The sequence below is a fragment of the Sander lucioperca genome, chromosome 13 (assembly GCF_008315115.2).
Source record: "Sander lucioperca isolate FBNREF2018 chromosome 13, SLUC_FBN_1.2, whole genome shotgun sequence".
NCBI classification, from domain to species: Eukaryota; Metazoa; Chordata; class Actinopteri; order Perciformes; family Percidae; genus Sander; species Sander lucioperca.
This window is the reverse complement of record NC_050185.1, coordinates 29721871-29793959: the sequence shown is the minus strand read 5'-3', so window position 1 is coordinate 29793959 and position 72089 is coordinate 29721871. Positions and strand designations below refer to the sequence as shown.

The 72089-nt window shown below is 42.6% G+C and overlaps 1 protein-coding gene and 1 long non-coding RNA gene across 2 annotated transcripts in view; both read left to right on the top strand.

The window, feature by feature from the left end:
* The window catches only part of fgfr4 (fibroblast growth factor receptor 4), a 19880-nt gene extending 10369 nt beyond the window's left edge, over positions 1-9511 (top strand). The window contains exons 8-21 of the mRNA XM_031308053.2: positions 86-252; positions 414-537; positions 1424-1614; positions 1856-1994; positions 2240-2433; positions 2622-2767; positions 3074-3195; positions 3288-3398; positions 3615-3805; positions 5411-5533; positions 5911-5981; positions 6166-6303; positions 6748-6853; positions 7351-9511. Of these exons, the coding sequence (XP_031163913.2) occupies positions 86-252; positions 414-537; positions 1424-1614; positions 1856-1994; positions 2240-2433; positions 2622-2767; positions 3074-3195; positions 3288-3398; positions 3615-3805; positions 5411-5533; positions 5911-5981; positions 6166-6303; positions 6748-6853; positions 7351-7527 (2000 nt within the window). The 3' untranslated portion in view covers positions 7528-9511. The remainder of the gene's footprint in view (positions 1-85; positions 253-413; positions 538-1423; positions 1615-1855; positions 1995-2239; positions 2434-2621; positions 2768-3073; positions 3196-3287; positions 3399-3614; positions 3806-5410; positions 5534-5910; positions 5982-6165; positions 6304-6747; positions 6854-7350) is intronic.
* Positions 9512-36417: 26906 nt separating this feature from the next.
* LOC118496552 lies at positions 36418-56118 on the top strand. The gene is made up of 3 exons (XR_004899135.1): positions 36418-36428; positions 48747-48750; positions 56002-56118. It is a non-coding gene; the product is annotated as an uncharacterized LOC118496552 (long non-coding RNA).
* Positions 56119-72089: the final 15971 nt, after the last annotated feature.

The window sequence follows — 72089 nt, the reverse complement described above, 5'->3', positions numbered from 1 at the left end:
TGTTGTTCCTTGAGGAATTATTACAACTTAACCTTCAACCGAGCATTCTGACTAAAAGCTCATTGACTGGTCTTTGTCTAAACAGGTCCCTACTGGACCCACACCCAGCGTATGGAGAAGAAGCTGTATGCCGTTCCTGCAGGCAACACGGTGAAGTTTCGCTGCCCGGCCATGGGCAGCCCCATCCCGAGCATCCGCTGGCTCAAAAATGGACGTGAATTTAGAGGCGAGCACCGCATCGGAGGCATCAAGGTGAGGATGGTTTCTTGTCTCCTGAATGGTAAATAAAGCTGAATGACAGCTGGGTTCATTCGGATGATCCGCCAGGGCTTTCAGAGATATTTGAGTTTGTAAAGTTCAGTGTGTGTCGATCCATGCTGATGTTTTCTTTTTGTGTGCGTTTCTTCGGCTAGCTGAGACACCAGCACTGGAGCCTGGTGATGGAGAGCGTCGTGCCTTCAGACAGAGGAAACTACACCTGCATGGTGGAGAACAAATATGGTTCCATCGCTCACAGCTACGTCCTCGATGTCCTGGGTAAGAAACGGATGATCCAGTTCTGCCTGGACACATTTTAGAGAGTGTGTGCAAATTAAAAAGTAACATGTCATGGACTCGGGTTGAATTGTTGAATTAAGCAAAACAGACATTAGTGATTATTCTTTAAACCTGAGTGTCAATGCTTTGTGGTCTGGCTGACAATATTCACTGCTGCGATAGCATTTGTGGAGAAAGCATCATGCCTTCAAATAGTAGCCTCCAGTCTGAGGGAGGGGACAACCAGCGGGGTGAGCAGAAGGTGACAGGGGCGCCTCAGCAGGATATGGACGGTCAGGTGTCCACACCAGTTTTCTACCTGACCTGTGACAGGAGATCAAGGAGGGCTGCGGTTTGTTTGTTCATTTGTTCGCTGTCTGTCCACCGCGGGGTCAGTTTCCGTCCCCGTCTACGGGGGGAGAAGACTAACGAGACAACTAACGAGATCAGAGAGCGAGAGTAATCGCAGATCAAAGAGAGCCCGGCGACCAGCTGACAAAGAGCCACACTAATGGAACCGATTTTCCTCCTAAAATGACATTTCCTGCTCTTGTATGCCAGCATGCAAACACATTATATGTGACAGTGACAACTACTGGGCATTTTTAGATGTTTGTTTACAAAGCAGCCATGTTGGTCGACTTTTAAATGGCCAAATATTTGGATGTCTTTAGCCACTGCTCCCTATGATTCCCCCACTTTTGTCCTGCCGAGGTATTTCTGAAACCAAGTTTGGCAGATCAGTTAAATCTTCTTCTCCATGTCGCTGAATCTCCTATAAACTGTTGCCCCAAGAAGGAGAGAAATCCTTTACGCTCTGGCTGGTTTCTCTCTTTCATCTTTGCTCACTTTGCTCATCTCTCCTTTGATTTTTTTCCCAACACAGAGCGTTCCCCACACAGACCCATCCTGCAGGCCGGTCTACCAGCCAACACCACAGCAGTGGTGGGCAGCGATGTCCAGTTCCACTGTAAGGTCTACAGCGATGCCCAGCCTCACATTCAGTGGCTCAAACACATAGAAAGGAACGGCAGCCGCTTCGGTTCTGACGGGACGCCTTATGTCCGGGTCCTCAAGGTTGGTTCTCTATCTCCGTCTAAAAGACTGGAACCCGCTTTATCTGCTCCCATTTGCCATTTTGTTTCAGATATTTAATACAGTTACAAACTGATTTCCTGACATATAGGTGCCCAAAAAAGTAGCATTAGCATTTGCTAAGCATAGTCAATAACAGTTAAATCCTCTAGTGAAAGTTTTAAAAGAAGTTGTTTTGGATACTAACTGTTTATGTCACTTTTTCTACATCCGTGCTGTGCAGACCGGCAGTCTGAACATGTCAGAGGTGGAGGTGCTCTACCTGTCCAAAGTTACCATGGAGGATTCAGGAGAGTACACCTGTCTGGCTGGAAATTCAATCGGATTTGCGCACCAGTCCGCCTGGCTCACCGTCCTCTCAGGTAAAGAACGAACGGAAGACTAGACTGGATTCAGCGCTGAAAAGAATTGACTTAATAGCTTGCATTGTCATTGACAAACTTAAATATAAAGCTACACTGCACAAAGAAAACTTGATTATTATTAACTTAACTTAACTTAACTTAACTTGATATATTATATTCATGGCTCTAAATTGACAGCAACAGATTCAGAGAGTGACATCCTAGTACTGACAAACTTTGAACTGATCCCCCTCTTCCTACAGAGGAGGAAGCAGCAGACGCCATGGATACCATGGAGACCAAGTACACTGACATCATCATCTACGCCTGCGGTTTCCTGGCTCTGATCATGGCCATCGTCATCGTGGTGTTGTGTCGAATGCAGGTCCATCCCAGAAGGGAGCCGTTTGACGCCCTCCCTGTCCAGAAACTCTCCAAGTTTCCTCTCCGCAGACAGGTACAGGACGCAATGTCTTCTCTAACTTTGGAAAGTAATCGACTATGACTTAAGGCCGGGGGATTTCCTTGAAAGTTCGTACGCAGCATCATCCTGAGGCAAAAGTGTTTATAGCTGCTCAGAGTGGCCACACTTGACAACTTCCTGGATGTTCCTAAAAACAAAATTTTCTGTTTCTCTTCCTTCAGTACTCGGTGGACTCCAACTCTTCAGGGAAGTCCAGTGCGTCGCTCATGAGGGTGGCTCGCCTCTCGTCCAGCTGCTCTCCCATGCTGGCTGGAGTCATGGAGTTTGAGTTGCCCTACGACCCGGACTGGGAGTTCCCCAGGGAGAAGTAAGTTATCTGCAAGTTAGAATTACTTCTGTCATTGTCTGCAAAGAAATTACACTCTACTCTAACGATACGTTTACAGAGTTTACTTAAAAGTTGCTGCAACAAGAGCATTTCTTCACTATGTTTAGTTTGGCTTCTGGGACTCATTTAAACATTGTGCATGGAGCTTAAAAGAAACGAGCCCGCAGGCCATTTTTGGCTCTACCCAAGCTATGTTTTTAAAAACCAGAGCCCCAAATTATGTATTTGTACAGTTTTCATTTGGACATACTTATTTTCACTAACTCTCACTCTTTCTCTCTCTAGTTTAACGTTAGGCAAACCTCTAGGAGAAGGCTGCTTCGGTCAGGTGGTCAGAGCTGAGGCCTACGGCATCAACAAGGACTCTCCGGATCCTGCGTCCACTGTCGCGGTTAAGATGCTCAAAGGTAGGAAAGAAATGATACAGTCACAAAAATACCTCGAGAGATCCGCAAAAGTCTGCTGTCTTTTTCTAAATGAAGTGTATGTTTCCCCAAAGATGACGCCACAGACAAAGATCTGGCAGACCTCATCTCGGAGATGGAGCTGATGAAGGTGATGGACAAACACAAGAACATCATCAACCTGCTTGGAGTATGCACGCAGGATGGTGAGCATCTGGCTAAACCTTTCTTGTTTCTTGTTTTATTTCTGCTTCAACTGAGGGTTAGCTTCCTTCCAAACCTCCTCGTTATTGTAAATTTCAACAGACAACTAATTTAGTGAGTGTTTCAACGATGGTGGTCCCAAGCCTCCAGGCTAAAACAACAATAGAAACAATAAAAACAAACAATAGTCCTTCATCCTGTTTGTGTTCCCCCCTCAGGCCCTCTGTATGTGCTGGTGGAGTACGCCTCCAAAGGCAGTCTGAGAGAGTACCTGCGGGCCCGGAGACCCCCAGGCTTGGACTACACCTTTGATGTGACCAAGGTGCCTGAGGAGCAGCTCACCTTCAAAGACCTGCTGTCCTGCGCCTACCAGGTGGCCAGAGGGATGGAGTACCTGGCTTCTAAAAGGGTACGTTCACTTTAAAGAGTGGAAATAAATAAAGTGAGTCTCTAGTGGCTGTAAATCTTTTCTGCAAGCACTGCATGGATACAAGAGGCGGTAATCCCAGTGTCAAACACTCATACATTTTATTTTGGGCACTTTGTGTCTAGCGAGTTCCTGTCCTTTTTTACCAGTAGTTGGAAAGCTCGTCAGGAAACTAAGATTTAGTGCAGAAATGATTCGATTTACTGACCAGTCGAATGGCACTGTGAACTACAAACATGTAGTTGTTTTTTTTTGTTGCTGCTTTTAGCAGAAACTATCCGTATGCTTGCGTAGCCACAACAGATATGTTCTGTACTCAAATATAACTAGACATTTCTAAAACACAGAAGTTATACTTTTGGTGTGAGCCAGACGGAGGCTTTATGGTTTGAGGTGCTTCTTAGGAACTTAAGATGGATGTTTACGTATCAGACCTCATTACAGTAAAATGTATCCACATCCCCAGGCGGGAAATACAGCCACAAAATGAAAGCAACATCGGTAACATCAGAAGTTTGGTTTTGAATTAAAGGGAGTTGTTATTAGGACTGAGTTCAATGTTTTTGGATTTGGGCACTTGGCCTTCAGTTGGATGGCAGTAGCAGCCTTTTCCTTTCCTCCCCCCCCCATCTCTCTGTCTGTCCCTTTCTTTCTTGTCTGCCCCCCATGCTTCTATTCCTTTCATTTTCCCAGCATGCACTCTGGCTGTGTGTTTCTTATCAACACGTCTCTTTGTCTGCCAGCCGGTGTCTGAGACAGACATTCCTGAGCAGAAAGCTGCTGCAGCTTCAGTCCTGTTTACTCTTCTCCATCCATCTGTCCGTCCCCTCCGTCGCAGGGCTTTGTCCTTTTTAGCGCTGCCATAAATCTGTTAGCAAACAGGCAGCAGAGCCGTCGTCTGGGTGCAGGCATCGGGTTTCTGGCTCTACGACCTCTCAAGAATGCAGGAGCCTGAAACTAACCCTCAATTATGGGGAGACCCACAAACCAGGACTGGTTCATTTCGCACGTCCCCACAAATCCCACGTCTATTTCGAATGAAAACCAAAATAAACTTAATGACATCCATTCAATGTGGGCACACAGTGCCTTTCTTTTTTTCCTCCCAAAGGGTTTGTTTTTTCTTCAAACTCCCGGGTTTCTATATAAAGACATTTTAATTTTGTAGCGTTCACTAAAATGACTTTAGACTCCTGCTGAGTCTTTTCATTTTTGGAGAAAATCTGCAGTGAATCATTTCTACCTCCCGTACCTCTGTGTTTTTACATGACTTCTCCAAACCGCGGCCTGGAACAGAGAGGAGAGTGTGTCGCGCCACAAGTCTCAATGCAAAGGAACAAGCTTTGATAATAAACTTTAGTTCGCCCTCCTTGTTCAGGCCAGGACTGTAAAAGGAGAGCGGTGTTAAAAACAAGTGGCAACATACTGAATAGCATTCAGCCCACTTTCCAAATTAGACATTAAATCTCTGAGCACATTCACCAGCACCATTTCAACTGCATGCTACTCTTCTAATCGGGAGACCCAGCAGTTGGCTTTAGGGCTTTGTGTCAGTCTTTTAATTCTCTCTCTCTTCTCTCTCGGCAGTGCATCCACAGAGATCTGGCAGCCAGGAACGTTCTGGTGACCGAGGACAACGTGATGAAGATCGCTGACTTCGGCCTGGCCAGAGGAGTCCACCAGATCGACTACTACAAGAAAACAACCAACGTAAGTGACAGTTTGTAGCTGCATGTTTTCAGGAACCACTTTTTTAACCCACTCCTGTAGCTTTCCAGTGTTGAACTCTTGTTTTCCAGTAGTGAGCGTATGAGTGCAGATAAATTACTGCTCGAATGTTTTTTGCTTTTTAGTTGACCTCCGACCCTCTCATAAACATGTCTGCTCCTCAGCCAGGTTCCTTTCACAGCTTTAATACTCCTCAGGACAGATGTCTGATGTTTTCCTCTGATTGGCAGCAGGCTTAATGGGACTTAATTAGAAATGCGGGGAGACAAGGAGGGAAGAGGGGGAGGACTGTGAGCGAAAAAAAGAGTTGTTATGGTGAATGAAGGTGAGGCTCTAACGTGTCCATGTCCGCTCTGCAGGGACGGCTGCCGGTGAAGTGGATGGCACCAGAGGCTTTGTTTGACAGAGTCTACACACACCAGAGCGATGTGTAAGTCCAACTTCTCGTATACAAAATACCTGCAGGAAAACATGACAGTAATGTTTCCTTTCCTGTCTTGTCTTGTCAAAACCTCATGTTATCAAATCTGAACTCCCCCTAAAAACCTAAATTTATCATATCTTGAAATGCTCTCTGATAGCCTAACATCTTTGTACACCCCCTGATCCTACAGGTGGTCGTTTGGCGTACTGATGTGGGAGATCTTCACGCTGGGCGGCTCACCGTACCCTGGTATCCCCGTCGAGGAGCTTTTCAAGCTGTTGAAGGAGGGACACCGAATGGACAAACCCTCCAACTGCACACATGAACTGTAAGCTAGAGTCTTTCTTATGTTGTTTTTAGCAGGTTTTTGTCTCACAGCAGTGAGAGAAGGGCTTCCATCAGCACAAATGGTGCAGCATAAGCATATATAACATTTCATAAAATCCATTCATGGGGGGAGGTGGGCGTATTGTCAAAGTCATTTCTTTGACTCAAAAAGGGTTTTTTTGGACAGTAAGTTATCTTTTTAGGGCATTTAAAGACTAAACTTAAACCATAAATTCTCTATAAGTAAAGATGCGTCAATGGTATGAAACAGTACACACTTCCTGTCTCCTAAATGGCCGTGGCCTCGTTTGAAAGTGTAGTGGTACATCATGTACATGGATGAAAAGTCATATTTGCATAATTTATTACGATTTTCTTTTGCTCAAATTATATATTTACACAACTGAAAGCCGTATTTATTTATTTTTTGTTTTCTTCTCTGTAGCTACATGATGATGCGCGAGTGCTGGCATGCTGTTCCCACCCAGAGGCCGACCTTCAAACAGCTGGTGGAGGAGCTGGACAAAGTGCTGCTGTCCATCTCTGATGAGGTGGGTTTCACACATGCACACAGGCTCGTCAAGATGTACACACACACATCCTGTCTTTCACTCTTTCATAATATGCTGTCCAGATGTGTTCAGCACATGAGAGTAAATGCACAGAGAGCAGCATCCAGTTATTATAAACTTCTCACAACAGAAACAAAATCAAATGTTTGGCTGCAGTGTCTGAATTGCTGAAATGTCAGAGCAGCCTGCAGATGGGTCAATAAGTCATGTGATTGATTACTTGCTTCGTACACGCACTAAAAGAATATTCTAGGCTTTAAATTTAAATTTGTTTCCATTGGTCTACAACTGCGACGGAAGCATTAAATGAACAACATGTTCACTAGCGGTCTGAAAAACTGTCTGAGAAGGTCTGAGAAGCTGTTTCCCGCCAGTTTTTTTTTTTTTACAAACATTTAAATGTGGATTAGTTTGTTTTCCTCTTGTCTTGAGACACCAACGTTTCTCTAATATCCGACCTCCCTGTCTCCCCTCAGTACTTGGACCTGTCGACACCCTTCGAGCAGTACTCCCCGTCGTGCGAGGACACGTCCAGCTCCTGCTCCTCCGACAACGACTCTGTTTTTACCCACGATGCCTTGTCCACCGACCCCTGCCTCCTGGGCTACCAGGACGTGCGCTCCCGTATAGACATGAAAAAGGCCATCCGATAGACTCACAACTGAAGGCACCCACACATATACAGACATGAACACAAGGTAACGCATCCACTGGTGGCCATATTGGAGGCCCGCCGCTGCATTTCTAAAGTTAAGTTGAAGCTTCTATTCAAGAAGTTTTCCATTGGACCTCCATTATGGCACCAGGCGAAGCCCTTAGATACAGGTGGGCATTTATACACACACATAGAAACACATGCATGCACGTGGAGCACTAAGGCCGGTGGGCTTCATCACACGGTGAAGGTTTGAAGAAAAGCATTTCATCGTGGGCAGAAGAAAAAAGGACAAACTAAACGTGGTACTTTGGACTATCAGCTCTGGCACTGTGCCCAAGAACAGTTGGAAAAGTTGGAAAAGTTGGAAAACTGCGGCACTAAACACCACAGAAAAAAAACCAACCTGGTACTCATGCTTTCTTTGATCAACTCTCCCTCAGCGAGGCGACGGACAATGATCTCCTTACACATCCCAAAACCAGGGCGAGAAACCTCGGTGATAAAGACATTTTTAACAAACAAAAAAAAGATTTATTTTGCTATGATAAAAAAGAAGAAACTGATTGTTAAATTTAAATCTCTCTATATAAGATTATTTTACTTTTGTGTTGCTTATTTAAAAAGAAAACGGTCTTAAATCTCAGGATCCCTTGTGCTAAGAAGTTGCTGTAGCGGCAGCAAAGTGCCATATGATTTCCTGTGAATATATTAGAATATAAAAAATATTGTATGTACATATTAACAGCAGAAAGACGATTGTCTTTCATAAATTATTCTGAATGACACAAAAATGAAGGTTATTGGAGGCGAAAGGAGAGAGGAATTTAATCTGGTGTTTCAAGTGCCAAACCTGTCGCAGCTGTCACACTGTCTTCGTGTCCATGTTTCATTCCAAAAATATTCAATTTAGAAAAAAACAAATTGTATTTAATGATCTCCAAAAATCACCCAAATCATAAATTAACAGTAGATGCTGTTAAAATTGGTACACATCAGCAACTTTTGCAAACATTTTTAAAAACCAACCCAAATCTTGACCAACTGAGAAACACAAAATTCAACAACTCAAACCTCAAATGTATGTGGTTAAAGAATGATGGATTGGTGCCTTTAAAGATGGCTTAATTTTTTTTTTTTTTGGAATGAAACCCTCCATTTGTCATTTTGTAGTAAACTGCTTCGACCTCCAGCCCAGGAAAACAATTAGTGGTTAAATACCAGAAAGAGTTCCAGTTCTTGTTGCTGTTGTTGGACGGAAACCACCAAAATGTTTTTAGCAAGTTTTGAAGTGTTCAAAGCTCATGAGACTCATTTACATGTTTAAACAACCACGTCAACTTTGAGACAACATTACGTGCGCTTCCTCTAACAACAGCTTTACTCTTTCAGTCTACATTGTCAGAGACAGTGTGTCCAGGATGGGACTTAACCTAAATAGCATTGGGGACTCTGTTGGGGAGCTTGCCCAAGCCCACTGTCACTGCTGACAAGGAGGAGGTGGGGAAGGGGGGGGGGGGCACTGCATGTGAAAGCCAGTGTGATTGATTTCAAATAGAGGAGAAGGGGGAGGAAGCCTCCTTTGTCTGGCTGTAACCCTTCACCCAGCCCAATCTGTTGGCGAGGGGTCCTCAGGTCCGCAGCCTGGCCGGACAATGAAGGCTTTGCAGGCTTAATGGGTGTGACTACGGACCAGAGGGAGTTTGGGGGGGGGTTGGTGGTGGATGTGTGGGGATTGCTTGTGTGCAAATGAAGAGGCTCTTATTATGGTAATGTCTCCTCTTCTCTCCCAAACGCCCCTATCTTTATCCCCACAGCCACCATGTTTGAAATTACCAATCTTAATTCAGATTCACCATCGGGACCAGCTGCAGAAAATTCCCCTGTGGGGTAAAAATGCCAACTAAGTCCCGCTCCACCTGCTGAATCTGACCACAAGCAAAACAATTTAGACACAAACCAAACAACCACTGACAGAAAAAGATTTCAACAAAAAAGAGATTGTACCAAGTTAATCCGGTGATTCCATTGAATTTAATTGATTTTCATCCGAAATGTACTATACTATACTGTACCTGCATCGCCAGTTGTGTCGCTTCATTTCTCACTGCTCGCTTTCTTTTTTCAAGTGTTGCAAAGTTGAAATGGGGTTTCATTCCAAAATGCTTTAAATGCATCCTCCAATCATCTTCCTTTGTGTGAAGCCAGTCAACCGTTTAATCAATGAAGGATTTGTGTATCTTCTCTACTCATTTGTTTGCTCTTCGTGCTGTCAATCATCTGGTGTCTCATTGTGGAATGAAGCTTTTTACATTTACATACAAACACACAAAGTGTCCGGACACATTTACATCTTTACATTCCAGTTATTTGCTCTTCTCCCAGATACAAACTGTAAACAATCACAGAGTTCTTAAACATTTCCTCAAGAGAATTATTTTAGAAATATCTAATTTATTTGTTTATTGTTTTGTTTTTATATGAAATAAAGTATAATTTAAAATAAAGCAGCTCTGTGTCCTTGTCTCTGTCATATTGGCTACACTGATACTTTCATTGGAAACCTACAAAAATGGGCTGTCCATGTCGAGATCAGGTGGAAACTGGCTGACAGTCAGCGTGTCTAGTTCACCTGCATGCAGCTCCATGTGGTCATTACTTCTCTCTCCCTCAGCTGAATGCATTGCATTCATTCCTGATTCCCACATGCCGTTGTTTGTTACCTTTAGCTTTGACACATCTGTTTAAAGTGCTCATATTATGCTCATTTTCAGGTTCATAATTGTATTTAGAGGTTACATCAGAATAGGTTTACATGGTTTAATTTTCAAAAAAACATTTTTGTTGTACTGCACATTGCTGCAGCTCCTCTTTTCACCCTGTGTGTTGAGCTCTCTGTTTTAGCTACAGAGTGAGACCTCTCACTTCTGTTCAATCTTTGTTGGGAGTCGCACATGCGCAGTACCTAGGTAAGGACTACTAGCCAGTCAGAAGCAGAGTATGAGGGCGTGTTACGCTAGCAGCTAGGCGAGCATTATAACGTGTGTTCCAAAGTGACCACGTTTGTCTCTGAAGTAAAGGCTGGACTACAATAGAGCTGTTTGGAGCAGTTAGTGAACAGTGTTTTCTGTTGGAGATGGTAAGTCCCTTTGGGGTGGACTTTGGGCTTTTTCACTTTGTAAACCTATAACATGCACAAAAAAGATATATAACACAATAAAGGAAAGGGGGGAAGCCATAAGCATAATATGAGCACTTCTTCTCTTGCATGGACTCTGAACTTCTCACAAATTTGAAAACTGATGTGATATATGGGGGCTCGTCCAGGATTTTGAGCTTTTGGCGAAACTTTAGTGACAATTGAGCCGGTTCTGGTTCTCTATGAAGTGGTTTGCAGACATTTGCATGGCTTTTTCTTTTATACTTGTACATACCGATTGAATAACGTTTGCCTTTTTTTATATTCCCCACATTGGCTCCTCTGACTCCCTGTTACCTGCAACAACCTTCTCTGCGTAGGTTTGCGGGGCCGTTTACGTGCACCTTTCAAAAAAGCATAACTCTTAACTGGCTTATTAATTGGTGTGTTTAGCATTTATTTTCATAAGATTTTTGTGAGTATCAGGCAACTGTTAAGGTTACTTTTATTGGGTTATGCAGATGGATACAATTTGTTTTTGTGTTTACACTATGTCTTTACTGTGCGTCGCCAGTTTCTGGTTGCTCTTTGGTGATTCAGTGCATTAGAATCCCCAACTAGTATCTGTAAAAAGGCATCTTCCTAGAGCCTGTTTGTTTCCATTGGCAATTAAAAGGAACATGACAAGTCATTAAAATGTATTTTTGTAGTTTTTGTCGATCATTTCTATCAGTTATGATCAACAAATGAACAGCTGAGATCTGGGAACACGGTGACGTTGCTACAGCGAAGTCTGGAGGGGCGTTCAGATGATCAGACAGATTGCAAACAAGCCTCCAGGTTATCTAGATGACATGTACCACATTATTTACAGGTCATGATGTCACTGTTTGTCTATGTTTTTTCTAATTCTAAGGTTTTGCTAATCTGACGTTTTTTTTCTCCAACCTGACTGTTTGTCCTCTCTGACTTCTTTAGTTCCTAGAGCTCAGCAATTAACTTGGTGAATAAAATGTAATTATTGCCAAAGTATTACCACAAAATCTGCACTTAAATTTGACCAATTTGACTAATTTGTTCAGCTCCAGCTTCAACTTTTGTGTGTTTCTTGCTAAACTAAAAAAATAAACATCAGCCATTTAAAATTCAAACAGAAAAGATAGAGAGCCAGCTACAGACAGCGAGAGAAACAAATGTGAAAAAGATGAAAGACAGAGACGGCGAGACGGAAGAATGAAGAGCTGGAGGTTAAGGGTCAAGAGGAGGGAGGAGAGGACAGCAGTGATCCCAGGCTTTGATGTGTGTGTATGTCTGTGTGTGTGTGTGTATGTACATGATTATGTGTCAGTGTGTGTGTTATCTCCTGTGTACATGGTGTGTGGTCTGTACGTGTGTGTGTGTGTGTGTGTGTGTGTGTGTGTGTGTGTGTGTCTTATCTCCCATGTACAATAAATCTTGATCAACCGAGCGTCTCTCTCTCTCTCTCTCTCTCTCTCTCTGAGCTCCACTCCTGCATGAGCTGACAAAAGTCTCAGTCTGGGTGTCTGGATGTGTGTGTGTGTGTGTGTGTGTGTGTGTGTGTGTGTGTGTGTGTAAAATTAATTACTACCAGCAGTATTTATTCTTTTAAACTGCCGTTTTAGACGTCAGTGTTGAGATACAGGCATGTTTGGTGGAAAGAAAAGATTGGAAAGATTCTTGTAGTTTCTTTCTCTTGTACGTCTCTCTTGATTCAGATTATTAACACCAAAAATAATCAGCTAATAAATCATGATGCATTGTTATAGGTTAATCTACCCAGCAGTATATAAAGTCATTAAAATGAGCTCCACCTTTACCAGCTACAACATTGAAGCGATGAACACATTCATGTTTCAATAATCTCGGATTAAGCCTCACGCTTACCCCTGTTACGTTTCGTAGTTGGACTCACAGACGGATACAGATCACTACAGACAAATGATTAAAGGTAAGGGTTTTATTTACAAGTTGAAGTATAGTTTCAGATGGTGTGGCTGGAGTACTGAGAGTAGACAAACAGGCTGTTGATGGAAAAGAAAGCATAAACTCATTCACTGCCTTAGATTCTAAGTGCAACAAGTAGGTCGTAGTTCTCTATCACTTGATAGGAATAACCTGGCGACGGACATCAGGAAACCAGGAGTCTTTATGCAGGGTGGTTGATTGGAAAAGACTGTTGTGTGTTATGATTGGCAATGATCCTCAGGTGTGTCACTCAGCCAGAAGCCCAGAACAAGGTGCCGCTCACAAACAGACAAACAAGTAGACACACAAAAAGGGAGGGGAAACACAGGATGACTATGACACTAAGGGACTATAGACTGATACAAACACACACACACACACACACACACACACACACACACACACACACACAGGATGTGTTTCCGAGTGTATAGTGTTCAGTAAATCTGCTGACTTGTTTCCTCCTCGACTCGTGTGATTAGTCAGCGAGGGTCCAGCATGTATTGTGGGACTCTATTTGACGACTAATCCAGCTCTCATTCAGACAAATAAACTGTTGCTGCTGCTGTTGTTGCCCAGACTCCAGTTTTACTGACTTCCATGATATTTTCGGATGTTGCTGAGCAAGTTCAATGACAGTAGGAACCACAACACCAGCTGTTCTTTAAAAGAAACAAATAGTAAGTCCGTGCTAGCAGGGCTTAACTTGAACACATCTTTGTGTTTGTGTTTTGGCCCTCCATCCACAATAATGCCTGAATTTCCACTGCATGGTTCGGCTCAACTCGACTTTCTTTTGGTACCAGTGAAACTGCCCGCTGGATCCTTTCATCAACAACCAAACAGAGGAACGTCTGCACTTCGTCAATTGACCATGGCGTAGTTTTGCGGGCTGCCTTTTAAAAAAATCTGGATATCCCGTGTTATTGCGCACTATTGACGATTCTCTCTGATCAATCAGTGGTCTGCAGTGTTTTAACTCAACCTTCTTGTATCCACTCAGCTCGCTTGGAACATCGAGCGAGGTGATACCGAAAAAGTACCAGGTACTATCAACAACTTTTGCTAGGAAAACCAGAAAAACCCCAAAAGAACGGTTCCAAGTGAGTCGAGTCACACTCCTTTTAAAGCCATCCTGGTGCAGTTATTTAGTGTCATGTAAGTTCACATGCAAGTTTTCTTCACCTGCAAAAATATGCCAAACAAGGAGGGAAAAGCCCAGAGTTTGAGTGAACTGCAGGTCATGGTAACGGACTGTTTGAGAGTTTAAACCCACATCCTGAGCCAAACAGGAGACTGTCAGCTTTGAACAGAGAGACATAATCCAGATCCATTTTCAGTAAATTCCGGTCTATATTTGTTGAATCAACAGCTGTTATCATCACTTGGCGAATTTCAATAATCAAAGGATCATATTTGTTATGAAGGCACTGAGATGAGACGCTTTGATCCTTAAAAAGGCAAGAAAAATGTTTCTCAGAGGCAACATAAACTGCGTTGCTGACAATATCTTTCTCATCTTCCTCAATTAGTCATCCTTAACATCATAGAAACTCCAACGTCTCCGACAGCCTAAATATTTAAGGTTTGCTGTGCCAAAAATGATATGGTACCAACTCCAAACAGCCTCCCAGTTCTCAAAGCCACTGGTTACCTGGAAGCTCTAAACTCTCAATGGGATAAAGAGTTGGTTTGAGAGAAACAAAGAAAGGAAGTGCCATCAGACTCAAGAAAGAAAGAGTTAGGGTTAGAAAAAAAGGGATCTTCAAAGTCATCCTTATACAACAGATTCATTTTGACCTGAAAAGTCTGTACACCGAGTCCTTTAACATTTGGTTCGGTTTGGAGTTTGTGGCTGTGGTCGAAAAGTCAAAAACGTACCTCCTAAGTCCTTTTCCTAACCACTTTTCCTTAACCCCGATAGTAAACGTCATGAGGTCAAGGAAAGGTGTGAAGGAGAATTCAAAAGGAATTAGGATAAGCGCCAGGATTTTCAGCTTTTAAACCACTCTATTTTTTTCAGCGGCACACGACAAAGCGGAAACAGGAAGCATGGACGAGCTCGAGAGTAACCAGATGCCAGGACTCAGATTGACTGCAAGTCTCTCTTGTAAACTTACTGGGTTAAGATGAGTTCTTTTATGGCGAATGAAAGGCTTGATCCGACGAAGTAGGTCATCGAATCAAATTGAAGCATGACGTCAATGCTGCTGCCAAAGTCGGTAGCCTTTCCTCATTAGCGACACCTCTGTTCAAGAGAAGACTGCAACTAGTGTCGCGACCACCACGCGCGAGTATAAACAGTTACGGCGATCCCATGACGTCACACTGGCGCTCGACAGGTCGGAAACGGCGAGTATACCGGACGCCTTACAATCGGCTGTTAATCATGCGACGGCGGATGTTATCGCGGGTCTGCCAGCGCATCTGGATACTTCGCCCTGTGCGTTCTAAATGTGATGTTTCATGCAGGCTTAATACACCTGGACAACCCTGTGGAAAAATATTACTTCATCACCATTTGTTCCCCTTCTTATTCTGCAATAATTATGTCGTTTCATGTGAAGCACCCACTGCATGTCATTTCGTTATTATAAAACACTGGGCTGTAGGCTGTTTCTTGTATGAAAGGTGTTCAGCAAATAACGTTTTTTTTATTTTTTATTATTGGTTGCTCAGCTCATCCTCCTGTCCACTCCTTTTTATCCACATGAATCTCGATTAGGATGATTGTATGAAAAATAATTGATAAATATATACAAGATAAGCTGAACGCGTTAGGCCTACGAATCCATCCTACATATTCTATGTTATAAGGGTTAGATGGTTGCGGTTGGGAGAAAGAAATACATTATCAATGAGGACAATATTCTCTAAACTGTAAACAGAGCAGAGCTGTCTGCTGCTGCTGTGCTCATTTACGCACGAGGACAGCAGTCAACAGCGACACTCAATTATTCTATTATACTCACAGTCGATTATTTCATAAACTAAAAGTCGAGTTATGTTTTCTCTGTCAACTTTAAAAATTAACGATATCAGCTACAGTGAGATTACTGCGCGCATGGAAACATTTACAGTTACTAAAAACTTTACCTTACTCATCATTACAGTAAATCTGAAGAAAACACTGATACGTCACTACAAAGCATCGTTTTAAAGCAATAGCCCACAGACACTGTAGAAAAAGTGCAAATAACTTAAATGGGTTGGTGTGGGTAGGGTATTTCAGGTAATTAATTTGAATGCCATCAGAGCCGATCCGCACATTCTCACATAATATTCCTACTTTTACACATGGTCATAATAATGTAGTCATATCTGTAGTGAGTCTTTAACAAAACATATATTGAAATAAGCCAGGGGGGCGAATAGGTCACCTTGTTTAGACGCTGCTCTGGGCTATAGATAAACCAGTGTCCGGTGTGCTGTGTAACTTTGGATTCAGCGACCAATTCATTCACAGTTCTGTAGACACATGCTGACTGCCATGTTACGTGTTGGAGAGGAGAGTAAAGTTCTCACATTAACTGATTTATTAAACCACTCAAACAGTGCCATAAAGTAGCCTACATTATAATTATTAGGCCTATCAGATGTGTTGCAATGTCTCACTGAAAATAAAATGCATGCACGGTGTGAACAGGATTACGGCGCTACTGCGCACCTTATATTGATTATGAACGGCGAAATGGTGATGCGTCACTTTAAATTTTGCTGCCGCAAGGACTTGTGGGATGGCATTATCTCCTTTCCTTTCGTAAAGGATGGTCCAGTGTATCCTATGCTAAAGGAGGTAACAGAGGAAGAAATGAAGCACCTTTCCTTATCACTTAGACAATTCCAACGGCTCTTATCATGGCAGCCACTTAACTACTTCCGGGTCATTTCACACCGTTAAGAACCTTCCTGAGCAAATTCGACTATTCGACTGCAGCCAATGTCTTTATTTTGGGGCCTTCCCAAAACCATTTGTTGTAGTTTCTAATAGTTTGTAGTTCTTTATGGTACTTTGGCAGTAGTTTGTAGCTCTAAATGAGAACCATTCATGACCTGTGTCTTCTTTCTTTAATGTCCTGGAGAGTCAGCTGTATGTTGGACAAAACTTTTAAAAAAACTAATCAGCTTGTAAACAGAAATAGGAGATGGACTGGAGACATGTAGCAACTCCTCTGTTAATCACTGTTTAAAGTTTAACCGCTTTGCTGCTGCAAACTGAACCCTGGACCATAAGCACACACGCAGTTTACAGCCCTGTACTGTGCGTGTGCGTGTGCGTGTGCGTGTGCGTGTGTGTGTGCTTGTGTGCGTGTGTCAGGTCCAATGTTTGTTGGTCTACTTTATCTGTTGACCTCCGGAAGTATTTGTGATTCCGTCTACACACACACAGTGTGTGATAAGGCCAGGAAGAGAGTGTGGACACAGGATGTTGAGTTTACACTGGGGCAACATGAGAGCAGCTTATCACACAGAGGAGCAGCCATAACACCACAGGCAGCCACGTGGATCCATACTGGTGTCTGCTGGAGGGAGGAGACATGTTACATTGAAGGGCTCATCATCTGCTCTGTCATAAAAACATAGAAAAAGGTTTGACTGTTATATTAATATTCATAAAACACTCCGTCTGGACATACATCTTTCTGCATCTTTAAATTATCTGATCTAACTGCACTACAACTTTACAGTATATTTTCTATCTATAAATCTAAAACACCATAGTGAAGGTTGAGACTATTGTAAATGTTGCTAGATACTGTAGATTTTTTGTATACACAGCAAAAAAGTGTTGGAAACTCTGAATTACTGACCAGGAAACTGCTCATGCAAACCAGACCCTTTAGAGGCTCAAAAGCTGTTTTTAATTGGCCGGTTTTGTGGTATGATGAAATGCAAATATGCTTGAAATATGCACCACTTAAAGCCCAGTATTCCCTATGGTGGAGCCTTGTAAGCACATGGGAGAGAGCGGAGATGTGACATCTCTGGGAGGTCGTGGTGAATATTCAACATTTCAGAAGGTCAGTCCTTTCTACTGTTGTGCAACCAGTTATTTCACAAGCCTGTCATTATGTTTCATCACTATTTCAACAAAAATGTCTGCTCTGAGTCAGTTTAACCCTAGTCCATATCATGACGTTCCACTTCTGGGGTTGCTCCAGTGCCGTAGGAAATTCCGCCCGATGTATGTCTTTTCGCCGATGTCCGTTTCCTTCCGCTTTCTTTGTGTTGGAATTTTAAACTCCAGTGGATTTCTGAGGACTATGGTTAACTGCTCCTCAGATCTCTGCAGGGTAAATCCAGACAGCTAGTTAGACTATCAGTCCAATCTGAGTTTTCTCTCGCACGACTATTTTGCAGCAGCTCCGTGCGGAGCTTAGTGTCACCCATGACGATTGTGATTGGTTTAAAGAAATGCCATTAAACCAGAGCACGTTTTTCTCCCATCCCAGAATGCTGTGGCTCCACAGCATGTGGATGGTCTGGCAAAGCGAGACCAGTTTAACCCGTATGCTATTTATATAATCATATATCAGATTACTGCCCAGCCTTTACAGGTACTGCTGTGGCCGGTGTTTGCATGAGAGGATTCTGCCTGCCTCTCCTTTAACCCTTGTGTTGTCTTCCCATCGACCATGCAACTTTTTTTTTTCAGGGTCAAAATTTCAAATTAAAACTTTTTTTGGTGACATCACTTTTTTCAAAAAAATTCGTCACCTTTTTCCAATGTTTTTCCCGATGTTTTTGTCACTTTTTTCGACTTTTTTGTCACTTTTTTTTTTCAATTTTTTTGTCACTTTTTTCCAACGTTTTTTTGATCTTTTTTTTTTTCAAATGCTATAAAATTGAATAACACACCCAAATTCAATGAAAGTAGTGAACTGATCATTTATTTTACTTATAAAGAGTAATGGTTGTATAGAACCATCCACCTTATGTTTTTGGACAATTTGACCCATCCATCATCCCCTTTCACTACAGGAGCCGGACATGGATGTATTATAAGAAGTGGGTACCAGACTCACTAAGTGCATAGTCAAAAAAAACTTTTCTAGCTTTTGCAGAACCAATTCACATGTGCAGTAATGTTTCTCATGACACTGGGAAGATCCTGCAAACAAAAAAACTCTGAGAACATTTAAAAAAAATATTAAACTTTTAAAGATTAACAAAATCATAATGGTAATAATAAAGGTGCACTGTGTAGTGTTTTAAGTATTTTATTAACTAAAATCAATGTCTTCATTCATAAATATGTCCTCATTGGTGTAAAATGACCTCTGCCAATGATCTGACTTATCCTTCTAAGCGAAGAATTTCTTATCTGTATTTACATTGGACGGGCAAGTCCAAGGAGGCTTCCACGTCGTTCCGCCATTTTGAAAAACTCTAATGGCTGAGAGGGACATAGAGCACTAGCCGACCTGTCTAGTTAATCCACAACGCGTTCTCGTTCAGAGCCAGCGTCACGTGACTGAAACCAGCTGAAACAGAGAAGGAGATCTGCGAGGGGCGCTCGTCACCGCCCCGGCAACATTTGAAAGCCTGCACTGCACTTTAGTTCATAATGGAGGATCATACTGATGCCGAGCCACAGGAGAAGGAATCCTTGTCGCCAAAAAAGCGAAAATTGGAAGACATGTAGTCATAGCTTCTTGGTACATAACAGCTACCGTAGTTGCAACACGCATTTGAAAAAGCGAGGCGCTAGAGAGCACTATTCGTTTGAATGCAAAATACAATTTCACCGCTAGATGGGAGAAATTCCTACACAGTGTACCTTTAAAGAGTAATAATCAAAATTGTTTGCTTGTTTTACAGACATCCCCTTTATGATGGTGGTTTAGGGGCGCTGTATTCAGCTCTCTGAATGCATCCATGGAGCCAGGCGGGAAAATGTAGCATTACTGTGAGTCGTTTTAATGAGAGTATCACTTTTGAACTAAGTAGAAAAATACACACACACACACACACACACACACACACACACACACACACACACACACATGTTGATGTACAGTTTCAATGTTTCAAGATTCCTTTTAACTTTATTTAGCTCCCTCTTAAATTTGGAATTATTTCATTTAGAAAAATGTATTTTAGGCTATAAAAGGAACAATATGTGTCAGACAAACACTGTAACAGTATTATGTAAGGTTCAAATCTTTCACACTCTTTGTCTGGAGAAAGATCTATTCTGCTTTTGTAAATGAACACATCATAATTTGAACACCTGAAATATCTCAGTGTGCACGGTGGAGACAGATTGATATTTGACTGGGGCAGTCTGCAACAAGCCGGATCAGGTAACATCAGAGTCCACCCCCCGCCTGGCGTCTACGGTTACCCATAGGCTCATGGTAATATCTATTAAAGAATGTATTGAAGAAATCTGTTACTTTATTCTTCTCCTGTAAATCACAGCACACAGGACACAAGTTCAAATCTATAAATGAAAGAATAAAATGCATTCGTCCTTCTCTCCTTACACCAAATCCTTCACTCTGTAAACATCATGCGGTGAAGCCCATGAAAAGCTCATATTGTGATCTTGTTGGAGGTCGGAGGCCCAGGCATCCTGAGCTGAGACAGGAGGGGCCCCATAACTCTGGCTTCCCCTCCGCCCGTCTCCGTTGCCCTCGTTATTTATTGCTCTGTAATTTCTGCAGACTAATTGATTTGGCTCGGCTTTCAGGCTGCAGGGAGACAGGAAGTCAGGTAACCAAGGGGTTAAGAGGGAAGAAAGTGTGTGTGTGTGTGTGTGTGTGTGTGTGTGTGTGTGTGTGTGTGTGTGTGTGTGTGTATATTCTGGGTGTAAACAAAGTTAAAAATGTCTTTACTGTGTCAGATCTCACACCTCAAAAGCCTGCATGTGTACTGCTGCGCATAAGCGTGTCCAACCTTTTGACTGGTACTGGATAAAGTATGGATGGATATCGTTAGTATTATATAGATACAGGTACCGCTTGAGTATAGTAGGTAGTACGTTGAACCACGGAGACAGCCGAACGCATGAATATGCAAACTTTCTCTAATTGTACTGGGGCCCGTTTCAGGAAGGAGGTTTAACAAACTCTGAGTCTAACCCTGATCTCTGAGTTGATTTACCCTGAGATGGGAAACTCGGAGTTTTCGGTTCCAGAACAGCTGATATGAGTTGGTTCAATCAACTCAGAGTAGGTTCACTCGGAGTTAAGCGCGTGCAGCACCACAATAAAAAGGCAGCATGAATGGAGCCATGATACTACGGTTCACCATGGCAACAACCACAAACAAACTGGTCGGCGGAAATACTCCTCCGCACATACAGCAAGTTTGAACGTGTATTTTGTTAAAAGCAACACAGCGGCTGCTGCAGAAGAGAGAGAATTCGCGTGGGATGAAATTGCTGCTAGAGTAAATGCATAAGTTCCAATATAGTGTTATATATATATATCATATTTAATCATAAGTATAATATTACTGGTGAAATGGTATGGAACCTATAATCTATTTCATTTAGGTACAACCCTAACCCTAACCCAGAGTTACCCTCATCTCAGGGTTAACAAACTCAGAGTTTTCACTAAACCTGCTATCTGAAACGGACCCCTGCAGATTACATTACATTACATGTCATTTAGCTGACGCTTTTATCCAAAGCGACTTACAATTGCTATATATGTCAGAGGTTGCACGCCTCTGGAGCAACTAGGGGTTAAGTGTCTTGCTCAGGGACACATTGGTTGATGTATCACAGTGGGATTCAAACCCAGGTCTCCCACACCAAAGGCATGTGTTATAGCCACTGCGCCGTCCCCACCCAGATGAAGGCAATCAGTGAAGAAGTGCATAACACAACTGTCCCTGGAAAATTAGTAAAACTGCCACCTTACTTTATTCTCTCAACTCTATTTAGTTTTGACAAATTGTGATGAACAAACATTTTCAAAAGGTACACCGCGATTATGAGAGAAACAAACATGCAAACGTAACTTGCGGTTAGATTTTGAAGGCCATCTACGGGTCTCTTAGAAAACAAGATTACGAAAACAAGACCCCAGCTGTAATAAACTGCAGTTCTGTAACTAAATGGAAGGATTACCTGAAGTTGAGCACGATTCAGTCTGCAAACTGATCTTTATCGTGTAATGAAATGAAATAAAAACAACAGCTATCTGGATTGGAGGAAAACACATTCAAACAGTCCCAAAGCAGCACAGTCTGCTTTTAAAAATGGTCAGCAGGAATGCAAATTAAACATTAAGTGTATGTAATTAGCGGTAAATGGGGTGAAACATACAAAAGACACAAAATATATTCCTTTAGGCCAAACTTAGCAGCATTTCAGCCGTGGCATTCAGTCAGCATTGGATTTCTACGATTTATGGCTCCATGCTAAGTGGTTTCAGGTCCGAAAATGAGGGTTCAATTAAATTATTCCCCGGGTAACACTTAGTAAAGGTCACCAGCTCGCTGAGATCAGCCTGCTTAATGTAAAGAGCATCAATGAACTGCTGTCCAGATGTTCTGTTAACAGAAGGCTTTCAGGGGACACTGTCCCCCCAAGGGCTCATTTTAGACACTGGATGGACAGCAGGTGGAAGAGGACTGGAGCAGATACAATCTCCAGCGCTTCTACTGCAACCCCTCCACTAACCCCACCTCCTGCTGTTGTTGATATAAATGAAAAAAAGATTTATTTATGTTCATTCCATGTTTTTATTGGCTCCCTCAAACATAGTTTTTTTTCCCCTTCAAATATAACTGTATAACGATTTGCTTTAATTGGTCATTTCCTTGACCTAAGTGTCTCTGGCTGAGCCTACTTTCAGCTTTTTATGTTTTCATTTTGAAAATGACATTTTAACCCTTGTGTTGTCCTCTGCCTGTTTTGCCTGTTCTTAAAGCATAAAGTATAAATTATCACCCAATTCTGTGTTACATCTTCTTAGCCAACTTCATTCCAAATAATTACCACTAGTTTAACACTTATTTATGGAATTCATAGTCAATAAACCTCATCCATATTAAATTATACCTAATGTTCGATTAAAAACCCCCAGAAATTATTAATTATTTTGACTAATAGTTAAGATCAGAGAAACCTATGTTGATAATCACAGCCTGTTTTGTGTATGGAACCATCCAAGTTATTTTTGGGCAATTTGGTTGAAAGAAACACATATTTTTGACATAGAAATTTTGAAAACGGGTCAAATTTGACCCAAGGACAACATGAGGGTTAAACAGAAAGAAATCCTGTCCCTACGAGCGTTTTAGCACCTTTTTCAGAACTAATCTCTGTCCATATTAACACGCCTGAAAACACATAGACAATTGACGTACACCGGAATAATAACCAGAAATACTAGAAAGAAACTAAATGCACTGAAGGAAACTACACACTAGGAAGATACACTCAGAGCCAGGAACAAACAAAGACAATCCAACACTGAAACAAGAGAACACCAAGACTAATGTACACAACGAAAGGAGGGGTGGTAACAAGAGACAGGTGACATGAGGACTGACGAGGAACAGGTGAAACACATCAGGGCGGGGCATGCAATCACAAAGGCGGGAAAACACAGACAGGCAGGAAGTAAAACATGACATGACACATGACCTACAGAATAAAACAGGAAATATAAAACAAAAGCCAGGATCATGACATAGGGAGGGTGTGAGTTTGACAAAACACTGTAAACTACTAGCTTAATAGTAGTGTTAGTAGTCAGGGGACGCCATAGATTTTTTACCAATATTTGGAGGTCTAGAGCAGTGGTTCTCAACCTGGGGGTCGCGAGATAATTTCTGGTTGGGGAGAAAAAACTGAAATAATATATTCTAGACTGGGGAATGTTTTTTTTTTTACATTACAGTGTGAGTATGGTACATTTCATGTGTTGTACTCAGAGCTTTATTTGTAAATCAGAAGGGCATGGAACACAAAAAGGGGTCTAAGGGCGGGTATGGGGAAGAGAAAAAGTCAAAAAACGCATCACAAGTCCACAGAGCCTGAAGAAGATTGGCCAAGGCTAGGTGCTAGCTGCTAAAACAAAAGAAAAACTAAACTAAACTGTCATTAAACCAAAGCATTATTTGTTTACATGTATTGATTAGAGTATTCACAAAAAATACTCAAAATCAGAAGGGGGAGGTGTGTAGAAACAGCTGTTTACACCGGTTTGCAGTCCTCTTTCTCTCATGGAGGGCTGTGGGGGAGGGGGGGGGGGTCACAAACACCAAGCTCACTATTCTGGGGGAGTCGTGACTCGAACCGCTGGTCTAGAGGACCAACTTGCAAAAAAGAAATGTAATAGCTGGCAACGTTTCGGTACTAGACCATCATCAGGCAGGCATCATTTTGACTGATGATGGAATCTAGTATTAAGTTACTCTTAAACCAAAACACCGTCCTTCTCAAACTTTAACCAGTAGGCTATTGTGGTTGCCTAAACCTATCAACCCGTGAGACACAGGACCCTGGTTTCTGCAAAGTCTAGAAGTCACTGTGCTGGTCCAGAAATACTCCGGCACATATCCTTCCTCTGAAACTGCAAACTGTTGGTTTTACAATTTGAATTTTGTACGGATTAAACAAACAAGATAGAAAGAAGATGGTAGGCTGATTTTGTTTTGTTTCTAGTGCTAAGCTAAGCTAACCATCTCCCAGCTCCAGATACATATTTAATCGACAGATATGGGGAGTGGTATCGATTTTCTCATCTAAATATAAGTGTATTTACCAGAATGTTTCTTTAAATGTGCTGTTTTTTTAGTTTGAGTTTTACATAACAAATCCTTCAGCAAAGCCCCCACTGGAGTAGAACCGTTGACCTTTGAGCTGTTGCAGAGCTTAAGTTGGATTTGATTAAAAACTGAGCTTAATGTCTCCCAGGAGCCTCGATATAGTTCCTAATGAGAGAAGTCGCTGATGCTACATTGTCAAGTGTCGACGAGGAGGTCACGCAAACATTTGTAAAACTGTCAAGTAGTCTCAGCATCTGTTGCATGTGTGTGTGTCGTGTTACAGATGTTGAGACAACATGCATGAAGAGAAAGTGAGGGAGACAGCGAGGCAGTTTACAACAGACGGGAAAGAGGAGGGGGGAAATAGGTTGTGTCTCTGAGAAGGAGGTAGAAAAATGTGTGAATAATCCAATCCAACCCAAAACTACACGGCTGCCTCTTTTTTATGGGGAAAGATTTCTGGATCTTAACCCAGACATGCTGTTGCTGGTGAGACTTCTCCAACAGTCAAGTTTCTTTTGGTGGAAAAATAAAGGATTTAATAGCGTAAGTGAAAACTGCTTGGCTAAGTGGGGATACTTTATGAATGAAAGCTCTGACTCTGGAGCCTGTCTTGATATCAAGATATTTCTTTTTCACGGGAATTTAAACAATGTTTTTTTTTGTTTTAATGAGATTGGAACCCCTTTGCTTTCAAACCAACTAGAAAGAGTTACTGGTGCAGTAACAAAGGCATGATCCTTCACTGGCTTCCCAGTGTAACCCAGATCAGTGTTGAGCTCCAACTTAAATTGCATGATCACATCCTGTCGTGTGGTTTGAGAAACCTCCCCCTCCCCTTTGGCTTAAGAAACCTTTTAAAAAAAAAAACTGGATAAACCAAAAATAATGTTCAGGATGTTTTTCAGCTGACAGCCATGTTTAATGTAGCGTCAGAGACGGAGAAGACGGTTGGGAAGAGAGCAGCGATGCCATTTCTGAGAGGTGTGAAGGATAAACAGACAGCAGATGTCATCCAGGCAGGGGGTCCGTCTCATCCCTCCCCATCCAGATGACTTATTACCTCTCGCTGTGTCTGTCTGACATTTTGGATCACATGGAAGCTTCTGGTGTTTTTATTTTGTTTTGACAAAAGATTCCATGAAACAAGAGGTGTTGAGAGATAAGATAGGAGTTGGGCCGGGTCCAGATTAAATAGAGTCTAAAGGCCGTTACATACCAACCAGATGGCCGACCGACCATTGGCAGAAAAGGCAGTTGGACTGATCAGTCTCCCCGAGTTGGTCAAAAAAGTGCCTCGGAACACACCGAAGCGACAAGACGTAATACATCTCCATAACAGCAGGCGGCGCTAATCTGTATTGTCGCCCACAAAATGAAAACCGGCAGCTGATTGGACGAACGCGTCACATGGTTCTGGCTGCTGCTTCCGGATTTTGGATTTTTCGAACGGCCATTACTGGCGACTCATTCAGAATACGATCTCATATTGTACTAAAATAGTTCACCGAAACGTGTTTCTGGAGACATTTTAAGAGAGAAATAGACCTTGCAGTTGCTGAATCTGTCTTCATTTCAGATTGACAAAGGTCAGTTTAAAAGATTTTCGTCAGAATTTGAGAAGCTCTAGTCACGCTCATCCCGCTTGCTATTTCCGGGTGAGTCCCGACTGCCCTGTCTCCGACTGAGCGTGTCAGGTCGGTGAAAATGAAGGCTGACAGCTCCTCCAACGGACGACGGCACGGAACACACCAAACAGACTCCAGTCACTGACCTCGCCAGACTGTCCGACGGCCGATTATCGGCCCGGTGTGTAACTGCTTTAAGAGATCCTGTTGTATTGCAGCAGGTTTCTGGTCTGTGTATCTAAAGGGCTTTTTCAGAGAGTCTGAGCCTATGGGTTTGTGTTTTTTGTTACACTGTATTCATTCGATTAGGTTAGTTTAGTAAAGAACGCTTCCGTCCTAAGCCATGCACCGTTCCACACTGGGAGTGTCTTGTCTGCCAGACTTGCAGATTTTGATGTTTTGGTCATTTTTCCTGGATATTTGTGGTTCTTCCATAAAAGTAAGCAGTCTACATAGTTAAATGGTTTCTTCCATTTAGTTTAGTATTGAATGACATGGATCAAAGATGTGTGGCTGTGTTTTGGTTGATAAACTATTGTAGTGATGTGAGATACAATTGGTAATTTGTACAGGGTGTTTATCTTGAAAATGTACCTGATGCTCCAGCCCTTCCACTTCCTGCCCGGGCCCGTCGAACTCCCCTTGGCTCCATTAAAAATAGACCTGGCACGTAATTTTGGCGAAGCAGAGATGTGTGCTGCTTCGAGGACGCTTTGAGGATGCGCTGCGTCGCGGCTGGTGGAACCACCGGTATTGTCTTGAGTGGCAACAATTGCTCCGGTGGGCAGCACAAATGCGCCTGGTGGAATGTCCCGGTAAGTCCTGTAGGCATACATCCATCCTGTCATCATCGCCATGTCCTTTCAGAACTTCTTGTGACTGGTCCGAAAGTCCAAACCATCCAAAAAAAACACCAGAAACGAACCTGACCGGTTTGATCCGGACTGAGACCGCCTCTTTTTGTTAGACCAAGGTTCGGCTGTTTGGTCCGGACGGTTTCACAGGTGTAATTTTGGTATCGATCAAACTGAAAAGTGCAAACATCTGATCCAAACGAGGTAGTCGTGAAATGGATCTGAGCAGACTATCAGCTTCACATGGTGCATCATAATTATGTATTCATCCATGTATACTGTGTGTTTTGGTATGTTGTTTTGTGATGTTATCTGATGTCCCTGTCTGTACACATGAAACATTTTGTTTTGCTGCCCATCTTGACCTGGAGATAATGCATCTCAACGGGACCTTTCTGATTAAATAAAGGATGAATAAAAACAGGGGAGAATACTGTTGGAACTTTGATGTTGAATTAGTTTTCCAGTCCAGAAAAGCATAAGTGACCCTTGATTAAATATTGAAGCCCAACGGTGTAATGTGGCTCTAAATATTGAGTTGTTGTGTTTTTCTTTGGGCCCTCTGCAGTCTACTCAGTGGTTAGATTGGAGAGATGTGTACTGTGATGTGTCAGTCCATAGTATGTTCAGCTGATATTCCCACAGTGCTAACCAGAGTTTCCGCTGGAAAAAAAATTGGTGCCGGTCACGTGACCTGTAAGGTTTCATTTTACCGGTCAAATAGGAAAAGTTCCGGTCAGATATTTTCCATGTTTATTATACTTAAAAACAATTGTTAGGCAGGCTATAATACTATTTTTATTGAAATGTAGGCTATTTGCTACAGACAGAGAGGGCAAAAGAATTAAATCAATTCACATAATTGTGCCGATCTGAATTAGAATAGGCCTATTTTCCATTTGCTATGCTGAGGAAATAAAACAATACAAACTACAGTACAAACATATTGGCTCATAAAATGAACAAGTGCAGACTTGAATCAAAATAATTGTAAACAAGTGTCTTTCTGCAACGCGATGCACATAAGCCTCAGCCTTCCCCAAGGCGACTTCGCTGCGCTGTTTTGATGTGGATCTGCAGGGAGAAGCCTCTCTCTGCTGGCACACTGGAGGCGCGTTTTACTCATACTATCTTGGCCAGTTTGACCCACTCTGGATAGATTTTACCGTAATCCCAATAAGTACCTCGCAGGCTGTTGAGAAAGTCAAGCCTCCGTAACCACGGAAAGCTGTCATCATATGGCATCTCGATGTGCGTCTGTGTCATTAACGTTAATGAGAGGGGCTGTAGCTAGTGCCGACTCGTCCTCGCTGGCAATTTCTTGGCTTCTTATACGTTAGACCGGCTGCTGCTTGGTGTTATGAAGTAATTCACAATATTTCCCTGTTTCACCAGGGCTTGGGCTTTGACTTTCCCGCTTGCTTGTCGCCGTTTGTTGAAAATCTACGGTACTCTTCTGCATTTAATCAGAGCGAGAATGCAACATGTAGTTTTTCCTTTATCGCATTCGCTACAGTCTAAAAGTAATTTCTGAATTAATTCTTTTTTATTTTTAATAGAACAAAAGATATGAAAATCACTGTAGCATATTTTAACAGAATTCAAATTGTGCAGAGGGAATTATTTCCAACGGTCATTCTGACCGGACAACGGAAACTCAGATGCTAACCCTAGACCAACCTTCTGTTCCTGTTGTGAAGTTTGAAGAAGAGCTTTGCTAAAGCAACATGTTGCCTGTTTACTCCAGCTTGTTATAGGCTGCAGTATTGTGCACTTGACACTGAAACAGGAAGCTGTTCCTATTTAAATCTGCACACATTTTGATGCTAACCTTAAAGTTTCTTCTCTTCTTATTCAACTGTTGCTCAGAGGGATCTTTGTCTCTTTCTGCCCTTTCGGTTGTCGGTCTGGTTGAACCACTGTACAGTGTTTTGTTCTCCGTGTACAAAACCAAATAACATCTATTTGTGAAGAGGACTTAATAAATTGTTTGAATCACACATGGCTCTTTGGTCTGCTGAACCATCACGACGCCCTCATTTAGATTTCTTTTAGGAACTCTGCTTCATGTGTGTTATTGCTCCAGCGACCACATCACAGGTCGATCCACAGATGGCGGAGATATTTCAGAGCTGTGGCCATGTGTGAGCTGCAGTAATTGGTGGTGGGTGGTAATTGGCCAGGCGTCACCGAACGGTATGTAGAACGTGTGTGTGTGTGTGTGTGTGTGTGTGTACTGTGTCTCCACAGTGTCTCGAGGTCCCTGGTCTCTCTAAGCTGCTGACAGTTTCCCATTAGACACTTCATTACTGTCAAAGCAGCAGAAACAAACTATCGACTCTCTCTCTCTCTCTCTCTCTCTCTCTCTCTCTCTCTCTCTCCCTCACAAGTGGACTTCAGTGATACACAACAATGGGAGAAGGCGTCATTATTTGAAGCTTTGGCCACATTAAATATGAACATCCGACATTATAAGATTATAGATATGACAGAAAATACAGAAAAGCATAATAGTTCTACTTTAACTAAAACTTCTATCAATCGACTGATTGATTGATCCACACATTGAGTGTTGTAAGTGTAAACTGTTAGGTAGTTTAATTTATTTAATACAAAAAAAAAATCAAAGAATTGGATCTTTGATGAGCAATTTTGTGTCAGTTGTATGTGTTGACTATATTTCATACTTTCAGCCAAAAGCGGACACAAAGACATGAACTTGCCAGTATTTGAATGCATCTACAAACATTCATGCAACCGCACGAGGCAGCGGGTTAGGAGGCTGTGGTGGGTGAATATTTGAGCTTTCAGGAAATCCAAAACCACTTTAACTGAATCACTCGTCCGTCGGAACACGCAAGGTCAGTCATTTATCCAATAATGTGTTTCTGGGACTTATTTAATACATACTTCCAAACCATTTTTAGGTCATGAGGAAACAGAATTTTGATTGCTGGTATTTCCTTTCACCTTTTCTAACTCAATAGACAATAATTCAATCAATAACATTTAGAGCTTCAGCTGCAATGTGCCAAGACAATCCTCTCAGATTACCTTGAGCTTTATAACCTTTGGCTCACCAGAGGCCTCAATGTGTAAATGTCATTTCCCTCCACTGTCAAAGTTGTATTTGCACTCTTTTTTTTTTTTTACTTTGTAAAATAAATACGTCTTATGTTGAGTTGGAAGTGTTCCAACTATCAATATAAACAGCACCCCCACTTTGTGAAAAAGGTTTTAAAAAAAAAATAAAATGTTGCAGTGTGGCTTGAACTCGGTCCTTTCATTTTCTCCTCACTCTCTTGCTGGTAAACTGACTGTGACTGTTATCAGGTTAATCATCAGATGTGCTCTTCCTCTCCGCCTCACTTCTTCTCCTGCAGGAAAACAGGAAGGCAGGATTAGAGCAATGCGCTGCGCTGAGATCCGGAGAGGCCGGACGAGTCGCTCTGTGGAATGCATACACACACATTCTCTGAATATCTACCACACACACACACATCCCCATTAAATCCACTAAGTGATCATGAGCAAACAAATAGCACAAACAGCTCGGGGAAAACTCGGCAGATCGTGGATCTAATAAAAAAAGTCACGGGGCGAGGACGACGAGGAGAGAGCCAAGAAACAATGAGAGCCTCAGACTGCAGCCACAATAACGTTTACAACCTGGATTATGAGGAAGAGATGCTCATTATAGCTTTTTTTTATGAGAGGAAACAAATTTAAAAAAAAAAAAAAACACATTTTAAATAAAATGCAAAGATGCAAAACGACGTGCAAAAAAGGAAGAAAGAAAATCGTGGCTGCAGTTGGCCGAGAAAACACACAAAAGTTATCTTGGACAGATATCTGTGACCTTAAGAGGCGGTAATTGAGCGGAAAGGGGATGTAAAACATCCGCTGGTGGGGTTTACTGGGACTGTACGCACACACACACACACACACACACACACACACAGCAGCAGCAGCAGCAGCAGCGGTGTTAGTCCCAGGCTGGCCTCTCTCTGGCATTATCTCATAGCCTGAGCACTCCCGCTGCCTCTGAGGCCGGCCAGCTCCACACACAGAAGCATTACGTGCATCTGCCTCACATTAACCGGCAAATTATGGAAAAACTGCGCGTCAAAAGACATTACTGAGGGTGGTGAGATCCACTCACACAATTATACAACCTCACACACATACACAAAATACAGTACTTTTCTTACGTGAATTCAACATTTATTTGTATTTTGTTTCTTTTATTTAAATTCGTTGTTTTGTTACAGTTTTTGCTATTTGGGGGATTTTTTTCAAACTGCAGGAGAACAATAGCCTATTCTAGAACGCTTATTTCTGTGCATGCATTTTTTCACGACTAAACTTTGTATATAATAGTATAAATAGGTGACAAGGGCCCCTCTTAAGCCTGCTACCTACTTTGCTGGGGGGGCCCTTCTGTGACACTTGTTGCCATGGTTACCATTATCTATGGCTACAACCACCACATCCGCTGGCAGCTAATAACAAATTCACATGACCTCATCCCAGTGCAGGTGGTGTCTGTGGCATTTCTTTAGAGCGACTGCAGAGTGAAGCTACAGATTAGTGTCAGCTAACGTTGGCCAATCAATTAATTGATTCCAGGTTTGGTTGATAGTTAGCGTATATTACCGATTACAGCACGTGCAACCTACTTTTTATACTTATTTTTTTTTCAGCATTTTATGTCTTTATTAGACATTTGACAGTTGAGAGATGACAGGAACTGAGGAGAGAGAGATGAGGTATGATATGCAAGTGTAGTCCCTGGACGGATTCGAACCAGAGACGTGGCAGCTCACGGTTGGCACCTTGACCCACCGGTGCAAGGGCGTAGGTTTGGTTTAAACTTTGGGGGGGGGGGGGCACCAGGCCCCCAGCAAGTGTGCGGGCTTTGAAGCAAATCGAACATAGCACCCAACAGTGGAATTGCAACTCCTGTCCTGTCACGTGATGCCCTTTGGCCCAAAAAGACTTTTTTCCATAGACTTACATTGCGAAAGATTTTTTTTAATGTAACAACTAGGGCTGTCAAACGATACATTTTTTTTAATCGCATGTTTTATCACATGATTAAAATTCTATTGTTTTGCATTTCAGATCTGTTTTTAAGTACATATTAACAATGGAAAGCAATTATTACCAGTGGATCTTGATTGGGAATCAAATGAATGCAAAGAAAGTTACTTTATGAACTTGACTTTAAGATTTGTATTTATTTATTATTTATTTACGGTAAACAAAAGAAAAATGTGTGAATCTGTCATTATTGCACAATTCCTACAAGTACCTAACTGAAAAAACTAAAAATTCCTATCCTTACCATAGTCAATATAGTGTGCAGTAACTTTTTGATTACTCACTGACGTCCAGTGATCACCGGTTAACGAGACAGCGTTTGCACTTTGCAGCAGTTCCAGTTGGGCTGCTTTCTCCGTGTCGTACAGGCTGTGTGTGCGTGGGGCTGCTGTCCCCCTCGACGGCAGTGTATAAGACGGGTCAGAACATGCCAACCGTAGTACGTCTTTAAGACCCGAGTCTTCTACGATGCTGACAGGTCTGCAGTTAGTTGCCACCCATGTCGCAAGAGCTGTAGTCATTTCTTTGGATTTGGTTTCATCCATAGGTCGGGGAGTAGCACTGTTGTCTTGTCACAAAATAGTGCTTTGCCTGAGCCCGCTAGCATCAACCTGAGTCACGTTATCTGTACTACTATGCTTAGCTCGTAGGTGGTAGCTCAAGCTTGATGTGCTTCAGTGATATTTTAATTCAGCTTTACACAACGTGCATATGGCTTTCGACTTGTCTACGAGCTGTCCGGGAGTTTTGGAAAATAAAAAGCGGCATCAGAATTGTGTTGCTGCTGTCTTTCTCCATCATGCCTGCAGCAGCAGGATGTGTTACGAGGAAGAATAGCAGCTTGATGATAAGTAAAGGTGCGGCAAAGGGTCAAAATAGTAGCCTGTTAGGCACAACACGAAGCCGAGTGAAGTGTAAAATAAATTAATAAATGGCGGCATGCAATTAATGTGATTTAAAAAAATTAACACGTTATGCTCGGCCCTTAATCGTTAATGCTGACAGCCCTAGTAACAACACATTGCGAAATTACTTGTTTCACTATCAGAATTTGATCTATCTTAAACGGAAGTGGCAGACTCGGCCGACGGAGGACATAGTGCGCCTGCTTCATGGGCTGCACACTGTGGAAGCAGCGCTGATCATTTGGGTACATTTTGGCTCCATGATGGCTTCATGTTAGCATGGCTCCGCCCTCCTACATACTTACGCTCAATTTTCATTTTCCTTCAGTACTCCGTTTGCGGTATATTCTTGGGTTTTCTCCGGTCAAATTTTTACCAGTCCAATCAGCGAACAGAGGGAGTGGCTGAGAACGATGACGTTGAGGTCATGCGCTAGTTGAGTTGTAGTAGAGCAGTGAGAATGCGAGGTGTAAACGTAGCAAAGGATATTAGTTTTTAAACCAAAACGTAGCAATGTAAATGTAGCTTTATGCAGCTGTAGAAGCCAGAAGTCCGTATGAAATCAACCTTGTTTTAAGAAAAACACGTTTTATTTGCGTCTCTGATTGGTGGAACTCGCTGTTACCATGGAAATGTTTACCACACAAGTTTCAAAAATGTTTTTTGAGCCGAATCAAATGTTTTGTGGTCACAATTTATCTCGTAGCTGGTTGGCTTGGTTCCAGGCGTGACTTTTTTTTTATATAAGCATTTTCTGAAATGTCAATGGAGCAATTAAATGGGGAAAATAACTTCCTGAACCAGAGCCTTTTAAAAAGTGTCCAGTCACTGTTGAGCTCGATACAGCATGCACGCAGTACCAGCTCATCCAGTGGGTGTGTACATTTAATACTGGAAAACCTTAAAACAGTGATATATTTACAGGTCCAAACCCGGTAGCGCAACATAACGTTAATGTTTTTCTCTTATTGGGACGTACCCCCTAAACTGAGTCTCACTTTTTGGGTTCTTTACCTGCCATCCCAATTACTATTTTGCATACATACAGCTTTGTTAGTGATTTTTTGGAAAGCTTTAGGAGGCTTGTGCTCTTTGTCTCCAATCAACCTTGTTCTTGCCACATTTCAACGTGACATCATGACTTTGCATAAACATACACGCCACTTTCTAAAGCCAAGTGGCGTGTTTTCTTGTACGCATTTTGAGCTATCCGCGTGTATGTCTACGCCGTATGTCTACGCCAACTAAACCAAGGTGATGTTAAAATGTAATGGACCAATAGTCTCAATGGTAAAAAATGTGAGAATAACATCCAGGTTGACAAATCCTGGACCATCTCTTTAATTTGATTTCTGAGATCTCAAACTGGGTAAAAACCTTGGTGAAAGCAGATACATTTTTTAGGGTTTGTAATGTCTGTCAAATTCAATTTAATGTTGATGCAATGGTTTGGTTTTTCCACACAGTGCGTCTTGAAGCAAACTTTATAACAAAGTGCAAAATAATACATTTCTACAAGTCTTGATTCTCCGCAGTCTTTGTTAGAGGTCGGTATTTTTCCGCCTTTTATCGCTGATGATGATAAAAAAATAAATATTCTGTCTTCAGGACTGGTCTCAGCTCTGCAGAAACCAGCATCAGGACAAGCATGCAGTGTCTCTCCGTCTAACCGCTGAATGTTCTCCGTGGTCAGATCTCCCCCTCCCCTCCCGTCTCTCAGATATTTCTGTAATGAATAAACTTTCTCGCCTCTGACATTCACTCTCAAAGCGTGTGTTTGTCAGCACTATAGGTTTAACACAGCATCCCCCGGGGTTCGTGACTCATCCCCTGAATCTCTCACTCTCATTCAGGGTTGGAAGCATCACTTTGTTGCTAAATGTTTCAGATGACACTGACCAACCCCAGAGAGGCACTGTGTGGTCTGTTTTTGTGCTAGCTGCTTCGTCGTCAGTGTGTCAGATTTTATCTATCGCTGATCTGAGTTGGAGGAACAATTAAAACTTAATATTTTCATTAAAGAAGTCTTTAATAGCAAGTTCAAAACCGGTAGAGACAGCTCTTTTATTCCTTAAGCCATCAGCCTGTATAACATGCGCCTTAATCAACAGGTCTCTTAGCTGGTCACTTGCACTCTAGCACTTTCATATACTGTTGTAAATTTGGCCTTATTGTTTATTCTTTCACACTATGATCCAATGTGTTTATTAAGGTTACTTTGTGGTGTTCTTGTGTATGCTATCTTACAATCCGTTTTTTTAATTTAGTTTTGCATTTTTGCAGGTCTTTGCACCGATATGGATTCTGTGTAGGCTTATGTTTTATTACTGTGTCTCCAATCATTATAAACTGTCTCTGTATCCTCAAATCTCTGAAGGCTATAAATCCTTCTTGAATTCGTCTTTCATCTTCTCATTTACTCCCCAACAACAGGACACTCGTTTGCTGATTTCCTGCGGAATCAAAATCCACACAATTTAATTTGCCTCGTTAAAGCTAAATGTGGAATGTATGCAATGTGTGTTTGTGTGCGTTCGCATGCCATCCCAGAACCGCAATGAACAGAGAGAGAGAGAGAGAGAGAGAGAGAAACAGATGCAGAGTGAGACAGAAAGTGAGAGAGAGAGAGTTGGAGAGCAGCCAGACCGACATTTAATTTCACATTTTTCCTGATGATGTTTTGCCTGCAGGGAAATACCTGATTAATAAAGTTGTTTTAAGGAATAATTCACCCAAAAACAATATAAATTGTATATAGTATTGACTAGTGGTATCCAGAAAGGAGAAACAAAAGAACAATCCCACATTGAATGAATAAAAGTACCGGCTTCTTTTCCACACCTCCAACAGTAATAGTCATCCATGAGTCCCATTCTTTGGACTTTAACTGGTGTGAAATAATACCTGTATGTAATTCTGCAGTGTGTAAAAGTGGCCCACTACAGCTCTGACTGAACACCTGAAACCAAAACTCTCTTTTCATTCACAAAAGAAGAGCGGTAAAGAGGACATCACACCGCAAAGTTTGAGGAGATGAGCAGATGTCGTCTTATTGTCGCACAGCGTCGTGAAGTTAAGCTGCATTTCCACAAAGCAATCCAGTTCACATCTGGTCAGTTCGTTACACATTAAAACTTATTTTTTGCGTTTCCATTATCAAATGTTGTGGTACCGATGGAACAACTCCATTTCGTCCTATTTTTGGGTTACCCCTCTGTTGCGGTGACCTTGCACAGCACATGAAAATCGCTGGATCACATATCACACGAAAATCCATCTTGTAAGGCTGCAGGTAAAAGCGTTTGTGTCCGAACTACCATCAGTACAGACCAATCAGCGTCCGGGGAGGAGCTACTGGCAGCACCGAGCGTGGTTTAATAAATAAAATAAAAACAATGATGTCAAACATCTTAGTCAATTGGCCACCGTGCACATCACACTAATATTATAATCAGAATCTTTCTTTTTACGTTTTATTTTAGTTTTTCTTTTTGTTGATCCTGGTATCATACGTCAACTTTAAATTCATTCAGATTTATAATTCTTAAGTCAAAAAAAGTGTAAGGATGTGCACATGACTCGTTAAGACTGCTCCAGACCATGATCATGATCTTTGTTCATACCTGAATTAAAATTGTACTTTTAAATTCCTCATACCCGCCTACAAATCTACAAATGTTGCATTAACCAACACATACAATATCTTGCATGTCACTATATACATTTATGTTAAAAACCTTCTTCCTTAGTCCTCAGTTCTTTCTGCATGCAAACAAACACACAAGCAGTTGCACACACACACACACACACACACACACACACACACACACACACACACACATATACACATGCACAACCACAAACACACACACACACACACACACACACACACACACATACACAACACCATCTTTCATGGCAGAATCATCTGGTGGATACAGTCGGCCTTTCAGCCATGCAGAAAGAATCTGACGGGAGTGTGAAAGTGGCTGTGTGAGGTTTAACGTCGGATGAAGAAGATTACTCAGGGGGAAAGAATTAAATAAGCACTGTGTGTGTGTGTGTGTGTGTGTGTGTGTGTGTGTGTGTGTGTGTGTGTGTGTGTGTGTGTGTGTGTGGGCAGTGGTGGAAGAAGTATTCAGATCCTTTGCTTCCGTAACAGTGCTAAAACCACACTAAATTATAAATGATAATGTGTATGTTGCATTTTACTGCTGTAGATGATTAAGGTTGAGCTCATTTTAACTCCTTTGTATACTGTTGGCTAGTTGTTAATCTGCAGCAATGCATCATATTCTATAAGATCATCATATGTTTGTAGCGTCGCTGTCCTGTGAGAACCACGTATCTCTACAAAGTTTTAAAACTTTTCATGGTGTCAGAATAACAGCCCTGTTTTCAGCTTTGTGACGATCAGCTGATCCAAGAGGCTTTTTAAATACTTTATTTATCTTAAGAAGTTGAGATCTTCTCAACACATGAAGGAACACTTCATCATTCAGTTTATCACAAACATTCAACATCAACACATCTGGAGATACATGGTTTTCACTGGACAGAGAGGGGATGAAAAACTGTCATCTGAAAGTAAAGCTATCAGACAAATGTAGCGGAGTAAAGAGTACAATATTTTTCTCTGAGATGTAGACGAGTAGAAGTATAAGCTGCATAAAATAGAAATACTCAAGTGTAGTGCAAGTACTTAGATTCCACCACTGTCTGTGTGTGTGTGTGTGTGTGTGTGTGTGTGTGTGTGTGTGTGTGTGTGTGTGTGTGTGTGTGTGTAAGTGAATAAGAACAGATGTCCTTCATTTCAGAGATTAACTGTTGAATCAACTGCTTTCTCAGCTGATGATACGCTTTTGAAAATACAGCTTTATCATGAGTGCACACATGCATCCTTCATAACCAAATCTCTATGTTGCGAGTTGGAATGGAATAAGCTTGACTCAACTTGTTTCTGAAGGTTTAATTGTGCTTTGACTGCTTTATTGCCGCCTGAGCTCCAGGTACTTGGCTCCCCTTAATTCTCTCAAGTGGTGTGTTGACAGTGAAAACAAGCCAGGGGAACAAACGCCAGGAGGGATCCAAGGATCTGATTGCACCGCCCGCCTCGAGCCCCCTACTCTGCTCAGGCGACAATGAGGGTTTGAAGGGAAAGATGGACGATTATACAAAGAGTTTGGAGTTTTGCCAATGTGCACATGAGGTTTCTTTAAATATGCCTGTTGGAATGTCGCCGCAGAGCATTTTCACTTTTATGAGAAAGCGTGGTTTGATTTGATTGGATGGAGTTTGGACTTGTGCCAGTGTAAAAGTAATACTTTTAATTCTGAAATGATTTACAAGTAGATAATTCTACACAGAAATTCACACATGTACATGCATGTTAAATGTGAGGGTTTTTTTGTATTGTATTTAAAGAATGAGTCTATTCTTTATTTTTGTAATTGTCAACAAATCCTCTCAAAACCTCTCCGGGAACCATCACCTTATCGTGGTGGAGAGGTATGTGTGTCCCTATGAACCTGAGGGCTGTGTTGTCTGGAGCTTTGTGCTCCTGGTAGGGTGTCCCAAGGCAAAGTGGTCTCAGGTGAGGGGCCAGCCTGTGGGAGGAACCGCTGGGGTCGGGTGCGCTGCCACATGGGTGGCAGTGAAGGTCAGGGGCCTCGACGGACCAGACCCGGGCAGCAGATGCTGGCTATGGGGACGTGGAATGTCACCTCTCTGTGGGGGAAGGAGCCGGAACTGGTGCGGGAGGTGGAGCGCTACCGGTTAGATCTGGTGGGGCTTACCTCTACGCACAGTCTCGGTTCTGGAACCATACTCCTGGATAGGGGTTGGACTCTTTTCTTCTCCGGAGTTGCCCAGGGTGTGAGGCGCCGGGCGGGTGTGAGGATACTCACAAGCCCCCGGCTGAGCGCCGCTACGTTGGAGTTTACCCCAGTGGACGAGAGGGTCGCCTCCCTACGCCTGCGGGTTGTGGGGGGGAAAACTCTGACTGTTGTTTATGCATATGCACCAAACAAGAGTTCGGAGTATTCGGCCTTCTTGGAGACCTTGAGTGGAGTCCTGTATGGGGCTCCAGTGGGGGACTCCATAGTTCTGCTGGGGGACTTCAACGCGCACGTGGGCAATGATAGAGACACATGGAGAGGCGTGATTGGGAGGAATTGCCTCCCTGATCTAAACCAGAGTGGTTGTTTGTTGTTGGACTTCTGTGCTAGTCATGGATTGTCTATAACGAACACCATGTTCGAACATAGGGATGCTCATAAGTGTACTTGGTACCAGAGCACCCTAGGCCAAAGGTCAATGATCGATTTTATAATCGTTTCATCTGATCTGAGGCCGTAAGTTTTGGACACTCGGGTGAAGAGAGGGGCAGAGCTGTCAACCGATCACCATCTGGTGGTTAGTTGGGTCAGGGTGTGGGGGAAGACTCTGGACAGACCTGGTAAGCCCAAACGGGTAGTGCGGGTAAATTGGGAACGTCTGGAGGAGGCCCCTGTCCAACAGACTTTCAACTCACACCTCCGGCGGAGCTTTTCGTGCATCCCTGTGGAGGCTGGGGGCATTGAACCCGAGTGGACAATGTTCAAAGTTTCCATTGCTGAAGCTGCGGCGAGGAGTTGTGGTCTTAGGGTCTTAGGTGCCTCAAGGGGCGGTAACCCACGAACACCGTGGTGGACACCGGTGGTCAGGGAAGCCGTCCGACTGAAGAAGGAGTCTTTCCGGGATATGTTATCCCAGAGGACTCCGGAGGGCCCGAAGGGCCCAAAGGGCTGCAGCCTCTGCCGTGAAAGAGGCAAAGCAGCGGGTGTGGGAGAAGTTCGGAGAAGACATGGAGAAGGACTTTCGGTCGGCACCAAGGTGCTTCTGGAAAACCGTTCGCCACCTCAGGAGGGGGAAGCGGGGAACCATCCAAGCTGTGTACAGTAAGGATGGGACGCTGTTGACCTCAACTGAGGAGGTAATAGGGCGGTGGAAGGAGCACTTTGAGGAACTCCTAAATCCGACTAATACGCCCTCTATGGTAGAGGCAGAGCTGGAGGATGATGGGGGATTGTCGTCAATTTCCCTGGTGGAAGTTGCTGAGGTAGTTAAACAACTCCACAGTGGCAAAGCCCCAGGGATTGATGAGATCCGTCCAGAAATGCTTAAAGCTCTGGGTGTGGAGGGGTTGTCTTGGTTGACACGCCTCTTCAACATTGCGTGGAAGTCTGGGACGGTGCCTAAGGAGTGGCAGACCGGGGTGGTGGTTCCCCTTTTCAAAAAGGGGGACCAGAGGGTGTGTGCCAATTATAGGGGTATCACACTTCTCAGCCTCCCTGGTAAAGTCTTCTCCAAGGTGCTGGAAAGGAGGGTTCGGTCGATAGTCGAACCTCAGGTTGAAGAGGAACAATGCGGATTCCGTCCTGGTCGTGGAACAACGGACCAGATCTTTACTCTCGCAAGGATCCTGGAGGGAGCCTGGGAGTATGCCCAACTGGGCTACATGTGCTTTGTGGATCTGGAGAAGGCCTATGACCGGGTCCCCCGGGAGATACTGTGGGAGGTGCTGCGGGAGTATGGGGTGAGGGGGTCCCTTCTCAGGGCCATCCAATCTCTGTACAACCAAAGCGAGAGCTGTGTCCGGGTTCTCAGCAGTAAGTCGGACTCGTTTCAGGTGAGAGTTGGCCTCCGCCAGGGCTGCGCTTTGTCACCAATCCTGTTTGTAGTATTTATGGACAGGATATCGAGGCGTAGTCGGGGTGGAGAGGGGTTGCAGTTCGGTGGGCTGGGGATCTCATCGCTGCTTTTTGCAGATGATGTGGTCCTGATGGCATCATCGGCCTGTGACCTTCAGCTCTTACTGGATCGGTTCGCAGCCGAGTGTGAAGCGGCTGGGATGAGGATCAGCACCTCTAAATCGGAGGCCATGGTTCTCAGCAGGAAACCGATGGAGTGCCTTCTCCAGGTAGGGAATGAGTCCTTACCCCAAGTGAAGGAGTTCAAGTACCTTGGAGTCTTGTTCACGAGTGTGGGAACAATGGAGCGGGAGATTGGTCAGAGAATCGGCGCAGCGGGTGCGGTATTACATTCAATTTATCGCACCGTTGTGACGAAAAGAGAGCTGAGCCAGAAGGCAAAGCTCTCGATCTACCGGTCAGTTTTCGTTCCTACCCTCACCTATGGTCATGAAGGTTGGGTCATGACCGAAAGAACGAGATCCAGGGTACAAGCGGCCGAAATGGGTTTCCTCAGGAGGGTGGCTGGTGTCTCCCTTAGAGATAGGGTGAGAAGCTCAGTCATCCGTGAGGAACTTGGAGTAGAGCCGCTGCTCCTTCGCGTCGAAAGGAGCCAGTTGAGGTGGTTCGGGCATCTGGTAAGGATGCCCCCTGGGCGCCTCCCTAGGGAGGTGTTCCAGGCACGTCCAGCTGGGAGGAGGCCTCGGGGAAGACCCAGGACTAGGTGGCGGGATTATATCTCCAACCTGGCCTGGGAACGCCTCGGGATCCCCCAGTCGGAGCTGGTTAATGTGGCTTGGGAAAGGGAAGTTTGGGGTCCCCTGCTGGAGCTGCTACCCCCACGACCCGAGACCGGATAAGCGGACGAAGATGGATGGATGGATGGTCAACAAATCCAACGAAACACCAAAACCAACAAGGATTTGTTCCCAAAGCTTGATGTCTCACTGGTGGTATTGAAAGTACATTAACTTAAGTACTGTACTTTAGTACAAATCTGAGGTACTTGTACTTAACTTGAGCATCTCCATATTCTGCAACTTTATACTTGTACTACATCTCAGAGGTAAATATTGTACTTTTTACTCCACTACAATTCTCTGACAGCTTTAGTTACTTCTCAGACGACAGTTTTTCATCCCCTTCCTGTCCAGTGAAAACCACGTATCTCCAGATGTGTTGATGTTGAATGTTTGTGATAAACTGAAGGATGAAGTGTTCCTTCATATGTTGAGAAGATTCTCCTACTTCTTAAGATAAATCAAGTCTTTAAAAAGCCTCTCGGATCAGCTGGAAAATGCATCGTCACAAAGCTGAAAACAGGGCTGTTATTCTGACACTATGAAAAGTTTAAAACTTTTTAGAGATACATGGTTCTCACAGGATAGCGATGCTGCAAACATATGATGATCTGATAGAATATGATGCATTGTTGTAGATTAAACTATCCAACAGTGTGACCCTCAAACCATGTATCCAGTGATTTACAGGTGTCTCTTTCGCCATGTACTGTAAGTCTATGGGAAAAGTGTTTTTGGGCCAGAGGGCATGTGACGGGCCAGGAGTTTTAATTCCACTGTTTGGCCGCTATGTTTAATTGGCTTCAAAGCCTGGCGCACTTCCCTAGTTGACTCTGGATTGGTTCCTTCTATTTGTGATGATTTCTCCAACACTCCTTCATCAAATCACAGATTTCTCAGAAGAGAGACTGATCATTTTTTAAATCCCTTTATTATTGTGAGAAATCTTGCCACTCCAACATTCACAGAATCAGTCTGATAATGCCAAGTTAGTACGCCGGTCAAAACAAGGTCACAATCGTACCCGTTGCATCATCTTTTAATTTGTAATAAAGGGTGCTCCAAAGCACCGTAAAACACAACCCAGATGGAGGACCGGTGACGCCAAGACCTGCAGGGAAATCTAATGATCACTTAGTAAAGACATTTTATTTTGACAGCAGGGAAGCTATAGGAGGTTAGGAAGAAGGGGAGGGAATGGGTGAGGAATTAAAGGTTAGGGTGAAGGTAGGGGGGGAAGAAAGCGAGATAGAGAGGTGGTAGAGGGGAGGTAATAGGGAAAGAAAAAGGGGAAGGGGGAGAAGCCAAAAGCTCTTAGGGAAACAAAGAAGCACTTATACAACCAGCAGCAGCAACAGCTGAAAACATCTTTAAGCTGAGCCGAGCTGGCTAAGAGTTTGGTGTGTTTGGTTGTGTGTGTGTGTGTGTGTGTGTGTGTGTGTGTGTGTGTGTGTGTGTGTGCGTGCGTGCGTGTGTGTGTGTGTGTGTACTCTTCATGCATTTTTTATTAATGTTTTAAATATTCACAAATGTAATGTGTGTATATGTAACATGTATTTTCCACTGTTGAATCCTATCATTCCAAAGTGAGGTAATATCATTTTTACAACAAGTAGTACATGTAGTTTGTTCTGATGCTGCTGGAAGAAAAGGCCACTGGGTCATTAAAATCAATCTGGTTCACTTTTGAATATTATAGTTATTATTTGATCTTGTCTTAATTTTAAGGAAGTGTACCTAAGCAGCATGTTCTCATGAACCATACGTTCATATACTGTAGCTACGAAAAGTTAAGCACTGTAATTCGTAAACATTCCCTGTATATTTTGCTGAATGCTAACCCTAACCCCCTAACCCTAACTTAACTAGTCGTTTTGGTGCCTAAACTTAACTTTCGTCGCTGCATGACGCTCACTTTTTGTGGCCTAAACTTAACTGTAATGTCCGCCGAAACGACCAGCAGCTCACGGTGCTCTGTACCCGGCTTAAAGTCACCTATTGTCAGGTTAACCGAACTACCAACTACCGCTAATACGACGGATCACCATGCAGAACACCATGCGGAGCACTGTAGCCGGGGTCGCAGAGCATTGTAGCGGCTAAATAGATCTACCAACTGCTGCTGATACAGCCAAGCTGTGACGGAGGTCTGTAGCCAGCGTCACAGAGCTCTGTAGCGGCTCAAACAACTAGCAACTGATGCGCGGATAGCAACTTCCCAAATTGGAAAATGTCAGTAATTTCAGTATGGACCCGAAAAAGAAGATACAAAATAAAAACTGTTAATCTCAACAACAACAAAATATTCATCCTCAGGGAGCAAGAACATGCTGAGGAACCTTCATGATATTGTGCCTATTATAGAATAGAATAGAATCTAACACCTGATAATGGTGCAAGAGGAAAACTCATAAAGTGCCAAAGTTGAAATCCTCTGGGGAGCATGAATGTGTCATGTACATTTCATGACACATTCCCATATAACTTTGGACACTTTGGCCTGATGGTGGTGGTATAACAGTAGGATTCATCCTCTGGAGACCAGGAACATTCATGTCTACAAGACTGGAGGGAATCTATAAACTAAAATCCTTCCTCTCTCCCCCCTCCTCTGCATCTCCATCCCTCCACCACTCCTCCTCTCCTATCTACTTCCTTCCTTAACTCCTTCACACTCCCTTCTTCTCCTCCTCCCATCTTGCCCTCCCTTATCTCCCACCCTGTCCTCCATGCCAGCTGTTGTTTTGAAGGGTCTGCAGGTCAGGACCCAGGCAGGACCTTGACAGTCTTCAGTCCGGATAAATGCAGGCATTGTGAAGGGAGGAGAAAGATCACTTGTGTATTATACAGAGATCATGTTAAATGTTTTGTTTATCCATAATATCTTTGTGGTTTTTTTCTTTTAGATTTAATTTCGCTTTACAGTTAGTTTTTGTTTTTAGTCCAGTTGATGCTTTAACTTTGTGTGCATTTGTTTGAGTGCAACCCAAACCAATCAGTAACTATTCATGAATTCTTCATGGGCTGGAAGAATCAATAGCATTCCCATTGAGTGTTTGTCCCATCCATCCAAAGATGAACTGATTTCTTTTTAGTTCACCAGAATTATTTAAATTCTGTTTCATATTTATTCTCATTATCTGCCCAAGATCTTCATTGTGAGTGTTTTGGTTCATTTTGTAAAAAGAAAAAGAATAAGTTTAATGAGATCTTAAGAACAGATGTTAAAAAATGCACGCTGTGATTTACATTTTGTACTTCATTGTAATCTGCAGGTGCTTTACAAGTGTTAATTGTAAAAAGAAATGTAACTTTCTGCGTGTTGATTATTTCCACTGTGTTTCTGATTTATCTGTGTGTTTGGCGCTCTGTAAAGACAGACTGGAAGGACGTGAGAACTAATGGAGAAGATGCGTGCATGTCTTCAGCTCCAATTAATGCAAAACTTAGGTTATTTTATTATTTCATAGGATTTTATGTTCATTCTTAGGTCAGTTATTTAAATGTTTTCTCATGTTCCTTTTTTTCTAATGGCAAGAACTTTAGCGCAGTACACAGTACTCTTCGGTTCAATGATGAAGATTTTGAAGTTCAGTTTTTATCGCAAGGCGAGAAACTCTCTGACAAGGGAAAAATTGTCGCCAAATTAAAACGTTTCTTTATCAATCTGATGCTTTATCTGACGCCTCCGTACCTCAAGACTTTCACATGATAGTGCAGAGGAACATCAGAGGAAAGACGCCGGATTCTGATCTGATTGGAAATATTTTGAATACATCTGCAGATATCTGATTCCCGATCTCTCACGCTTACAGGCGCCCGTTGAGCCTCCGTCCAAAACTCTGCCATTTTGACCGGTTGATAGTTTGTAACTGACTTGAACAGCTGACTTTGCTATCAAAGACTTGAAATTTGACTTGGACTCGAGCTCAAAGACTTGAGACTCGACTTGGACTTCCAAAAAATGACTTGTGAACATCTCTGATTCTGCATGCAGCTGACCCGTACCGCGACAGTTCGGCACAAATACACAACAGCCCTAAAAGTGGCCTTTAGAGAGCTTGAGTTCCATCATCGTTTTGAGATATCACTGACTCAGGCTACATTTACTTTGCTACGTTTTGGTTTAAAAAACGAATATCTTTTGCTACATTTACACCTTGCATTCACACACCCCTAAACCAGAGAAATTTGAAAACACTGAGGTCAACGTTTCGGCATCTGATTGGGTCTTATCAATCATGACGTCTCGTTCTCTGAGACTAGCTACTATTGTTACCTAGGCAACTACCAGCAACGGCGGAGTAAACATGCTGCCTCCTGCTTACCCCGGCATGCGCATGCCCAGTATACGAGAATGTTCACGAGTATGCGGTTTGGGCGTGATTGCTTTTGGCTCAAAAATCTGCTTTAAAACCAAAACGTAGCAATGTAAATGTAGCCTCAGTGTGGTCATCTGGTGGAAAGGACAGATAGAGCTGGGTGTCAGAAGCATAGCAGTGGTAAGAACAGCAGTTCTCTGTCCTCTCTGAAAACAGTTTATTTTCTTAAAGCTAAAACAGAGTGGCCCTGACAGACAGACTATGACTAAATCCTGGAGAGACACTTTCAGCTTCCAGGGCCTTGACTCAATGTGAGCTTTGTCTTCAGCATCAGGGAGGGGAAGGTGAGTCTGGGCTGCCTGAACCTTGACCTTTGAACCTGCAGGTCACATGTCCCTGGAAGCCATTTCTGAGGCCCAAAACTACACAGCGCAGCTGGGAGGTCTCCATCTCAAACAGTAGTGAGAGTACAGAATTGTTACAAAAGCGTTCCTTGGAGTTCTAAAACTGAACAGCTCAAAGTTTTAGTTTCACATGGTCCCAACATTCCCGCCCATCCACCCTCTGCTCCACACTTTCTTCTTCTTTACACAGGCCACATCTCCTAATGAAACAGTGGCAGTACAACTATCATCAAAAACATCCCATAGTAACTAAACTTGAACAATACACCACCAGAAAAACAAGATTTTAATGCAAAATGGTGCTCTTCCATCCTTTTTTAAACATCTCATGTTCAGATCGAAACCCTGACCATTAGTATCTGACCATTGAAGTGCATTCAAGTGTGTCAGTTTTTTAGTACGGTAAAATATTTCAACATCCACAGATCCACAGACATTTATGGTTGACAGATGATTAATCCTAATATCTGTATTATTATTGAAGGAATACATCTATATACGTAACAGCTGATTTTAAACTTTGCAATGGTTGTGCCAGTTTTTATTTCAAATGTATAAAATCTTTAAGCGTTAATCTGCCAGTGTTGCTTCTCCTTTTCTTGATCTGGAAGCTTTTGTCTCCGTTGAGCAGAGACAGGTGAGTTTGGTGTGTTTGGCCTTTGACATACACAGGGCTCACAGGTCCCCAGAGGCCCGGATCTACGCAGCGCAAGTGAACCGACCTCCCTCCAGATCAGGTTTTGTATAACAGGTTTGGCCAAGCGTAATGTTTGGTTGCAGATGCATTCAGTCCCCTCATTTTCCCTCTGCTGTTTGTCTTACTTCGATGACATCTACACAACTACACTTAGTTACATTCCACCGCTGGCCGTTAGTCAGGCAAAGGGACCTAACCCTCAACCTTTAACCCTTAGACAGAAGTCACATGTCCTCATAAGCTAAAGTCTGCCGAAAGAGATTTACTCGTGTCCACAGACACCTGCATCTGGTAAAGTTTGGTGAATTCATTAAAAAAAAGAACTTAAATATATGGCAGAAGGGTTTGAAGCATCTTTTGTTTTTTCGCAACTAATAGGTTAATTTCATTTCTTCATTAAAACTTAAATACTCTGAAAGTAAGACCTGTTATTTGAGTCATGTTTTCACAAAACAAACAACAGATTTCCTCACAATTTTCCAAGTATTTTTTCACCTTTACTGATTAAAGAGACACCCAGAGCTGCCCACTGAGATTGTCTTTTGTATGTTTACATGACAAGCAGCCTCTTGCAGCTGTTAGAATAATTAGTGTCCTCTCTCAGTAGCAAAGGCAGACATAATGTGAAAGTTCACATCTGGTTTCCAACCAATAATGAGCATTGCTTTATTTTAGCCGTGACATTTTAGAAGCCAAATTGAACCAGACTTTGTTGATTAGGTATGAGGACTTGTTGGTCCCACTGTTGGCCATGTAAGTGGCTCCACTGAATTAGCTAAGATTGCTCAAAGTTAACTTTCTGACTTGCGCATAAAACCTTTGAGTTTTGAGGCCTGCTTAGAGCAGAAATGACGGAGCACAACAGATCTGATGTCTGGGTGGTCGCGGCATCACAGGTAGGAAGTGACCAGCAGCTCAACGAGCAGTTAAGTCGAGCCACGGGGCTCTAAGTGAACAATGAACAAAACCAAATCCCTCACAGATCCTCATAATGTTTCACTTCTGTGATGTAACCTTTACGTTCCGACTGGCCTTTCAGTCAGGATATGGCCAAGTCAAGCAGCAAAGCCACACCACTGTGCCCAGTGAGTTAAGTCTAAGCCCCATTCACTCTCAAACTGTAGGCACAAAAGTCTGTGATAGAAACTTCCTCTCTCTCTGCATCTGTGTACTCACAGAGTTAAACATGGGGTATACTCGCCGCAGCCGACCTGTCGAGCACCAGTGTGACGTCATGGGAGCGCCGTAACTGTTTATACTCGCACGTGGTGGTCGCGACACTAGTTGCAGTCTTCTCCTGAACAGAGGTGGCGCTAATGAGGAAAGGCTACCGACTTTTCTATTTCTACGGACTAGAAGAAGAAGAAAAAGGTAAACAACGGCAGAACTGGCAGCAGCATTGACGTCAGTGCTTCGATTTGATTCGATGACCTACTTTGTCGGGTCAAGCCTTTCATTCACCATAAAAGAGCTCATCTTAACCCAGTAAGTTTACAAGAGAGACTTGCAGTCACTCTGAGAGTCCTGGCATCTGGTTACCCTCAAACTCGTTCATGCTTCCTGTTTACGCTTTGTTGCGCGCCGCTGAAAAAAATAGAGTGGTGCACGACCTCTGGCGCGCCAGTGAGATCTACGTCATTTTGACGTCACATTTGCACACGCCGGCTCAGCTGCGGCGACTGTAAAACGGCCTTCAAGGTGCTTTCAGACCAACAAGTCTGATATAGGATGTTTATTCCTACCCTCTAAAAGGACCCATAGGAGCGTTTTCCATACTCATATCTAAAGCAGAGAATGTATCTGTCATGGTTTTAAACACTTTGTGAAAAGGTTGCAGTTTGGTTCTTTTTTGGCAGAAAAACTACTTAGTTAAGATAAAAAAATATTGTGATTTGTATTAAAATTAGTTTTAGTTTAGTTTTAGTATTAGTCTCACCTTAGTTCTTGTAGTAAGGTTTCACGGAGTGTATCTCTGGCTCGACCAGATATACATTCCAGGATAGGAGAAAAAAAAACCGCTCTGGGTTGTTTGCCTTTCTTTAAACCAATCGCAATCGTCTTGGGCAGCACTAGTCTCGCATTGCCAGACCTTTCTCCACAGCGCTTCGGAGGAAGGTCTGGCTAGTCCACACAGCATTCCTGGATGGGAGAAAAATGTGCTCTGGTTTATTGGCATTTCTTTAAACCAATCACAATCGTTTTGGGCGCTGTTACACGCCGTACGGAAGATGTTTTAGGGGAACGTGTACGTTCATAAGTTGTTTTAGTCGTGCAACAGAAAACTCAGATTGGACAGATAGTCTAGCTAGCTGTCTGGATTTACCCTGCAGAGATCTGAGGAGCAGTTAACCATAGTCCTCAGAAATCCACCAGAGTTTAAAATGCCAACACACAGAAAGCCCAAGGTAACCGACATCCAGGACATCCGGCAGAATTTCCGGCGGCACCGTAGCAATCCCGGAAGTGGAACGTCGTAGATATAGACTAGGCGGCACAAAGCTCTAGACTCAGCAACGGTGGCTCTGCAAAATATTCTCGGAAACAAACTTGTTTTGGGGGAACATTTGCACCCCGCAAAATAAAACGCCACAAACAATATTAAATTAAGTAAACTGTTCACACAATACAGTAACGTGAGCTACTTAAATTAGTTGGATACATGGCTGAACATCATTTGCTCTTACCTGTGTACTTCATCCACATAAATCCTGCCACAATCGATCCCAAAACGTCCCAGTTAGAGAGTAAATGCCGAAAACATATTCTTTCTAAATCTTTACAATCATTCACCGAAAGAACCAAGCAGGCCTGCCTTGTTGCGTGATCCAAATTTTCTTCAAAAACGTACCATTTTCAGCATGTAGCTTGCTAGCTCAAAGTTTGTTTTTGTTTCCAAACCCCATTGTGCAACCCTGTGTTGTAAAATGACAAATAAATAAACCTTGCGACCTTAATGTAGCATGTTCAGCTAACTAATATCATTAACATAGTTAATTAGCTAAGAACAAATCATGAAACTTTGCTGCTAACTCAGCAGTACAGCTGCTGTTGTGTTTACTCTGGAACAATGTAGGAAGGAAAATGCTGAAACACTGTTAACAACACTTGGTACTTGGTGATATATGTTTCTCATTGCTCTGAATAACTGCCAAATATAGATGATGTGACATCATGTTGAGACATAAACATCAGGTTTTGTTGTCAGTCTTTTAGAGTCAAACACTAAGATGGCAAGTTAGCATTTAGCTCAAAGCCACGGTGCCAAAGTACAGCCTGTAGTGAACGGTTCTTGAATCCTCTGGTTTTCTCACCATGTCCTATATGCTTTCACCTCACTACTATCCCGCAGTGCAAACACTCTGAGGCACCTCAGCTTCTGCCTGATGACCATGAAACCAGTATAGACGTCTTTGCTGATGCTGAAACACAAGACCGACATCCTGCTGTGAATAATGTGCTAATTAGATTTGGCCTCTGGTTGTTGCCGTAATCAAATCTATCCGGTGCTGCAGGCCGAGAGGCTGAAACCTGATCTGAAATCCAAAATATGCAATCTGTTTCCTCTCAAGTCCTGGCACGCTGTGCTGTCTGTGCGCCCCGTGTGTGTGTGTGTGTGTGTGTGTGTGTGTGTGTGTGTGTGTGTGTGTGTGTGTGTGTGAAAAACTATACTGAACATGTGTATTTATTACTGTGTGCATATGGGTCTGTGCTCCTTCATTTCCTACTGTACTCTATACTGCACAGCTGAACGCCACCCATCTTTACTGTTTTGTTCTCCTCTACTTTGTTCATTAGAAAACTTTATTTAGCTTGAGCCTTCCCTGCTATGTCTCTCTTTCAGCTCTATTGGTCTGCTTGGCTTTGTTTTATTCTGCTCTACCAATCCTGTCTCCTAAAGTAAGTACTTTACCATACCTAGACCTATCTACACAGCGCTGTGGAGTAAGGTCTGGCCTGGTCATGACAGGCAGCGTCTGCAACCCGCCGCAATCCCTTAGCCATCTTCGCGAGAGGGATAAAAAGGCGCACAAGAAACAATCATTGACCGAAAGGACCAAGCAGGCCTGCCTTGTTGCATGATCCAAATTTTCTTCAAAACGGACCATTTTCAGCATGTAGCTTGCTAGCTCGAAGTTTGTTTTTGTTTCCAAACCCCATTGTGCAACTCTGTGTTATAAAATGACAAATAAATAAACCTTGCAACCTTAATGTAGCATGTTCAGCTAACTAATATCATTAACATAGTTAATTAGCTAAGAACAAATCATGAAACTTTGCTGCTAACTAATATAATCACAGGACCTTGGTGTTCGGCGAAATATGGTAGGTCATTTGCGGGGGAATTTTTCCTTTTCCTTCCGAAGTACGAGCCTCTGTTGCGGCATAGCTCTCTCTCTCGTAGCCCTTTCACGGAGCTCCTGCAGCTCTTCGTTCAACAAACTGTCTGTACTTACAAAGTTCTCAATGCTTCGGTTAACATGTAGGGACCCTCATTATGCTACCATTGAAGTTTGGTGATATTTTGAGCCTTTTTAGTGGTACAAAATAGCGATTTATTTTTACTTTCCCTGTGCCCCGAATACTAGCGTTGTAAGCTAATCAGCGGTCCGCGCTAGCTTCTTTCAAGCTACAAACACAATCAATTAGCATGAAAACATGTCCCAGAGAACGACAGAGTGGGTACACATCCGTTATTAACCCCTAGGTTCATTTTGCGCCAGAATTGTCCTTTAAGTAAGTAAGTTAAAGCTTTAGTGCGTAACTTTTTGATATTATTGAACGTCCGTTATATTCAAGCTATTGCCAAATGAGTTGCTACAAAGATAATTAAGACTATCAGCTCCACACAACTCTCTCTGTATTTCTCAGTATGACTATGTTTAGAAGATTGTGCGTCTGGTGACTTTCCTGCGCAGAAGCTCGAGTGAAGATGATGACCTCTTCTGAAGAGTCCATCATGTTTTTTTAATCCTCCGTGTCCTCCTTGGCTACTAGCAACTGCGTGGAAGGCGATCACGGAAGGCTTGTATCATTGGACGCGCCGACAGTTTTGTTGTCATTACTTAGAATTCCTCATGAGGGTGACAGAAACTACACACTATAGCTACGTTAAGTATGTTATGTACGTGATGTAAGTGAAGTCCCGTTTTTTTTCAGTCAACAAACGTCACGTTCAGCGTCAAATACACTTCAGGAAGTCAAGTAACGTCTGAGTTTAACCCAAACCACAATATTTAAACTAAACATAACCAACTGCGACCGTTTCACGACATTAAAGATGTGTTTAAAATCTTAACCTTTACGTTAAAAAACGCGTAACATTCTCTGGTTTAGATATGAGGTCGTATTTCCGCCACCACTAGGGGCGCTATTTTATGAAAGGCTCCTGTGGCTCGTATTAGAGGGTAGGGAACAAATGACCCATACCGTTTTATGGTTCGGAGGACTGGACGGTAAGTTTAAATAAGTAAATGTTGACTTTTGGTTTCAACTGGGACAAGAACAGCAGCATCCTGGGTGAAAGTCCCGTGTTTGTTTGACCCATCTATTCACCCCAACCTCCTCCCTGGGTGGACTTTGAACGCAGGCTTTGATTAAAAACGTATAAAGGTGGTGCTCATTTTAATTACTTACATCTTCGAATCTTCAAAGTAACACAAATTTACATCTGGCAAAAAAAAACAAGTAAAAAGTACAATATTGGCATCCAAAATGTAGTGGAGTATAAAGTAGCATATAAAGGAAGTACCCAAGTAAAGTAGTACCTTATCTTATTCAAGAACTTAGTAAGGAGTAAAGTGGAGAACAGTAAACAGGTGTACAGAAGACGACTCTAGTCTTCTCTCTCGCCATGCCTTCAGACTGTGTCACAGCCTCCAGCTGACTGTGCTGTGGATCCACCTGTTCCCTGTGCTCAGAGCTGCTTCCTGATCCGGATGTGGGAACGTGAGAATATGGATGACTCCGCAAGGAGAGCAAGTTGTTTTTTTGTAACCGAAGAGTCGGTCTTATTATCCTCCGGATGGGTTTTGTTGTGGAATGTGGCAGGGCTGAAATATCCCGGAACAAAGGACGTGCTCACTGCTTGTGTTTTAGTTGGCTTCATTTTCTGGTGTTTTGGGGCTTTGTGCCTAGTGGGCACACAAACTCACACACACACACACACACACACACACAAAACAGATATAGAGAAGGGTTCCACAAACAGCCCTTTCCTCTGCTGTTGCATAACTGTCAGTTCTGAGATCTGTTACTATTACAGAAGTCGCGTCATTCAGTCTTTTAGCAGCCAAAAACACAAACACAGGCAGGCTGTCGAACAAATATTAAGGCTGTGTTCACACTTGGTGGCTTCTTTGACAAGAAAAAGTTGACTAGGGCGCTTTTGTAGTGAAAAAAAGCTGGCAGCATTTTTATTCCAAAAAGCAGCTGAGAGCATCTTTTGTTGCTATAACAACAGCTACAGTATCCTAGCTAGAGTGCTATGTGGAGTGGTGCTAACGTTAGATAAAACAAAGCGGTGGAGAGAGATAGAGAAAGAACAGAGAGAGAGAGTGGTGCTGCTAACGTTACATAAAACAAAGCGAGTTCCCTGTACAGGGAGCACCCGTTCATATCGTATAACTCGCTGTGCTGCAACTCCATTTTTTCTTTTTATGAAAACGACAGGTCTGGCTACTCAGCTTGTCATTGGTCAACTGTCAAAAAATTGCTTGACAAAGAGCGTTTTTTTGCAGAAAAGTTGAACTTTTTTCAACTTCAAAAAGACGCTCTGAGCTGCAAAAAAGAAGTTGGCGGTGGCATTTAAAAAAGCGCTCACGACTTTTTGAAAACACGGTTTACTCCTTAGGATTATAATGTAAAACAGACGCTGGCAGCTTAAAAAAGACGCCAAGTGTGAACATAGCCTAAGTCTTTCTTTCTTTCTTTAGTTGTGCATTTACTGTAGAGCTACAGGGAAACTTTCCAATGATGATTTAAATAGATCTATAATATCTGTAAGATAGGACAAAACTTTATTTGTCCTGGGGTAAATTGCTGTGCAGCAGTTGCAATACAAAGAAGGTAGGAGTGCAGATATTAAAGTCTAAGATAACAATAACTAGAAGGCCACTTGGAGAGCGCAAAACTCCTCCAAGGCCACACCCTATCTCGCAATGTTAAAGAAAGTGAAAAATAATTTCTGTCTGCCTCCAAAGTTTAATAGGTTCTTCCTTGGCGGAAGAAAGAACCCATTGGCCCACGCTACACCCTTTCACCAAGTTTCATTAAAATCGGGCCAGTAGTTGTGTGTGTAATGTTTTCATTGTTTGGGCCATGATTCCTAATAGTAATGACATTTTTTAATTTTTATTTATAGTATCAAATCATAACAAGAGTTATCTCAAGACATTTTACAGAGAGAGTAGGTCTAGACCACACTCTATAATTTACAAAGACCCAACAATTCCAATAATTCCCCCAAGAACAAGCATTTAGTGCGACAGTGGCGCACTTTTAGGCAGAAACCTTGAGTGGTGAGGAAGACCCAGACTCTTGGTAGGCGGTGTCTGACGGTGCTGGTTGGGGGTGTGATGAACAGTAGCAATTATAGTCACAATAAAGATAATGGAACTAAGACTAGAAAAAGTAGTTGTAGTAAGAAATAGTAGTTGTAGTAGAGAGATCTGGGAACACTGCAACATCTCTCCTGTACAAAGAAGTCTGTTGTAAGAAACGTGAGTCAGACGATCAAACAGGTTAGCCAAACGTATTAGGAACAGATGATCAGTGACATGATGGCCCAAGCTGTCTGTTGTAAACAACCATCACAGTTTACAGACTGACTTCCTGCTCCAACTCTGACCGATTTACCTGCAAATGAAGTCAGATAATCTGGATAAGCTGTCGGCTCCTTTACAACGTCTGACCTCTCTGGCTTGTTGTTCCCAGATCTCAGCAGTGGTGAGTACAATGTTTTCTTAACTGATAGAAATGATGGACAATAAACTAGCATAATCGTTATTACCCGACCATGCGGTCGAGTGTAAAGATGCTGTAGATAAGATATGACGAGTCTTTAGTGATAAATTGGAAGTGCTCGGTCAAGAACCAGATGTTGCCAGGCCTTAAGACTGAGAGACGAAGAGGGACAGACAGAGGGCTGGAGAGGGAGTGGTGTTACTGTTTTTTTACACTGGTTTTTGGTGGTGGGAGGAACATATTATGCAGAAAACCACTTGCAGAGGAAGTGTGTTTTAATGCTGACAGCGTTCCTGCAGAGGCTGTTATGCTAATCTGCCTCCCAGAATGGCCGCGGTGGAATACACAATGACGAACTACAGCACCGGCCAGCAGCGAGAGAGAGAAAGAGAGGGGGAGGATATAGTGCAGTGGAAGCACACAGGAAGCAAACAGGGCAGGTTTTTTATCCCTCCAATGCCAACACTGTTGCATTCTTAAGGCCCTGACACACCATGTCGGCAGAAAAGCCAGTCGGACTGATCAGTCGGGTCCCCGAGGTCCAAAAAATGCCTCAGAACACACTGAGGCGACGCCGACTTCAGCGTACGCTCTGCGCGTGCGCTAAACGTAATACGTCTCCATACCAGCAGGCGGCGCTGCTCTGTTTTGTTTCCATTAACAGTCTGATTATTTCCCAGAAAATGAGAACCGGCAGCTGATTGGACGAACGCGTCACGTGGGTCTTTTTTCTCCGGAAATTCACAGCCAGACTGTCATGGCGGCTCATTCAGAATACGATCTCATATTGAACTAAAATAGTCTAAACGTGTTTCTGAAAACATTTTAAGTGAGAAATAGGCCGTGCAGTTTCTGAATCTGTCTTCATTTCAGATCAACAAAGGTCAGTTTAAAAGATTTTCGTCAGATTTTGAGCGGCTCATCCGCTCCCCATTTCCGGGCGAGTCCCGACTGCCCTGTCTCCGACTGAACATGTCGGGTCGGCCCAAAAGAAGGCCGACGGCTCCTCGGACGGCCGACGGCACGGGACACACTGAACAGACTCGAGTCACCGACCTCGCCAGACGGTCCGACGGCCGATTATCGGGCTGGTGTGTCTTCTCTCTTACTCCACTCTTGACATCTTTTTCTTTTTTTTTTAAAGATTACTTTTTTTGCCATTTTAGGCCTTTATTGATAGGACAGCTTAGACATGAAAGGGGAGAGAGAGGTGGAATGACATGCAGCAAAGGGCCGCAGTTCGGAACTGAACCGGCAGCCGCTGCGGTGAGGAATGAGCCTCTGTACATGGGGCACACGTTCTACCAGGTGAGCTACCCAGGCACCCCAACACTCTTGACATCTTGTTTTCAGAGTGGACTGAATCCGCCCCACATCACACACACACACACACACACACACACACACACACACACACACACACACCAGATTTTACAGCTGGATGAAGAGCATCAATGGGAGCAGTGAGCGAGCGGCCAGACAATGGACACGGCGTCCAGGCCGGCACGCCAGCCCAGGATTTCCTGGCTTACATCACACACACAAAAAAAAAAAATGTCAGACCCTTCCGGCTACACAATAAAGAATGAAACTCTTGTATGTACCAGGAAAAAAAGAGCATGTTGGTTAATCTCAGACAATAAAATCCAGACAAGTGGTGTTAGTATCAGTTGGCGGTGCAGATATCAGGTGGTTTGTTTTTGACTGTCATTGTGAGTTACTGGCATGGTCCGCCTGCCGGGCAGCTCAGTCAGTCTGACACAACACAGCTTAAAAAAGCTAACACAGGCGAAATGAGCGGTGCCTTCAAACGTGAGCGCCACCCCGACATCAAACACTCTGAATCTGACCCGATCCTCCCTTTCACTGTCGCATGAGCCTGCATGGAAGCTGTCCGGCCTCGTTAGCGGAGAGACGCCCACCGCCAGCCTGTCTGCCGTCCCAACCGTCCGACCGCCTGACTGTCGGCTGGTCTGTGCAGCTTTTCCGTCTGAAATCTCAACCCTCTGTCTGACTGTCTGTCGCCGGCTTTCTGTTCGTCTGCTCCTCCACACACAACTTGTCCCTAAGGGTTTTCGAAGTAGTGGGGCAAAGAGAGCATTAGGGTTAACTCCAGGTTTGTAAATACGGGGGAGCTACGTGAAAAGAAGAAAGAAAGAGACAGAAGCTTTTCCCCAGAAAGCTCCATTTGAAATATCTCGTATAACTATATCGTAACTTTTGGTGCCACTGTTTTTCTGAATGTATATTTTCCTGTATATGTAGGTTCCTGCAATAAATATAAATATAAGGTTAATGGTAGTCTATATCGACGACTTTCCAGGCCGGAAATTCCGCAGGATGTCCTTCTTTTCAGCCGGATGTCCATCACCTTCCTCTTTCTTTGTGTTGTAATTTTAAACTTCGGTGGATTTATGAGGACTATGGTTAACTGCTCCTCAGATCTCTGCAGGGTAAATCGAGAGAGCTAAACTATCTGTCTAATCAAAATCTTCTGTTGCACGACTAAAACAACTTTTTAACGTACATGTTCCACCAAAACAAGTTCATTCCCGAGGCTATTTTGCAGTGGCAACGTTGCTCCGTCCGGCACTTAGCGCCGCCCGTGATGATTGGGATTGGTTTAATGAAATGCTATTAAACCAGAACATGTTTTTCTCCCATCCCAGAATGCTGTGTGGACTAGCCAGACCCTCCTCCGCAGCGCTGTGGAGGAAGGTTTGGCAATGCAAAACTAGCTAATGGTAAAGCACTTCAGTGTTTCCCCTAAGTTGACTGCTTTAGCCTGGCGGATGGGTCAGCATCACCAATCTGTTTTAACCACACAGTTTATGGTTTTAACCGAATATTCTCTGGTCCAGCTCAGCTAAAAACACAATCCGTCAACACGTTAGCATGTCATTCCCTATCGAGCCTGTCTGTAAGCGTTAGGCTATAGGTGAAACACAATGGATATTTGGCGTTATTTTGGCATTAAACAAAAGCTTTTTCTGGCCTGGCGGGGGTTCCCGTTGGCCTGTACAATTATAAGGGATCCTGCATGTTGATTTGCGCATAACATTTTTCGATAATTTAATATATTATGTGTGAGGGCGCACTCAACGCATGTTAAAGACCGTACGTTGTCAACATATAAGGGGACAGGAATTTATCATTTTCATGGGATGCAGCCTAGGTCTGGTCTGTTTAACAAAGTGTGGTCAGCGTGTTCACAATGTTAATACAAAGTATTGGAAACGTTAACATGTTGACCTGATGTTGGCACTAGATTAAAAAGTTAAGGGATCATCAACGTTATTGAAATTCATCCTCAGGGGAACATGAATCTGTATCAAATCCTATGACAATCCATCCATTAGTTGTTGAGACAGTTCACTCAAAGCCAAAAAAATCAACCTGCTGGTGGTGCTAGAGGAAAGGTCAGAGGATCAACAAAGTCAGTTGGATTAATCCTCTGGGCACCATGAATATCTGAAACAAATTTCATGGCAGTCCATACAATGGTAGTTGAGGAATTTTAGTCCAAAGTTGTGAACCGACATGGAGCTGCTAGCATGGTTAATAAAATACAGTTCTTACTAAGTGGAGTTTGTGTGCATCCTTCTGCATTCTGAATGTCGGGAAACACCTATTCAAGTGCTGCTCAATACATTATTAATTAAACTGTGACATATAATAAAGAAACTCACTGTTCCAACCACCTTTGATTTTCTGTAATCCCGCTCTGAGTCCTGTGATCTCCTGAGGAGCGGAGCATCGGGGATTCCCTCATCCTTCCTGCCCTCCCTTCCCCTCTGCATCCCATCATCCTTTACTTCCTCCTCCTCTTTGCAGGGGGACATAAGCCTCTTATCGACAGGCTCCAGGGAAGCTGAGTGGCTCACAAAATGTTTTAAAATGTTTCACACTCATGGTCTTTGAAGGCAGCAATTGGTAGGAATAGAGATGATTTTTGGTTAATGTGTAAATTTTAAAATCCAGAAATCTTTTCCCCAAAATTTGGAGAAATAAAACTACAGTACAACCTGAAAGATATTCTTTGATAACTATTTAAAACTACACTTCCTGCCCCCCCCCCTCCCCCCCCCATATCATATCAAAGGAACCACAATGACAGCTGACCATCTACTATTGCTGTTAAAGTTGAAAAGAAAACAGCCATCCTCCTGAAGTATAAATCCAGCCTTACAGGTAGCTCAGTCTCGCCCCGGGGAGGTCGACACTCTCCCTTGGAGAGTAACGGAGGCAGACAGAGGAGGTTTTTGTGCAAGAGGGAAACGAGAGAAGCCGCCGATTATCAGCACCAAAGGCAAAAGATCCCTTCATTCTTACAACCCCCCCGAGCAAGGCTCTGAAGCCTAACATGCTCTTTTATCCCTCCTGATTTGAAACACAAAAGAGCCTCATGAGCATGACTCTGACGGGGAGGTGGAGATAATCTTAAATCTCTCTCCTAATTGCTCAGTACAAAAACGAAAATCTTCCGATTCATTTCAGTGGTGTCAAGTATTTTCACGTAAGCACTGCCAACAATTTCAAGACAAAATTATCGGTGAAAAGTTTATTTCACTGCTGAATGACTGAGACCACGACCGTTTACCTTTATGATGGCCTAAACGGAAACATCCTGCTCTGTAAAATACAATGAAAACATGAGGAAGAACATGTATCTAAGGCTTGTTCAAACTTTTCGTAGTCGTCAGATGCTGTGCTGTTCACACTACACAACTTGCCATCTCGTTATCGGGATTCTTGAAGTCGTTGTAGTTTTCGCACTACGTGACTGACGGGCGACGGGGTCACACATCAAGATCTTTCACCAGGAGGAATCCCCGATGAGTATGTCTCGTCTCCAAACTACGTTTTGTCACGAAAACACATAGTGACATGGAACAGGATGTAATATCATGAGCCAGATGTTTTGTTCACGCAATCCGCTGAACTTTCCTTGTAGTTGTGTTTGTCGATGTTGACGTTGGCACACGTGTTCACAAAATAGCCTGTTTCCTCTACGTGCAACCACAACTTTGCAAATGTAAAGCTTGATTTATGCTTCTGCGTAAAATCTACGCTGTGGCTACATACGTAGGTATGTGGAGACACAAACCTACGCCGGACCCTACGCCGTAGCCTGGCATGCACCTCTCGAATGCTCGTTGCTTGGCTGTAGCGGTAGCGTTGCATTTCCCCCTACTCTTTTCCTGGTTCTCCTTCTCCATAAACAACATGAAATCAAGTAGAGGGTTAACTTTTTCTGCTACAGATTTCCCACCGTGGTCAGAAAGTACAGGGGAGGCACTTTGTTTCTCCCACAATGACTCTAGAGTCGCTACTCGCTCCGAAACTAATTGCCGTCACACTCTCACTCTCTCCCTCGCTCTAACACACACTCCTCACACACACGCACATGCCGGCGAAAGCTTTGCGTGGAGCCTCCGCAGGGCAATAAATCAAGCTTTACACATACAGGTTTCCACTTAGCCCATGTCTTGATCTCTCATTGGCTGTAGCCCCCCGACAGACTCCCCAACAGGTCCAGATATTTAGCCTGCTAGATATCTGCCATTCGTCTGCGATGCATCGGCGTCTTTGAACAGTTCACACGTAGCATTCGAGCGCCGATTTAACACCGATTTGCCTCCGATATGGAGCTATTGTCGGGGAGCTCCAAAGAGTGGAACGTGAAAAGTGTGTGGCTGCTAGAGACCAACAGGGGTGCCAAACAAATAAATTGCAAATAACTGCTTCCGGGTAACACCCATTTCTCTCTTTTTACGTTTTAATGCAGCAGATGTCTTGACTTCACTGTCTCTATTCACTATTTTTGGCATTCATGTCATCAAAATGGTGTTGAAACTATTTTATGATCCTACACTTTGTCTCCATCACAATTTGTTTCCCAAATTAGATTAAAGCTCAGGAAGCTTTGCTTCCTGAGTGTTGTCTTCAGGTATTTATCAAACTGTGTAATCCTACTTCCTGGAACCTCGTACCCTCCACCCCAGGTGAGTGCGAGATGCCCAGCACAGCAAGCGGACATCCGCAGACCATCATCCAGAGGGGGGGGGGGGAGAGGGCAGTGACCCGTGCCTCCTTAAACGTCCAGAGGTCAGCCAAAACAGAGGTGTTAAATTCGCTGGGCTCCGACCTGCAGCCTGCTGAAAGGAAGTCATTGTACTGTATGACTGTGGAAATCTCCATCCCTCTCGGTCTCCCTGTTTTCAGCTAATTGTTTTGAGGAAAGAAATTCAACAAAGCAGACGATTCTATTGCAGATTGAACAAAGTCTGAAACTATGTTGAATGTGCTGCACTAGTTTTTGTTTCTTGACTTTCAGTAAACACTGTAAGGTAAAGGTACTTTATTGTCACATTACGTACACATACATGTAGCGAAATTCATGCTCTGCATTTAACCCATCCCTCAAGGGAGCAGTGGGCAGTCATTTACAGTGCCCAGGGAACAACTCCAGATCTTAGCCAGTGCCTTGATCAAGGGCACTGACTGGAGAACCTACATGTTTTTTAATGGTGGGGGAAACCGGAGCACCCGGAGGAAACCCACGCAAACATGGGGAGAACATACAAACTCCACACAGAAAGGCCCGGAACAACCTGGATTCAAACCCAGAATCTTCTTGCTGTGAGGCCACAGTGCTAACCATTGGGCCACCATGCTGCTGTAAATGACGCTATGAGAGCGCTGAGAGTGAACCAGAACAGTAAAGTTGCAGCTGGCCTGAAAAACAATGAGCTAAAACCAAGCGGCAACTTCCGGGTCTGAAAAGTGAAGCTAATGCTAAGGTGACTTAACCCTGCATTATATCTAATTTTCTTTATATCTAATCAGGGGGCGACTTCACTGGCTCCAAAAAGAAGTCTGCTTGTATCAGGGGCGTCGGACTGGGGGGGAAAAGGGGACTAAGTACTCAGGGCCCTCATGTGAGGAGGGCCCAAAAAGATGCTAGAATGTATAGCCGTGGATGCGGGGAGGGGCCCATAGAAAATGCCTTTCTACAGGGCCCAGAATTCTGTGCGACGCCCCTGGCTTGGTTACCATTTAGCGTGTGTTAGCATGGCAAAGTTAGCCTGCACCAGTCGGGATCCCGTCACCAGCTGTGTCTAAAAAATGTTTGCAAGTAACTAACTCAAGTACTTTACATAATTTAATGTGAGTACACAAATGTTGAAATGACTGAAAATGCCCATTCCTACTAGTAACGTTAGCTGTGATAAATTAGCGTAGAAGCTGAATGATTAGGAAATTAGCCAACTTTGCGTCCTTTTGGACTCTAAGCTGTCTCCATCTTCAATATTTACCCATGTTTCACCACGTCTCTGGTTATGTAACTGTTCAAGAAGATGCAGAGTTTTTTTTAGGTCGGGTAGAATGAATCTATCTCTTTTAATCCAGTTTGTTTGGTTGCTGCCATGGCTGCAGCACGTTGTTTTTGCGTGTTTGCGTTTCATGTCTAGCAACTCGGGTGTCCAAATGGGCAGTGAGCAACAAAACACAAAACACAAACAGACATTCTGTCCCAGAATGGAAATTTCAAAGAAGAAAATACTGTCTTTAGCATATCTGTCAGAGAAGATAGTATTTCAACTTAGCATTTTTCCTTAATATCTTAATACAGTAAATATATTACATATTGGACCTTTAATGTTGTGGCTGATGTAGGCCTGGCAAACTCGATTCCTTTTAAGGATTCAGGTTATTCTGAGTCACTCACTAAACTGATCCGGGTCGTGCGAGTCACTTGAGTCAGTATTGCTAAATTGCCAAGGAAACTCAGTCCTACTCGCCACCTCATGCAGATGCTCACAGGAGAGCCATTTAATCACAGGATAGAAAGCATTTTGAGATATTTTGAGTTATGACATCTCATGAGTCATCGAGGACTCATGAGTGGTCTGCGAGGTGAGCCGAGGCAAGCTTGCAATGTTTCAGACTGTCTGCTCGACCTAATTGCATTTTAACATCCTACGTTTATACACCAAACCTACAGTAGGGCTAGCTAGGCTACGTGCAGAACATTGTATGTTATTTCAGAAGTGAAAGAATGGCTTTTGTTGTTGATTTGCTTCACCCTGAGCTCGAGGAGAGACTTCACTCGCTCGTCTGCTACAGATCCACTCATAGCCGGCTGATTCGTGCGATTAACTGACTCACGCGACAACTCATGAGTCATCGACAACTCATGAGTTCTCGAGTGAGTCCCATGGTCTGCGAGCTTGCAATGTTTTCGGCTCTGGGTCTGCGGGTCGGGAAGTTCCTATAACCTGTCTCAGACTGTCTCTCTGCTCACTCAGTCGCTTGAGTTGACTTGTGGAGTTGTGGTTACCTACGAAATTGTAAGTTATAAAGCTTTTGGCAGCTAAGATGGCTAGGACTAGTAGTAGCTAATGTTGCAAGAGGTTTGTGTGTGGCGCTGTTATCATTTTAGATTGAATTGTAGTAGGACTCAACTGATCCGAGTTAATGATAATAGAGACTCTAATTGACGCGATTTATGAGTCAATTTAAAGAGTCGGGTGAAAGATCCGAGTGAATCACGACTCAAACAGGTTTAGGCTGATGGAGGTGAAACTCACTTTAACTAATGTATATGCTCTAGTTTAAGCTAAAACAATGAATATTCCATACAGTGATTTTAATGTAACATTGTAATCTGTATTGGAGTAAAAACTACAATAATCTAAAGCGCAGTGGAGTAGAAGTATAAAGTAGCATGTCAATTTAAATGTTGAGTAAATGAACTAATCCTTTAAATAAAGCACATGGTTGATGAAGTTAGCATCTCTGCACCCCCCCCATCCACAGACACTTTCACATACTCTCCCTCTCTCCTGCTGTCTCCTCTGAGCCAGGCTGGTCATATTAACTGCAGTTCAGCCTGCGATCTGCTTCACATTGAGAGGATCAAAGCCTGGAGGGGGGGAGCTGTGAGGCAGTAATGTGTTTCCACAGGGGAGTCCTCTCCCTGGGAAAGTGCAATAGGTTAGAATATCAATGAGACGTGCCTGAGAGCGTAACCGCTCACCTGTTGTCTGACTGCGGCTTTGGCACTGTGTCCGTGCGGTCAGGAGGCTGCCTCGGCTTCCTCTCAACTCGGTTTCCCAGCAAAACGTTTTGACACTGAATAAATCATGAAAACATTAAAGTACAGTAAGTCTGCAGGCAGGAAGGCTGTAAGAAAGCTCTAACATGTTCATCATCACTCTTTTACATGTAGGCAGTGGTGGAAGAAGAATTTAGATCCTTTTTTTTATTATAGTTGCAGGTCTACGTTCATTTCTGCAGTTTTCTGCTCTGAGATTTATTTTTGCAGGTCTGCCAATATAAACACTATGGAGAACGAAAAATAACTTAAGTAATAATAAATACATACAGGAATAAAATTAAATGAAAAATATGTAAATTAAAAAATAAATGTTTAAATGAATAGAGAAATAAGTAAATAAACGAATAAATAAATGTAAAGTAACTGCAGAAATAAATATATCAAATGAAATAAATAAATACAGGAATAAAAATAAAAATAAAATATTTAAATACATTTTTTTAAATAAATAAACAGAAATTAATGAATACATGTATAAATAAATACAGAAAACAACAAACAGGTAAATAAAAGAATAAATAAATGCTGAAATAACTACAGAAATAAATATAATTAAACAGGACATAAAATAAATAAATTGTCCTATTTATTTTTACATTTTTGTTGAACTACATTTATGTATTTTTGTATTTCTGTTTCTGTATGTTAATGATGTAGAAGGTCCTAACCTCAATCACATTTTTATTTATGTATTTAATTATTTACTTCTATATTTAGTAATTATTCTGTTTATATCTGTTTATTTATGCATTTATTTTGTATCATTTATACTAAGTTATTTTTCGTCCTCCACAAGACGCTGATACCGAAACATTAAAATGTATCTATTGGGCTCTGCTGTTGACTATAGCCGCTTTCCGACCAGAGGGATTTTTGCAGTTCCTAGAACATAACGTTCCTAGAAGCCTTTTTTTCTCCTGTTCCGACTGGACCAATTTGGGGATTATTAAATTCCTCTGGCCGCAGTTCCTGTAACTCTTTCAGCTCCTACTTCAGGGCAGGGTCTTTTCCCTTTTCCCTTTTCCCTTTTCCGAATAGTGGTGGTTAGATGGCTGTGATTATAATAACAAAAGGTCAATTTAGAACTGTTTAGAAGTGGATCGTTCCTATAACTACATTCCTGTAACAACTTGGTCGGAAAGAGGCTTATTTCAAATTAGGCAGAACTCACTCCCTTTTAAAGCAAACGTAGTTTGGTTAAAGCCAAGATGTGTTTCTACTTTTGAATAACAAAAAAATGACCATAAGGACTTTGCTTATAAAAATGAGTTTAATGATTTATAGGTCCAAAAAAACCTTCCATGACTGATTTACAGTTTTCATTCATAACTCCTACTTAAATTTCAAAATTGACTATTACTTTCTCATACATATTCAGTTGATAAACTTACATTTTGTGACTTTTTAGTCAAAATCAAAAGCTTTCTGCATCGGGTAAAATAAACCAATCACAGTATGTCAGAGATAATCACCACCAAGTTTGTGTTCAGTGTTACAGATTTCTCCTTTAAAAGACTCTTGGGTCTGTGCTCGAAGCAAATCTGAGACAGGAAACAGAAAACGGAAACATTCAGTTGATCCAGACTTTCTCCCCTACCTCCTCTATCTGTTTCTGTCTCAGCCACGTTCCCCCTCTCTTTCCCCTCTCTCTCCCTCTCCCACATATCAAGTGTCCGGGGGAGTAGGGGGAGGGAGAGAGGGATGGGAGGGGGGGGGGGAATTCAAACAGGTGTCTGACTGTCCCAGCAGCATGTTGGTTGGTCTGCTACAGGTTTTACCTCGTGCTCCCAGCTGCTCTCTCATGCACGCATGCACGCGCACACACACACACACACACCATTTGTCCATCTGTCACAAGAATTTGAAGTAATCCATAAGAATTTTCAGATGTCATGGTAGGAAGGAGGTGTGTGTGTGTGTGTGTGTGTGTGTGTGTGTGTGTGTGTGTGTGTGTGTGTGTGTGTGCGTGTGTGTGTGCGTGTGTGTGTGCGTGTGTGTGTGCGTGTGTGTGTGTGTGCGCATTTTCATTGGGGTTGTAACCCGACCGCCCGGCCACCTGCAGCAGACGGCTGAGACTCTCTCTCTCTCTCTCTCCCTCTCTCTCTCTATGTTATTGACATGTCTACCAAAGCATGTAGACAAATGTACAGAATGTACAGGAGATAGACAAAATAATGTAAACACCTCATGGGAAAGACTTATAACATATGACATAACTTCATTTGAGATACATACACTACTGTTCAAAAGTTTGGAATCAGCTGCAAGAGTAACGAGGAAAAAAAGCAGCAATGTTGACTATAACATCATTCCTCTTAATGGGTATCATCTGAATTATCAAAGAATCATAAAGCACTCTTATAAAATAGATAGTTCCAGTCCTTGATTGTGATTCGCTGAGCCGCTTTCGAAGCCGTTGTAAAATATTACGTAACATATGCTGTAATTATTCCGTCAGGACGTGACTGGTTAGAAGTATTTTAAGCTATTATTGGTTGCCTCATTATTCATTATTTAAATCTTTTACAAATAAGAGTTTCCACATCAAAACCATGGTGGGATCGTAGAGGATTTAGGAAAATGCACACAGAGACGGACACACACGTAGAGACATGACTGATGAGACAAAGGGAGGAAACTATCAATGAACAGACAGAACTACACACACACACACACACACACACACACACACACACACACTAAGCCAACACACACCTATACAGCCATCAGGTAGCACAGGAGGCAGATGTTGGTGTTCCCCACCTGGCCGCCTGTCAGTAACAGAGTGGCTTGCTGACTGATGGCTGATGAGAAATGAGCCTGTTGCATGCTGGGGAACAAGCTGATGACAGCCTGATCTGCCCGTCTGCTTTGATTGGCTGTTTCTTCCCTGCAGTCTGCCGTGTTAGGGCCCCTTACACAGATTTCTCACTGAGTGATGGCATAGTGGTTGTAAACGCTTGTAGTAGGAGCATCTTCCAACATTGTAATAATTTCCTAAATAGCTCATCATTAACCCTCGTGTTGTCTTCCCGTCGACCATGAACTTGTGTTCCTAGCGGGTCAAAATTGAAAATGAACTTTTTTTGGCGCTTTTTCTGACATTTTTGTCACTTTTTTTCGATGCTTTTGGCGTTTTTTTAAACGTTTTTGTCACTTTTTTCAAAACGTTTTTTAAATGTAAGGTCAATAAACCTAACTTACATGACATTATACCAAATTTTTGAGTTAAAAAAAGTATCAATTATTTTTACTATTAGTTAAGATCAGAGGATGTTGTGGTGGATCACAGAATGTCAAAGTTTAGTCAGGATACGGTTTTGAAACCATTCAAACAATTTTTTAAATGCTATAAAATTGAATAAAACACCCAAAAATAATCTTTATTTTTGTTTAAATGTTGTATGGGTTCCATACAACATACATCCATGTTATTTTTGGGCAATTTGGTTCAAAGACACCCATATTTCTGATATTAAAAACTTTGAAAATGGGTCAAATATGACCTGAGGACAACACAAGGGTTAAAAGAATTTATCATCTCGCTGAACAAATTACAAGATTGAAGCTCATTACAGTGTTGGGTAAAACCTAGTCTATGTCAACGACGTTTCACAGAAATTCCGCTGGATATCCCTCTTTTCGGCCGGAAGATCTCTGCAGGGTAAATCCAGACAGCTAGCTAGACTATCTGTCCAATCTGAGTTCTCTGTTGCACGACTAAAACTACTTTTAAACGTACACATGTTCCACCACAACAAGTTCCTTCCCGAGGCTATTTTGCAGAGGCACCGTTGCTCCGTCCGGCCATTAAAGCAGAGCATGTTTTTCTACCATCCCAGAATGCTGGGTGGACTAGCCAGACCCTCCTCCACAGCGCAGCAAATGTGCTTGGCTAATGTGTGTGTTTTTTTTGCAGTGTGCAGCTCAGCCACCTGTGCCTCCATGTGAGGAGGGGAGGAGAGGTCTGGACGGTGACGAGGGGAGAGGAGGAGGAAGAGGAGGGAGGTTGATGCCTTGGCCTCCGGATGTCTCCATTTCAAGACAATGATCTCCCCGAAAGCTGTCACAGACTGAAGACCTCTAAAAAACATCACACTCTGCCTCTCTCTCTCTCTGTGTTTTGATCCTCTCTCCTTCTTTCTGTCACAATTCTACCGACAAATCAGAATAATCACTGACCACGACAGGCAGGAGGCAACTAAATCAAACCAAACCAGCACGCAATTTTCACATATGTATGTCATGACCACAGCACCTTTTTTAATCGTGTTTTTTTTATTGACTTTTACTAGATTAGCACTTTTTTGGGCATTTTAGGCCTATTTGTATAGGCCAGCTTAGACTTGAAAGGGGAGAGAGAGGGGGGAATGGCAGCAAAGGGCCGCAGGTCGGAGTCGAACCCACGGCCACTGCGTCGAGGAGTACCCCTCTATATATGGGCGCCTGCTCGACCAGGTGAGCTAACCAGGTGCCCCAGCTTACCATTTTAACATAACTCATGTGTTACACAGTTCCCTTCAGGACTTGGATGTCATTCGTTCTTTATTACTCGTAGTCCATGCCAAGCAGGGCTACAGTGGACAATCTAGGGGACATAAACATAAGAAAAACACATTTTGAATGGGAGGGATCTTTAACAATGAAATCAACTTAAAAAAAAAGTAGACCCTGCTGATTACAACAGAACACCTAAACGCCTCCCTCCTTCTCAGCATGCAAACAACAGAGCACATGCAAAATATGCAACGTGACACGTCCCCTCATCGTACGAACAAACATCAGCGGATGGTTCAGTCACAGAGACACCATCAATCAAGCTTTATTTATACAGCCCCTTTCAAACAAAAAGAGCAACATGCAATTTAAAGTGCTGAACAGTGATTGGAAAACACCAGACAGGAAAAAGGAATAATACTAATGAATTTAGAGACTAAGAAGTGGATTTAGAGCGTGATACAGTGGTGTACTGTTTTCCAATTTGATTTAAATGTAGACACGCATGTGATTACAGAGGTTTGATGTAACACGACGTAAACCGGTTAACTAAATGAACGTTTAACGATCTCTCAGGGGGAAATGTGATAATGTAATTAAACCAAATGATCTCTGTGTGAGCAGGAGAGCAGCGTCTTCCTAAAATATTCCACAGATTACGTCCCAACTTTACAAGTATCTTCACACGTTACATTTGAAGGTGAATGACTTTCCTTCCTGAGTGTTTTGTTCTGTGTGATTAACCCTTGTGTTGTCTTCCCGTCGACAACTTTTTGTTTTTCTGGGTCCAAATTTTAAATTAAAACTTTTTTTTTCAACATTTGGGTCGTCTTTTTCGATACTTTTGTCGCTTTCCCCAACGTTTTTGTCACGTTTTGCAACGTTTCTGTCACTTTTCCCAACGCTTTTGTTTTTTTTTTTCTGCACTTTTTTGACATTCTTGTCACTTTTTTAATGTTCTTTTATCTTTTATTTTTTTCAAATGCTATAAAATTAAATAAAATACCCAAATTCAACAAAAGTAGTATACTGATTATTTACTTTACTTGTGAAGAGCGTTGTATGGAACCATTTTTTGACAATTTGGTTGAAAGAAACTCAAATTTCTGATATAGAAACTTTGTGAAAATGGGACAAATTTGACCCGAGGACAACAGGAGGGTGACATGAAGCAGAGTTGGACATGTTGTGTCTTGATGAGCTTTTCTTTTAGATTTGACATGCGAATGAGATGTGCAGGCATACGAGGCAAAGACCAGACGCCATAAAAACCGTCAGCAATTTCATGGGATTGATTTTTCTTTTGATCCGTTAAACACATGAGCTACATGGTACAGGAAATGGAACGAGACACCAGAGGGAAGAAAAGCCATGTACTGTACTGTGTTTCTCTCCCCCCCCCTCCCAATGACCTGCAGTCACCAAACACCGGATGATGTAGAAGAAGTGATCGGCATTCAATGACGATCTAAGTATTCAGATGCTTTACTGCAGTAAAAAGATTGTTGTATTGTTGTATTGTATTGTATTGTTGTAATTGTAAAAAATACTTTGTTGCAGTATATGTCCTGCATTAAAAAGTTATTTCAGTAAAAGTATATAATCATAAAAATGTAGATAAAGTATTGTACTGTTATAAACTGGTGGGTAGTTTAATTTATAAAAGCGCTTCATATTTTATTAACTCTTCATTTGTTTTGGGTGCAAAAATATTTAAAAGTAACTAAAGCTCAGATCTGGGGGCCCTTTATTGAACATATTAGGAGAGACAGGTGTCAACATGGGAACTAACTGTATTAGTCTGTTTTGTGCTGTACTGTATTTTATCTATTTATCTTTTTGTACTGTATTGTATTGCATTATGTTTTGATCCGGCAGGATTTTCCGTTTTACAGCCTTTGTCTTGGACCTTTCTTGATCTCACTTGTTCTTGGCTTTATGGCTTCATTACAGATTGACATGCATATGTGCACTTTTTCTGTGAACTGGCAGTTTTTGTTTTATTCTGTCACGTTTATTTGCTTGTTTCTATTTTTGGGGTTGTAAAAAATGAAAAAAAATCATAAATAATTATATAAATAATTATTTCACTTCCTGAAGGTTACACATGTGATGCTGAACGTGACGTCCGTTATGTAAAAAAAAAACTTGCAGTATAATTTTATTTTCTAAGTCCTGTGTTAGTTTGAACCATCCACCACCTCAACCTAAATTTGGCATTCGTATTTTTCCTCACCTTATTTTCTGCTTTGCTACCATCATAATTACTACGTTATAGTCTCGTCAATGTTCATTTCTGATTCAAGCAACAAGTAGGTGACGCTCTGTGCCGCCAACTCGATGACTGAATAGAAGACGGTTTAACAACCCAACAAGCGTTTGAATGAACAAGACGCTTTTACCAGCTGTTGATCCAACGCGTCCCTTTTCCTCTGAGCATGAGATAGGCAGAAAAGAACACCTGGATACAACATCTACATTTATAATGCATATCATTACAAATCAGCATTCAGACAATGACAAATATAGAGGTCCATGACAGTTTATTAAGTGTCTCACAAACACACTGTGGCAACCAAAGCATTTTAAACTGACAATAAAAGACAATGTTTTCAGGCTGGTCCTTTTAATGTAATTACAATAACGGTGGAGCCCATTCAGCCTGCAGGGGACCAAGACAAATTGTCTTGTGTGGCTGCTCTCACAGAGTATCCTGATGTCACCCAGCGTGCTCCGAATAGTCTGTTACTGGACACACAAACGTATATACACTGAACAAAATTACACACTTAACACTTTTGTTTTTGCCCCTATTTTTCATGAGTTGAACTCAAAGATCTAAGACTTTATTCTAAGGCTTATTTCTCTCAAATATTGTTCACAAATCTGTCTAAATCTCTGTTAGTGAGCACTTCTTCTTTGCCAAGATAATCCATCCACCTCACAGGTGTGGCATATCAAGATGCTGATTAGACAGCAGGATTATTGCACAGGTGTGCCTTAGGCTGGCTGCAATAAAAGGCCACTCTAAAAATGTGCTGTATTGGGGCGGTCCGAAAACCAGTCAGTATCTGGTGTTAGAGTTAGGGTTCATCTCTCTCTCTCTCTCTCTCTCTCTCTCTCTCTCTCTCTCTCTCTCTCTCTCTCTCTCTCTCTCTCTCTCTCTCTCTGACTGCAGTTAGTCATCGTAACCGACTTGAGTGGGCAGCAAATGCTCACATTCGATGGCGTCTGGCACTTTGAGAGGTGTTCTCTTCACGGATGAACCCTAACTCTAACACCAGATACTGACTGGTTTTCAGACCCCCCCCCCAATACAGTAAAACTGCACATTTTAGAGTGGCCTTTTATTGCGGCCAGCCTTAAAGGATAATTCCGGCGCAAAATGAACCTAGGGGTTATTAACTGATGTGTACCCACTCTGTCTCTCTCTGGGACATGTTTTCATGCTAATTGAATGAGTTTGGAGCTTTAACGGGGCTACCGCGGACCGCTGGTTAGCTTGAAATGCTAGTATTCGGGGCATGGGGACACTCAAATTAAATCACTATTTAATACCACTAAAAAGGCTCGAAATATCACCACACTTTAACGTTAGCATATTTAGGGTCCCTAAATGTGAACCGAAGCATTGACAACGTTGTAAGTGTACAGATAGTTTATTAAAAAGATT